General features: G+C 43.2%; 2 protein-coding genes and 1 long non-coding RNA gene across 3 annotated transcripts; 1 reads left to right on the forward strand and 2 right to left on the reverse strand.

Annotated features, from left to right (window-relative positions):
* Positions 1-9,917: 9,917 nt before the first annotated feature.
* LOC142143181 (uncharacterized) lies at positions 9,918-15,639 on the reverse strand. Its single transcript, XM_075200890.1, has 3 exons — positions 15,328-15,639; positions 14,256-15,201; positions 9,918-12,187 (listed from the first exon to the last, which is right to left on the reverse strand). Exons 1-3 carry the CDS (start codon positions 15,637-15,639, stop codon positions 12,111-12,113), a joined length of 1,335 nt encoding a protein of 444 aa, XP_075056991.1. The 3' UTR covers positions 9,918-12,110.
* A 6,449-nt stretch (positions 15,640-22,088) lies between these two features.
* Positions 22,089-29,934, reverse strand: LOC142143999 (receptor-transporting protein 3-like). The gene is made up of 2 exons (XM_075202328.1): positions 29,730-29,934; positions 22,089-24,736 (listed from the first exon to the last, which is right to left on the reverse strand). Exons 1-2 carry the CDS (start codon positions 29,867-29,869, stop codon positions 24,151-24,153), a joined length of 726 nt encoding a protein of 241 aa, XP_075058429.1. The 5' UTR covers positions 29,870-29,934; the 3' UTR covers positions 22,089-24,150.
* An 885-nt stretch (positions 29,935-30,819) lies between these two features.
* On the forward strand, positions 30,820-38,245 carry LOC142144000 (uncharacterized). The gene is made up of 2 exons (XR_012689628.1): positions 30,820-34,868; positions 36,734-38,245. It is a non-coding gene; the product is annotated as an uncharacterized LOC142144000 (long non-coding RNA).
* The last annotated feature ends 33,844 nt before the right edge of the window (positions 38,246-72,089 follow it).

Consider the following 72,089-nt stretch of genomic DNA (forward strand, 5'->3'; position numbering starts at 1 on the left):
GAAGATAAGCGGATTCGATGTCACCCCACGACAGTGCCGCGGGGGGGGCGGGCAAAGGAGGCTACGATCTGACTCAGATGAGCCGCCCAATAGTAAATTTTCAAATCCGGGAAACCCCTACCACCACCTCTGGTGGGTCTCTTTAAGAAAGCCAGCTTAATCCTGGGAGACCGGCCATTCTAGATAAACCTAGAGAGACATTTTTGGATGGATGTCAGATCCGAAAGGGGGACTCGGACAGGAAGGGTCTGGAAATAATAGAGGAGCTTAGGAAGGAGGTTCATCTTGACAGAGATGACCCTGCCCAGCCATGAAATAATCAGTGATCGCCAGGAGAACAATTCAGACCTAACCTTAGCAAAGAGGCCCGGGTAGTTCTCCCGATAGAGGGAATCATAAGAATCGGTAATAAAGATACCTAAGTATTTAATTTTCTTTCTCTGCCACCGGAAGTTAAAGCGGGAGGTGAGTACCAGTCCTTATTGGGAGGGAATATTAAGGAGGAGAGCTTCCGATTTCGTAATATTGATCTTGTAACCTGAGAGGAACACATAGGGGGGTATTCAATTGTTAGCGAGATCCCCGGAAAAACGAGCGCTCAAAATATATTAGCGTTAATACGGTAATATGCGCGTAAATACCGTTAATACGGTATTTAGCGAGTAATTACCGTATTAACGCTAATATTTTTAGAGTGCTCATTTTCCGGGGATCTCGCTAACAATTGAATACCCCCCATAATGGTGTAATATGTTAAAAAGTCCAGGGAGAGATTTCTCAGGTTGCAGGAGAGTCAGAAGGACATCGTCCGCAAAGAGAGAGAGCTTACTCTCCAGATTCCCCGTCCGCACACCCTGTATGTTCGGGCAGGCCTGGATAGAGACCGCAAGGGGCTCTATAACAAGGGCGAAGATGAGAGGAGACAGAGGGCACCCCTGGCGTGTTACGTTGGATATGGCGATAGGGTCAGAGGGAGAGCCGTTGATCATGACTCTTGCGGAGGCTCGAGAGTATAAGGCTTGAATACCCGTGAGGAGGTTACCCGAAATCCCGAACGCCGACAAGGCCCGGGACATAAATCTCCAGTAGATCCTGTCAAAAGCCTTCTCTGCATCAAGGGAGAGAACAATGGCAGGGGCCTTCCTGGTATTAATGATATGAATCAGATCAACAACTCTCCTGGTATTGTCTCTGGCCTGACGACCCGGTATAAAGCCCACCTGATCATAGTGTATAAGGGAGGGAAGGACTGAATTTAGTCTATTAGCCAAAATTTTTGCATATAATTTGACATCTGTATTAAGCAGGGAGATAGGGTGATAACTAGCGCAGTCATGAACATCTTTACCCTCCTTATGGATGACAGAGAGCCTCTAAGGAATCCCTAAACCAGGAACACCCAGTCAGGATTGAGTTGAATAGGGTGTGCAAACGGGGGACCAGGAGCCCAGCAAACCTCTTATAGTACACAGCAGTTAAGCCGTCCGGCCCTGGAGCCTTTCCTGTTTTCTGAGACTTTATGGTTTGTTCAATTTCATCCCTAGTAATCTCACCTCCCAGAAGGGTACTGGACTGCGGAGAGAGTTTCGGAAGCTTAGCAGAAGAAAGAAAAGACTCAATCAACTGTGAGTGTTGCTGGGAGACTAAAGGACCAGACGGTTGGGGATTATTATAAAGTTTAGTGTAATAGGATTGGAAGGCAGAACGTATCCGCTGAGGGTCATAGTGCAAAATTCCATTGGAGTCCCTGATAGCCAGGAGATTCCAGGCCGCTATCTTAGCTCTGAGTTTGGTAGCCAGCAATCTATCGGCCTTGTCGCCCTTTTCGTAGTAGCGCTGATTGAGCCACTTCAGTTTATTGGCAACCTGGTGGGACAGCAGGAGATTTAATTCACCACGGACAGAAGCAATTTCCTGGAGAACCAAGGGATCAGGATTCAATTTGTGACGTTGCTCTAAAGCTCTAAGCGAGTCCGTCAATTGAATAGTTTTACCCAAACGGAATCGCTTAGTCCGAGACGCCAAGGCAATAAGATGACCTCGGATTACAGCCTTATGGGCATCCCAGAGAGTCATAGGAGAGATATCAGGGGTGTCGTTCGTCTCAAAATATTCAGAGAGAAGTGAATTTAGGTGGGAAGTGGTTTCTTTATCGTTTAGGAGTGATTAGTTGATTCTCCAGGTTGCTCTAGGAGGGCGGTGAGCAAGGGAGGTGAGTACAGTGGAGACAGGGGCATGATCTGACCAGGTAACAGGGAAAATTTGGGAGGAGCTAAGTTTAAGAGTGAGGTGCAAATACTATTAATTTAATGTCGGGGCTAGTTGGGGAAAATCTATTTATCAAAAGAGAATACTATAATTTTAATGTTGGGGCTGGAGGGAGGCCTAATTATTAAACGTGTGTACTATTAAATTTAATGCCAGAGCTGGCTGGAGTTTTTTAAATGTCATGTAGCATTTTTTTTACAGATGGAACTCCCAACATTGCAGGATCCAAACAAGCAGCAACTAAGCTAAATACACCAGATTTTAATCTCCCTTAGGCTTAGTTCATCCCTCACTTCTAATTAATTCACATTTTTGTGTTATGGCAATTTTGATTGCAGAAAATTTGGTCTTTATTAAATTCCTACCTCTGTATTTGAGAAGTGAATCCCAGTTCAAACAGTACACACAGTACTCAACTGGGCATTAATAGATATATTTGTTAAGCAATAAATAATGAAAACAGGAGTCAGAAAATATGGTTAAAACATTTATTGAATACTAGCTGAATCCCCGGCGTTACCTGGGTTTAAATCTTAATGTTTTTAAGTTATGAATAATTTGGATGCAAATATCAATATCATATTTTTAAAAATAATTAGCAGTTGTCACGGACTGGGTTTGACTGATGAATACTTGTTGGTATTGATGCTGCTGAACTAGGAGGTGCGGTGTTAACCAGCCTCTGGTCTTCTCCAGGGACCCCCACAAGGAGGTTTAGATTTTTGCTGCAAGAGACGCTCAGATCGAGTTCTCTAAGCCAGATACCAACGCAGTAGCGAGTGAACAGGCGTAGTCATACAGTCCAAAGTCAAGCCGTGTGGGATACGAGGTACCAATTGTCAAACCAAGAGAGTAGTCAGGAAGTCGAGCGACAGATGCCAGGAGAGATGAACAGATCCCAAATGAATATCCAAAATCAGGGTCAGGAATAGCCGAGTCAGAAGCCGGGAGGTCAGTCAGGAAACAGGAACAGAACCTGGAGTGCTGTAGCATGAGGAGACCTAATTCTCTGGCACCCTAATGGTTCCAGAGCCTCCCTTAAATAGATGCAGATAGGCCCTGATTAGCCAGCAGTGGTTTTGGCCGCCGATATCTAAGTCTAATAGAGTCCCACTGTGTAGCAATGGGACTAGGAAGCTACCGAGCATGTGCCCGTCAGGCGCCGGCCAGCTAATCAGCAAATAGAGGCTGAACAGAGAGAACAGGCAGCCGTCTCCAGCAGCTAGTGGAAGTGTGGAGACGGCGTCTGACACCAGCTTTACAGCTCTTCCAACACATCCATGAGATGGCTGCCCAGTGTCTTTCTTTTTTTATATTAAAAGTTATCCAAATCAATCCAATGGATGGCCCAGAATAGGCTCCCTGGGTCAAGGTTCTGGCCAGCGTACACCACGTCTGACCGGGATCTCAACCCCCTACTATGTCTTCTGGGATCCAATGTTACCAGTCTGTGAAGTTTTCATCCAAGAACATCCAGTGGAAGGCTCAAAAAAAGACTCCCCAGACTCTGCCCAGCGTACACCAATGGGAGATCTGACAAAGACCCTAACTCCCTTAAAACCTGGCCAGGATCCAACTGGACCACCTCGTGGTTGTTTCATCACAATCGGTGAAGTGGTGTCGAAGATATTCACCTAGAAACAAACAAACTTATTTTTTTATATATATATAAAAGACAACACATACAGTCAGTGGCGGAGTGGCCTTTTAACCTACCCGGAAAATCCTGGTAGGCCGATGGCCTCAAGAGGCCGACTGGTGTCTTTTTAGAGGTTTGGTTTTTTTAAAAAAAAAACATTGTTTCATTTAATACTGGAGCCTGCTAAATTAATATGGAGTGAAGGGACCTTTAATTTAATGCTGGGATGGTTTGGGGCTGTTAATTGGATGTGGGGCTGAGTTTGCGGAGGAGAGCTATTTATTAAATCTGAATATCAATTATTCAATGCTGTGATGTTTGTGGAAAATGGTTATATTAAATGTAAATGCTATTCATTTATTGCTGGGGCTGTTTGGAGAGAGGAAAATAGGCTTAATTATTAAATATGGGTGCTATTGATTAAATGCAGGGATGGTTGGAGTTTTCTAAATTTCATGTACCCATTTTTTTCCAAATAGGTCCTCCAACATTCCAGAATCCAGACAAGCAGCAACTGATCCAGCACCCACAATTGGTGAAAGTGACAAGAACAGCACAGTGGCCTCGTGGTTAGCACTTCTGCCACACAGTACTGGGGTCATGAGTTCTATTCCCGACCATGGCCTTATCTGTGTGGAGTTTGTATGTTCTCCTTGTGTTTGCGTGGGTTTCCTCCGGGTGCTCCGGTTTCCTCCCACACTCCAAAAACATACTGATAGGTTAATTGGCTGCTATTAAAAATAAAATAAAATTTACCCTAGTCTCTGTCTGTCTGTCTGTCTGTCTGTCTGTCTGTCTGTCTGTGTGTGTGTGTGTGTCTATATTAGGGAATTTAGACTGTAAGCTCCAATGGGGCAGGGACTGATGTGAATGAGTTCTCTGTACAGCGCTGCGGAATTAGTGGCGCTATATAAATAAATGATGATGATGATGATGATGATGATGAACAGGTAAGAGAGAGCAGGACAGTCTGCCAACTGTCCTGAATCTGGTTGGGCAGTCCAGAATCCAGAATTTCGGTGACGGTCTCGCTTAGCATTTGGTCCAACTGAAAGGAGAGTTGAGAGGTATGTCCCACTTAACACTGTACTACTCGTGAATGCAGGACTGCGTGTACCTAACAGTAGTGCACACAGTTTTGCCTGTTTATTTGTCATATATGATAACCCCCCTGTCTTAAGTGCCCCCCGGAGCCTTATTCCAGCTCTAGCAATACTTTAGTGGTTCTCGCCTTGATTACATTGCCTGCCTTCTACCTTGCATTGGTCCCATTCTCAGATCACTTTGTTGAACATATGGCCGGCCCCCATTGCACTTACAATATAATTAATCCTGCCTCCCTTGCACTTACTATATCAGCAGCAAACCCTTGGAATAGCTCTCCCCTTCACTTATGTCATTGTCTGCCAACCCTCCCTGCACTGTTATTAAATCAAACCACCACCAATCACTGGGCACATTTAGGGCTCATACACAATTGTTACAAAAGAAGTGTTTTCTTGCAGATGCTTGAAGCATTTTACCTTTCTGGTGATCGCACTGGATAGCCATTTATTATAAGGATTATTTTTAAAGCATTTTTTGAAACACACAGTACACATTTTTATATATTAAAGAGAGAGATTTAACTGGTAGTTTACAGCTCATGATATCAGGGAAAGATGCAACAGTGCGGTGAAGTGCTCATATGCTGCTCTGGTAGACTGATCAAATAGGATTCTGCCAACATGTTTCGTAATAGTTAATCTTATTAAACAAAGTCAGATATGTTTCTATGAAAGGAATTTTGAAAGACACCGTATTTAATAAAAAAACATATATCCCACAAATAGAGACATCAGATGAATTTAAACGAGAGTCTTTTTCAAGGACTTTTTTCAAGGACCTTGAAAAAGACTCTCGTTTGAGTCGAAACGCGTTGGTGGATAGGTGTGAGCGGAACCTCTTTGCAGTTTGGATCGGTTTACATCTTGGATTTCATTGTACATGCGATTATCCTAGAGAAATCTGGGTGTAAATGTATGAATCTCCGGATTCTTCATCTCCGGCGAGTTCAGCCTCTTCAGCGCTTAAATTTAAAGCGGCGCTGCCTTGTAAAGTGATGTCTCCCTTTACAAGGCAGCGCCGCTTTAAATTTAAGGGCTGAAGAGGCTGAACTCGCCGGAGATGAAGAATCCGGAGATTCATACATTTACCCCTTGGTATGAGTTTCTACATTACCATTCTTTACAATAGGAGATTTGGTATATGTTTTTAAATGCATCTGATGTCTCTATTTGTGGGATATATGTTCTTCTTATTAAATACGGTGTCTTTTGATAATGCACCAGAGTCTGTTTACTTTTCTGTTTCATCATATACATTATGGAATTCATCCTGCGGTTGAATTCGGAGGAGAAATCTGTGGATGACATATGAGATGCCTTATATCATTTGAAAGCTTGTAAGCATACATCTTTTGGGGTATATGATGGTGGAAAGGACACAAGACTATTGGTGTGATTCTATCTCTTAATCACAAGGTGGAAGAGAGAACTTTTTCTGGAAACCTTTTGGGCTATTAGTTTTATAGTTTTTGAGACATATTGCACTATTTTCTCTCCATTTTGTATTTCTATGAGTCTGGCTTTCAGACTATAAGAATGCACTTGAAAAGAAGGATAAAGATCACCATCCTAGTGGAAGAAGTGGATTGGAATGGAATTTAAGAGCAATTTACCATCTTCTCATATGTGAAAAGGTGTGCACCAAGTGTATGTGTTTTTCATTGCATAAACAACTCTAATGGTATACATTTTTAGAATAGTAGCTAGGCAAACCAGTATGATTAGTTATAACTACTGTTTTAGAGAAAATTAAGCCATTATATACTTCTCTCTCCATAACACCTGTGCTGGATAAAGCTCTGTCTGAACAAGTGTATGTTCAGTCCTGCAAATACTCCTGGAAATTCCACTGACTTCCTGTGTTTGAACTGGACCATTTACTGATCCTGCTTTTTACTGCCTTTTGACCTTATCCCAGTGGTTCCCAAACTGTGTGCCATGACTCCCTGGGGTGCCACAGCGATCTCACAGGGGTGCCACTGCCAGGGCCGGTGGTAAGCAAGGCGGGGGACTACTTCATAGTTATTTTGGCTTAGTGGTGCCTTAAAAAAATTATTGAGACCCTAGGGATGCCTCAAACTGAGAAAGTTTGGGATCCACTGCCTTAGCCTGTTTTATGGATTTTCCTTAGTCTGCTGTCCTCCCGGATCCTAGTCTGTTTCACTACTCTGTCTCACATTACTGCCAGCCCCTGTGCAGTCTATTATCTCTGCCTTTGGAGCTTGCCTCTGTAGTCTGCACCAGGATCCTCAGTGTACCTGCATTTTTCCTGGTTTTTCCCTTCTCCCTGCTGGTCTCCTGCTATGCTCTGTGCACACTCACAAATACCCTAATCTGAAAAGCCCCTGCTACTAAGGGAGAAGTCCTGGGGGAAACCTAATATTGGTAAACACATAATGTTCTATATGAAAGGCGGCTACTAAAGGTGAAGACCCTGCATAATTGAAGCCATTTTCCAATGACTTTAGCATCTGGGGCCTGATTCATTAAGGATCTTACTTTGAGAAACTTCTTATTTCAGTCTCCGGGACAAAACCATGTTACAATGCAAAGGGTGCAAATTAGTATTCTGTTTTGCACATAAGTTAAATACTGACTGTTTTTTCATGTAGCACACAAATACTTGATAGCTTATTTGTACACTGACATTTAAAGTTGGTATTTGTGTGCTACATGATAATTCCTGTAAATCTTAATCCTCTGGGGGTCTTGCTTATGTTTCTCCAAAAACTGGCATGAAACGCTGTGTGTGATGAGGCCTTTTCTGATATTACTAACATGTTATAATAAATTGATTTTTAATTTAAAAATAAAGAAAAGCAACCTTGATGAGGTCCATTCTACAGATGAAACGTGCTGGAAATGGTATCATTTGTGCTCCTTGGCAGCCACCATACAAGAGAACTGACTTGTGTTCCACAGCTCTCCGATAGCAGCTCCAGCACCTACTCCATAACAAGGGACCATAGAAACTTGTGCCAAACCATAGGAGCCAAGTAGGGAATATATTTAGGGTAAGAAATATAGAACTAACTTTAATTTGTACATAGTTAAGGTATGAAATTCATTCTACCACATTTTTGTCATAAGCGTTATAAACACCTGCATTTTATGGAATTAAAGTGCCTAGCACTGTGTTCCATTTGCACAAGTGTTTTTTTAATATACCTTGTCAGTACTCTCTCTCCCTGTCATTGGTTCCCCAGCATTTATAAACCTCTTCTTTTCAACCACCTGTGTTTAGGAACTGACTATCCAATTGGATGACTAAGCAGCAGCCTGGGGCATGAGCCTTTTGGGGGGGTGGCACAATTTTATTTGGGGTGCAAAAATGTTACAAGCAGAGGAATAAACTGATAAAAATATAAAATAAAATATAAGCAAATAGTTTCTCTCCAAAGTAAAACGAAAACATGAAAGAAAAACATAGTAGTTTTAATCTTGATCTATTCCCATGGTATTGACTGAAGACAATGAGTCATCCTTGGGTTGTGTGCTTTAAGATAAGCAAGTTGGAGAGACACATTTTCACCTTCAGTAGAGACTGTTCATGCCTCCATTCTGCTATGCAGTTCTGTTTTTAATGAAAATGTAATGAGTGACAAAGATTGCCATGACATTTTAAAAGCCTAGTGGAGCAGAGTGTCAGAAACACGTTGACAAAAACATTGAACATTGTTGGGGAAACAGATTTTAAATTAAGGATCAGTTAATTTTTAATTGGGCCCTGTTTATACTGGCGAGTTTTTTTGAACCAGTGTGCTTGTGTCTGTATGTCCTTTGTGTGTGTATATCTTCTGTTGTGAACCAGACCATTTATTGGACACTGTTTCTTTCTCATGCCCTTGACCTCAGCTTGTTATTGGATTTGCTTTTGCTTTTGACCTCTGCCTGCCCTGACACTGGCCTGACTACCAGACCTGTTATTAACCTGTCCCTGCCCTGACATCAGTCCGATTACTGGACTTCTACCGTGACCTGTCCAACAAACTAGATTTAATAATCCTCTACTATAACAAGTTAAGACCAGCGGCAAATCTCTAGAACTATTTGTGTTCTTTGGAAATGGGTCTCCTATAGCAGAGACCTTGTGAAGCATTTACAGGTGTTTTTTTTATCTGAAATGATATTGCCATAACACTATCATAATCTTGTTGATGTGTCATCTAATAAATCGTTATTGAAAGGTGGAGGTCCTGGTGAAAAATTGCAGATATCATTTGTGTGATTCTCACAGCTGCTGGTCTACAACAAAAATGCACCACCCTTTAAACTCCAACAAAATGGAGTTAAGTTTAGTGATCTATCTGCATCTCCCAGCAGTCTAGCCTGCTGAGAGACAATGTGCATCATCTGCCTGGATCAGGGTGTGATGTAAGGTAGAATCTTTAACAGCTTTAACATCCTAATTTATTAAAGAAAAAAACTTGGTCCTTGTGAGAATTTACAACATTTGCTCCAGATGACATGTGTCAGAAAACAGTTAACAGTGACAACTACAATTACGTTCTCTCAATTCCTGTAATCAGCTCTCTGCTAAGAAAAGCAATCAAACTAGTCACCTCACCTGGACTACTGCACAGCCCTCCAGTGAAAAGGTTAAGTCAATCAGAGCAAAGTTTTCTTTTGACTTTCTTTGCTTGTTTTTATGTTTTTGCTGCTCTGTGTTTTGTTTTATGCTTTCCAGATTTTGCTGAATATGAGAGTTGTTTTGTCTGTTGCTGAGCAACCTTACTCATTCTGCTTCCTGAGCTGTTAATGCAGATTCCACATTGCAGCTGATTACCAGCACTTGCTAGACTCATCTCTGCTCATAAATAGTTCACTGTGTATGCCCTTCATTGCCTTACCATACCTTGAATAAGATAACAAACTTATATAAAATAAAGACACGGAGACTTGAGTAAAGTGGCACTAAAGTATTTTATTATAACCTAATTAAACCTGGTGGCGGAGAAAGAGCACTGTGGATCGGCTCCAGCGATACCCAACCAAGCGTGGACATGGCAATATAGCCTTAAGTTCACCCACTTCTCTCATAACCCCACTGCTTGGCCGGCCCTAACCTGGCGTCAGAGTAAACTGCACTCACCTCACTACTCACTCCCCCTCCCTCACTGAGCCGGGCGAGGCCCCTCCCCACGGAACGGACAAGAGTTACCGATTGCCTTGTAAGGGGACAGATACCTGCGGCCAATCACAATAGAGCTGTATATATCAGCCGCTGATCGCAGTGCATTCCTCCCACGCTCCTGCCCTAAGGGCAAAGCAGCCCGCCACCATCCAAACCAAGCACTCTCCTCAACTTCAACCAAATGCTCTCCATAAAAACAAGCAACCCCTCGTCCGAGAGGTGCACACCGTCTCTCCTATAGAGACTCACCCTATCTGCTGTTATCACCGGGTGATCCACCACAAATCCACCGAGGGACCTAATTACCTTCCGAAGCGCACTATTAAGCTTCCGCGCCATTATAAGGATTTTCTTTAACGGGATTGGAGATCGCCAAGACAATCTCGGGATCATCGCGGACCAGCCAAGTATGATTGATGGCCATGTATTCTTAATATAGTGCAGGTCCTCTCTCATTTGGATAATTAGATCTAGGGACTTACCCTTACCCAAGTCATTCCCCCCTAGGTGGATAACTAGTACGTCAGGGGCTCCCCAACTCAATCAACTGTTTTAGCCATGGCAATAGACTACCCCAAACCAAACCTCGTTTACCTAACCAATAGACCCTGCTACTCCCCCCACTGGTAAACCTCGTCTGAACCCCCGTCTGGTTAGCTGCCCAGAATATGTAAGAGTGCCCGATGATCCAAATATCTCTCGCATTTACCACAGCATCTAGAAAAGAGATAAGTGTTAAATACTGCGATATTACTTGACCAACACACACAGCACTAAAGGTGCACCTAGTGATTGACAAAGGCAGCCCATCAGACGAGCCTGGAGCATAGCTGGCAAGGTAAAAGAAATGGGGAGAAATGGGTTTGGGGAAGGGTAAGTTACTCACACGAAGGTGAAACCCGATCAAACCCCAGAGGCACACTACTAATCAGACCTCCGGAGAAAAAAAACGAGAGAAAGCCCTTCGCGCCCTCGCTCAAAGCGACAAGCAGATAAGCCTTGAGTAACCAGGAAGGGGAAAGGAAGAACGGACAATAGGTACCATATAAAAGGAGGTCTAGATAAACATGACAGTGACAAACAATGAACAAAAACCAGCGTAAAGTAGAATTGAAAAAACAAAACAAGAGAAAGACAAGGCAGCAATACAGATTGAAATACAAGTCATCACATTTTAAACATTAGGCCTAATGTAACCTTTGTAGGCCTCAGATCTCCATCTACCCAGTGACTTTATAGCTTCCACCAATGAGCCTGCCAAAGCCACGGAGGTGGCTGCTCTGATTCTAAAAGAGTGAGAGCTGTACACAGATGGGTCTAGCCCCAAAAACGTAATCCCCTGCTTCAGCACCGCATTAAATTGGTATCTTGTGAGCTGTGTTCCACTTCTATGAACTAGAAAAATTGGGAGAACGGGCCTAATTTGCATGAACTGGGAGCTTAATTTGACGGGACATGTCTCCTTATCCTTCTGAGCCTGCATCTGCACCCAGCAACCCCTCCCACCTTGATCAGTTTTGGATCTGGTTATTTTATAGCTTAGATGCTCGTCCCGTATGACAATGTTTTCTGCAAGCAAACCCATGGGGATATGCGCTACAACTTGACCAACTAATTCCGAAACCCTGAAGGCCCCGAAGAACGCCAGGCAAAATGCAGTCCGAAACAACAAGGCCGCATACTCATCCCTCGCAACGTCCGCCAGGGCCCGCATAATTTGAGATAACGTCTGCAACATGATTGGGTGAAGCATGTCCGCTGTGACTGGCCTCTCCTTCGCCCAATCTTTTAGCGCTTTAGATATCAAAAAGCCCTTAGTGACATCCGCCACCCCATTCAGCCGTGCCATAGACAAAATGCCCGCCAAAGCAGATGACATACTCAACCACATAAATTCCATGACCGCATCCCTCTGGCCTGCCTCTGACTGGTCCTTGGTGCTGCTGAATTGGACCCACTGCAGTCACGCTGCTCGATATACCCGCAATGTGGATTGCGCCAGGCCGCGTTCTGCCAGACCCCTTATGCCGGCGTGATGATCTGCCAAACACAAGAGGGACAGGGAATGCCTATGGTACTGGCCTGAGGGGCAAGCTCTTGGAATCTCTTCCACTGAAAACGGGAAAAGGCATCCGCTATGTCGTTTTTAACTCCCGGGACATGACAAGCATTGAATGTTATCTCGTGCTCTAGGCAGCGAAGTATCAGATGATGCAGCAGAGATATAGCCTGCGGGGAGGACGCGCTCTGTTTATTTATGGACTGGACTACCCCCAAGTTATCACACCAAAAAACCACGTGACTGCCTCGTAAAGAAACAGCCCACAACTCGATGGCTACAATAATCGGAAATAGCTCTAACACAACCATGTTCTTTACCAATCCACTCCTATGCCATGACTCCGGCCACGCTTCCGCGCACCACTGCCCGCCTAGATAAGCTCCAAAACCCTGCGCACCCGAAGCATCCGTGTAAAGGTCAAGCGTCGCATTGTTTACCGGAGGGGTGGGCCATATCCTTTTACCGTTGAATTCCCTCAATTCCCTCTGCCATATCACAAGATCCTCTTTTATTTCCCATGACAGGCAGACTGCCGCATGAGGCCTACTCTTTCCCGCTATGGCCTTTTGCAACTTGCGACAGAAAACCCTGCCCATAGGAATTGCTCTGCATGCGAAATTGAAAAGCCCCAGTAGTGACTGCACTTTTTTCAACGAGAGGGAAGGGGCACCCAGCGTGAACACAATTGCCCCCGCTAATTTTTTTAACTTATCCTCAGGGAGCCTACAACAATCCGCTTACGAATCAATATCAATCCCCAGGAACGATAAACGCTGTGTGGGGCCTTCCGTTTTATCGTGTGCAATGGGAACCCCCATGACCGTAAATAAGGCCTGCGCTGATTTTAATACCTCCAAACATGTGTGGGAGCTATCAGGACCTACAATCAAAAAATCGTCCAAATAGTGAGCTATCCACCTGTGCCCGGTTCCAGCCTGAATGCACCAGTGGAGAAAGCTGCTAAATTTCTCAAACAAGGCGCATGATATCGAGCAACCCATGGGTAAGCAACGGTCCACGTAGAAACCGTTGCGGTGTCTGAAACCCATAAACTGGAATGATTCAGGATGGAGTGGCAACAGGCGAAAAGCCGACTCAATGTCGAATTTGGCCATAAGGGCCCCCTCCCCGAACTCCTGCACCAGGGAAAGAGCTTCTTCAAAGGACTGGTATTGAACGGTGCTCACCGCCGGGTCTATGGCATAATTTACCGAATTACCTAATGGGTAGGAAAGGTGCTGAATAAGTCTAAACTTACCCTCTGCCTTCTTGGGCACAACACCTACCGGGGACACTACCAAATTGGGTATGGGAACATTTGCAAAAGGACCTAACATCCGCCCGGACTTCTTTGGCTATTTTCTCGTTTAATATCTCCGGGAATGTAACGGCCGATTTTAAATTACGGGGCCATGGTAGCTCCAATTGTCTCAAAACAGGGATTCTAAAACCAAATTGAAAACCCTCACGAATCGTGATTGCTGCATCGGTGTCACTATAAAGTCTAAGCCACCTGTCTAACTCTTCCAGTCTAATTGGGGATTTGGCCTTGACCTGAAGCTGCTGTAGCAACTCCCCCCTCCCGCTCTGGCTCTACTACAATCTGATGCGGGGTGGAACCCGTTACAGTTGGAACAGGAGTGGCGAAATCTGCACGCCGCACCCCTCTGACATGTCCCCGAGTTGAACGCGAAGCACTTTCCTTTGCCGGGGAGGGGCTGCTGCGCCCTCCCCGCCCCAGGAAACCGCCTCCCTTGTGTCGCCTCCTGCTTCTGACTACTGGGCCTCATGAGGTCCATCCAGGTATCAATATCCTTGAATCCCAGGGGTAACCTCTCCCGACCCGTCATCTTTTTCCGAAACATCTTGTCGTAAGCCCTCCAAATGACTGGCCCGTCCTTTAAGTAAAGGTCTGTAATCAAATGTAAGTACTTCCACACCTCCACCTGTTCCTCCGGTCTAAAGTCAGCGTACAGCGTTGCAAACACGCAAAAACCTTTTACCCATCTAGGGAATGTTTTGTAATTCTCCTCCCCCATACCGCACCTATCCAATGCTGCCCGACTGCTGGTCGCTCCTCCGTCCTCGCCACCTCTTCCCCAACCGAATGATCTGCCACGCTTGTTGATGCCCCACCAGCGGCTGCCGTTGGCTCCGTCAAAGGAACTCCCATCCCTGGAGGCACCGAATGCTGGCTCTGTAGAACTGGAGAGACATAATCGTGAGCTTCTGACACATCATGGGTGACATTCCTCAAAACCCCTGAATCTAACAGGGGTACGCTATATGACCCGAAAGACGAGGAACAGACGGGCCTACCCTGCGCCGCCGCGTGATACTCGTACACCTCACCTGCCGCCCCTAGGCCCCACTCATCCCCCCTTACTGGCTCACTTGCACCTGACGGTGCTCCTGCGTCGCTGCCTCCATGAAAATAGTCAAAAATAATGCCGCTCGCCTGCTCAGAGCGAAGACCATACCCCACATTCCAGTCCCCCCTTTCTCCCAGTGTTGAGGAGCTGGTATCCAGTGACTGTCTATAATAGGGAGGAGATAACCGGTGGCGCTGAATCCTGCTTAGACTACGGCCCGCAGAACCAAAAGCCTCCTCCCATCTGAGCCCAGATGGATCCCGCGCATCCCAAAATCCCTGCACCCCAAAATCCTGATTCGACTCCCCTCTGACATTGGCTCTATTCTGAGCGAAAAAGGCTCTGGTACTCGAACCTGCTTCCTCCACGCCTGATGTAGGAAGATACAGTGCCCTGCGTACAGACAAAGGGCAGCCCAGGGTCTGCGCCCCCCATGCTGGACCTCTGGCACTGTTGGGCAAAAATGGGCTGGGGGGAAAATAAAGTTGGTGAGGCGCTGGGCACCCAAATTCCCTCACTCTCTCTCTGGCAGCCAGCACAGGGGGGTTAATGGCAATACCACCCCTGTGCTGACTGAAATTGTCTCGTCGGCTCCCCCTTGTGGCCAAAGACTCCCGCCGCTACCCGACATAACTATCTGCCTTTGGAGGAGGAGGGGTTGCCACCCGCACCCCTGCCTCTGATTCCTCCCTACTGCCCGCTACACGCTGCCTCGCAGCTAGTCTGTGACCCCCTCTTGATCTAACCCCTGCTCCAGCAACGGGAGCTGACAGCGCTGGAGCCGCGGGTCTGCGCATGCGCGCGCTGCTCTGTGGTTTAGTCTGAACCGCCGAGCCGCGCCTTTCAGACTTCTTCCTCCCCCGGGGCTCTCTAACACTAGGCGCTCCCTCGGCACCCACACCACCTTCACGCCGGCGAGGAACACAGGGCTTGTCCCCGCCAGAGATGCCACCCACCCCCGCAGCCGCGCCCCCATCCCCCTGATGGCGCCGCATAGGGCCAGGGGAGGTGGAGCGGAGACGGACAGGTTTGCTCGCTACCCTCTTAGGACGGGGCATACTGGCAAAAAACAGGGCTAATCACATCAGAAACGGACAAAAACAAACGGGGGGGAGAGAGGAAACAGAAAGACAGATAAGGAAAGAAAAAGTAAAACAACAATTTAAAACAAATACACAGCAAAGATCAAGATATGGGAAAAAATAGAGAGAAAAAGGGGAGCAAAATGAAAGAAAAAGAGCAGAAAAATTACAGTATAAGAAAATTAAAACAAATCCTTATCTGTTTCCACGTGCTCTCTTCCACGATTTTGCCAGCCGAGTGACTCAGACCAGGAAGTACAAGATACTATACAAAGCCACAAGACCCTCCCCTCAACCTCATTGGTCGGGTCTACATCCCTGTTAACCCCTTCAGGTAAGTGCAAGCTCGAAGCAACACTGTCACTATTTAGTAGCGTTCGTCTATAGGGGATTCTCTTGTAAATACGTAACAGCTGAATCATCACTTTCTGCTCACGTGCTTTCTACCCAGCAGTTGATCAATCACACTCGATGCTCACATAATTTCTACCCAGCAGTTGATTGCCCAAAACCTGCATAAATACACTCATTTTCATTATTGCAATGCTGGTGTTAGGTTTACCTAAGCTAGCTGCATATTTATCCTGAGATTTGATTGTCTTTTGCTGCTGGATTTCTGTGTTTGAACTTGGCTTTGTTTACTGGACCTTGCTGTTGAATCTCTGTCTGCCCTTGAACTCTGTTTATTGACTTTGCGTACCTCTCCTGTTCTCTGACCTGGCTTGTGTCCTGTTTGTTTTGTTTTGTCTGTGTGTTGCTCCATAGTTGTGAGTCTCTCTGACTCTACCTCAATCTCAACTAATAACAACTATACACTATAGGGGGCATCAGAGTACCAGTGAACAGTGTGGTTTCGGCCACTGCTAATGGTGAAAAACATCCTGTACTTTAGGTTCTGTATAGAGGTTATTGGTTGCAGATTGTGGTGTTCATAACACTTGTGCTTTGAAGACTTGTTTTGTTTGACTATACATCACAATTCTACCTTCTCCATGTTAGGAACCCCAACAGCCAGCAACACAAAACCCGGAGTCTACTCAGAAGTCTGGTTTTCGCTGGAGCCCCTAGTGGTGGGGACAGACTTGACCGCAGACAGCTGAGGGTCGTGAATTGTGTGCTGACTGGGGAGAACCCAGTGATAGAGAAAATAGCAGAGTGAGGTCCAGGCAAGGGTCGAGGCCGGCAGCAGACAGAATATCCAGTACACAAACCGGAGTCAGAGGTCACAGGCAAATCAGCAGCGTAGGAGTCCAGGCAAAAAGGTCAATGGGCACAGGCAATCAAACGAAGTCAGGAAACAGGCAAAAGGTCGGCAACAAGTAATCAATCCAGAAACAGAAACCAGGAACACAGCAGGCTAGTCAGCAGCAAAGCAGGAACTATAACCGGCAGGGAAGGATTGCCCCTCCCTGCCTTAAATACTAACACTGGCCAATAGAAATGCCTGAGGCACAGGAAGGTAAATGGGCCAGCTGGTTACTCTCTAATTTGCGCACGCGCCCGGCTGCCATGGATGCCGGGACGCAGCGCTACACATGAGGAGCGCCCCGACCGTTGCCTTAACAACGGTCGGGGTAAGGCGGAAGTGACGTCCCGGTCGTCATGACGACGGCCGGGACGCCCGGAAGCAGAGGGGAGCGAGTCGCGGCGGTGCCCAGAGCCGCCGCGGCTCATAACACTCCAATAGCTCAACCTCGGCTTTGTTCCTCACTATTCTACCTTCTCCGATCCCATGACTTTAGCTTATTCCTTTACTATTCCTCTTTCTATAATCCTTTCACTTCAGTTTCTACCTCATGACCAGTCTTCTCAGGACTAAGCAGTTTGGCCGGACATGGTGTGTCTCTGATAGCTACCCCAACCAAGTGGTTCTTTCTGGGGATCTACTAGCCCAGTGACAACACTGCAATATAATATATATTACCTTTGAAGCTGCTGTATAAAAGAAAATTAGAGAGCCCTTAAGCTGCAGACTCCAAACAATTATACAAACACTTCTGAGGAAATTGACTGTCCAATGAAGAAATGCATCTAGTAACATTCTATTAGATTTTTACCACAGATAATTTATATTTGTTTTGGACTTTTATTTTTAGCAGCATTGTTCTTTACATTTTTAATATATTTTAATGTTTATTAATAGTTGAGAAGGTCATAGAGCCATGGGAGACACAGCTTGTGGATGCACAGTACATTGGTTACTAAAAGCATAAGCCTAAATCTGCATGATTTGGTCACTTTCTTCCAAGAAATAAAAGTTCCTAAAAGTGTGAATTGGGCATTGTGGAAACACCTGTGGATTGTTTTGGAAAGAATCTCTGGGAGAACTAAGCTTTTTATATTTCAGCCCATGATATTAGATTTGTGATACAGATGATCCTTTTCATATCTGCTCAGAGTCTGTCTGAGACACACAAACAGAATATCAGCTTTATCACCAATGTTGCTCAATCACTTTGAAGATTCAGGAGCCCATTTAGAGTTGAGGGCAATTGGTGGCCAGAACGTACACGTAAAATGTTCTTTTCCTTGGTAATTTGAGGTGCGCGTATATTATGTTAAGATGTGTAACTCAGAATAGTAATTTGGAATGTAGCTGCATTAAGCTAAGTGTAAGGCACATCAAGAAAGACTTTGAGCATATCTTGATGAGGCCAAATACTAGCCATGCCTGTCGTCGTCATCATCATCATCAATCAGAGCTGGCGTTATCATGCTCTAGCCAATCAGAATAAAGCCTTCCTGCTTGGTTACTTGTGAACAGGTCAATTGCTTCTTTGCTCCGTAGTTGCAAGTTGTACATCGTCTACCAGGGTTTTTTATTTTTAACTATTGGATTACTAGGCAAGAAAGAAGGAAAAGAGAAAAAGAAGGAAGAAGCTCACTAAGGATTTAGGCATGAAATAAAGTGGGAAAACATAGGATTGGGTGAGTCTTTTAATATGGCGTGTGTGTGTGTGTGTGTGTTTTTCTTGTTCTTTTCTATATGGCACTACAGGTTACCTGGCAGCAATGGTTATGTGGACACTTGTAGCTCTACAAGCACCAACAAACCCAAGCAATTTATGGCTACCAGGGCTTTCTGGGACCAATAGTGGCACATAATAAAATACTATATCTTTACATTATTACCTAGTGTTGGGATGATCCCTAGTGCTATCATCAGAAGGCTAGTGTCACTCACCAGACTGTGAGTGCTTCTTCCTGTGTGTTTAGGAACCGTGGTCATCCACCATCCTGAGGGTCTGCGCATGCGCAGTCCTTTCAAACCTTCAGTACCTGTTCCTTTTAGTTAATTGGCTGATCAGGTAACACTCCCTATTTAAAGCACCTGTTGTCTATACCTCGTTGCCTGATCTTGGAGTCTCATTCCCCATGAGCCTCTGAAGGTGTTCCTGTGTTTCCTCGTGTATTCAGCTCACCTGATTCCTGTGGTTTCCAGACCACTTCAACTCTCCTGTGGTTTCCAGACCACTTCAACTCTCCTGTATTTCATCGTGACTGTATTAGCTGCCTCCGTGCACTACAGTTATCAGCTCACTTCAACTCTCCTGTGTTTCATCGTGACTGTATTAGCTGATTCCTATCCGCTGCCTCCGTGCACTACAGTTATCAGCTCACTTCAACTCTCCTGTGTTTCATCGTGACTGTATTAGCTGATTCCTATCTGCTACCTCCGTGCACTACAGTTATCAGCTCACTTCAACTCTCCTGTGTTTCATCGTGACTGTATTAGCTGATTCCTATCCGCTGCCTCCGTGCACTACAGTTATCAGCTCACTTCAACTCTCCTGTGTTTCATCGTGACTGCATTAGCTGATTCCTATCCGCTGCCTCCGTGCACTACAGTTATCAGCTCACTTCAACTCTCCTGTGTTACATCGAGACTGCACCAGCTGATTCCTATCCGCTGCCTCCGTGCTTAACAGTTCCAGCTCATATCTACTCTCCCGTGTTTCATCGTGACTGCACCTGCTGATTCCTATCCGCTACCTCCGTGTACCTGCAGTGTCCTGCTTGCTGCTACCCTTCAGTTCTACTCGTGTCTGCAGCCAGCTGATCCGCTCTCCGTGCTTCTACAGTGTTCCTGCCTGTGTCAACTCGCCTGTCTGCATTGGATCAACGTTCCGCTGCTGTCCTCTACTTGGATACCACTTCTACTCTTCAGTGATCTCCCGGTGACCAGTCCTATATACTACGGCTTCCTGAGTATTGTTCCATCGTTGCTGGTCTACCTACCTGTGCGCTGCACCTACTTGGATACCGCTTCCATTTCCCTGGGACTTCGCATCCTGCCGGCCTCCTGCCGCTCAGGTATCTCTGCACTCCCTTCTGACAGCCTGCTCTTCTGAACCACGGTATGCATACTTATCATTGAGTGTGCTCGTGTATTGCATACCTTTCTGGACTGAGTTGTTCTTCTCTGAAGTTGCCTATCCACTGAGACTATTGCCATCATTTGACTGTGTTACCTTTTAGTCTGGATAGTTCCTGAGACTTTGTATATTTGTGCAGTGCTGCTCTGTTATTACTACTTTGTGCATATCATCGTGGGATCAAGTTCAGTGTGCCCGTGTATACTCTGCATTACATTTATCTCCCCGTGCTCCTCCTCACATATATATTTCAGTGGTACAACTTGCTAGAGGCAGACCACTGATTCCTGTTTCAGTATCCTTCCATATAGCAGTGGTACAACTTGCTAACGCAGACCACTGACTTCCCGGATACCTTCACCTGGATTCCGTTCCCTCACCTAGACAGCGGTACAACTTGCTAAACGCAGACCGCTGACTTCCATCACCTCCTCGTTGCTTCTGGACATTCCTCCTCACTATAGCAGTGGTACAACTTGCTACCGCAGACCACTGACTACCCTCACGTTTCCTTTGTCCATTCAGTTCCTCGTGTACTACTACCTATATATTACCAGTGCTGCTAGTCATAGACTTTCCACGAGCATTCTCTACCATCTGCTGTCTCCTGTTCCGTGATCATCCCGCTACCAGAGTACCATATTGCCATCTATACTGCTCTGGTAAGTCCATCACCTGGTGATCCCTGGGTAAAGACTCCTAGTGCCCGTGACAGCTAGTTTTTCCTTGGGGTGCTAGCTCATGATGACCAGGCTTAAGCTGAGTACCAATGTGACAGGGATACTCCATGCTGTGGCTTGCTCTCTTATAGTGGAACCAGCAGAGTCTATCATAGTCTGGTGCTGTTCATGGATTTAGCAGAGTGACCTCATGTTGTTAATTCCCCATTAGCGGTAACCAGCCCAGGATGTGAGCACTGGTGCTCAGTTCATTTTGTTTGGTAGAGGGGCATGCACGCTATTTTTTCATGTTTAATTAATTTTTTATGTTCTTTTCTACTTTTAACACTGCAAAGGTCTGTCCTGATGATCATCATTATAAAAACATATTTTGCACCAGTGCTAAGCACCTGCATCAGATATGCTTGGAAATAGGCAAATCTGTAAATGTGACCTACACATTTCCTCTGCTGTTTGTAAGCTGTCTTGCTGTGTCTGTCATTGTTCCACTTTATTGGCTTTATTAAGGAAAGCAAAGTGAACACAATATGTGTTTTTGTAAAGTGGACTGAAACTACCTGCAAGTACACTCATATTCAAGTACAAGCGAATCTCAAAAAATGTTTCTAGTTGAATTTGAGTATAAGTGCGCTCTGCCTATACGGCACTTGCCGTATGTAGACAGACACAAACCCTATGCATTGTGCAGGATACGCACAATGCATTTATATATATATATATATATATATATATATATATATAAAGTCCCATCAGAAGCACAGTTGAAAAAATATTGTAAAATACATGAACACCTGTTAAAAATATAATCATACATAAAATGCATTGAGAAGTTTGTTTTTTCTTAATTTTTTTTACCATAAAATACATTTATCATGATGCTCTTAATGCCTACTGCACATAAAATGCATTTTCACAGTTGTTTATAATTGCAAACACAAGTTCTAGCCTACATTATCAACCAGCACTTGCACCTGTAGCTGGTGCAAGTGATATGGCTAAAAACCTTGTACCTGAGAGGTGCCCAGAGCTTAAATTAGACGGATGTGCGTGTGCTCGGCCTTGGCACGCCCTTAATGAACTTTGCCTATGTGCATACGCCCCTTCCCTTCCCCGTTCCACCCTTGAAACAGGAGACTGTCAGAAGTGTCCTTTGCATTGGAAGATGAATTGCATGCACTTGTGTTCACTGACGTAAGTAATGATCACATGCAGAGCATCAGTACGTTTCGAGATATATACGTTCCTTAATGAATCAGGCCTAATATGTGGAAGACCTATAGCAAAGCGTATATTGGAAGGGTGCCTTGTGGTGAACCAGCTCTGCATGTGCACAAATATAAAGGTATATGAAGAAAGATTTGAACAGGTATTTCACATACTCATTATGCTTTATTTTTGTTTTTATTATAATCTTTATTTATTGAGGTGATAACAAGCAAATGTAACTAGTACATTAAGACAATCAGTGACAAAAATGTTTAACAATCAACTTCACAATTTTCCATATATAAGTGAAAAAAGAACAATAGGGGAGCCAGAAAAAGAGAGGAGAAAGTGGGAAGGAAGAGAAAGGAGGAAGGGGAGGATGGAAGGGGCATGATGGGTCTTCAGGACTTCCCAGGATTAGCTAGATGCTCCCTGATCGTGAAGTGGGTGGTGGTTTTGGCAGGATTGACATCCTGCCTACTGAACCCAGTCAGAATGGCCCTGGAGAAAAAGCCAAAATGAAGTACACACGATGACTGACCTGCAGGTGGGCGTTTCCTTGCATTCAGTAAATTGCTTTGGGCTCAAAATCGAGAGATCACCAATAGCCATGTAAAGGTCAGGTCACCGGAACCATTCAACCATGCTCGGTGGTTGACCTCCAGTGGACTGGAATTACAGCCAATACTGCATTGCTCAAATGCCTGATTAATTAATTTTTATATTGAGATATCGAAGTCAGAGACATTCAATAACCAAAACTCAGGGCTATCCAATACTAGAATTCCTAGGATTTCTGCTGAGATCTGGCAGACCTGACTCCAGAAAGGGATCCGCACCAGGCAGTCCCACCAAACATGCAGGGGAATTCCTGGCCCCAAACCGTACCTCCAGCAGGATCTTGAGACTACTGGGAACATTTTACTAAGCTGGGACAGGCAGCGGTACCACTTTGAGAGGCCCTTGAACCACGTCTTCACCACAGAAAGACTACTGGAACTAGCCATGGTGAATATGAAGCCATTTGTCCATGATTGATTCTCATCAGCCCTTCCCAGGTCCTTGTCCCAAGATCTGGCGTACCCCGGAAAGAAGTCAGATGAATTGACAATAAGATTGTTGTAAATGGTAGAAATCATGTGTTTTGGTGGCTAAGACGCACAGCATAGCCGCTCAAAGCTTGTTAAATGTCTCCCACCCGGGCCCGGTTAGCAGCAGTGTGCAAGTAGTGTCTGGTTTGGAGATATAACCAAAAATCAGAAGAACATAAGTCCAATTATTCCTGCAGGACCAGAAAGGCACAAATATGACCATCTGACATCCGCTGATCGTTCCTGACCACTGCCCCGTCAGACCACCACCTGAAGTGTAGCCCCAGAAGGAAGTCCAGGTTCAAGGGCAGAGGAGTGAGTGGGGATATTGGGGTTAAGATATATTCTAGTTTGCGTAGTCTAGCCCAACACTGGAGAGTAGGCCGAATGGTAGGATGGAAAGAGTGAAGGAGTTTGGGTAGCCAGGGGAATACAATGAGGAGGAATCCCATTGAGTGGCCTTCAATCCTGACCCACTGTTTAGATTCTGAAGCTCTCTACTCCAGCACCCGGTTAAGAAGCATCGCCTAATGGTATTTTGAGAATAAGGGCAGCTGTAGGCCCCCTGCGCTTTCCGCCTGTATAGAACATTGTGTTTAAATCTAGGGGGCTTCCCAGCCCACATACTCATTATGTTATTAGAATTAAATGTTCTTTACTTATAATAATAACAATGATTTAATTTTTGGTCATGTTCAAATCAGTATATTACACCACCTCAAATTCATTCATTTGTGTTAAATTATTTTTCTCCCTCTTTTACATCATCATGCCAGAGCAAAATCTCTAAAAACATATTTGGCTTTAGAAATGTAAATCCTGGTAAGGAATTATTCACTTATATCTAAAAGATGTTTCATGATAAAACATACATGTAATTTTCCTCTTTATAATTACAAAATTTAGGCAACTTAAAATTCAACAGCTGTGATTAGCTTCATCCTGGAGCCGTTATTTATTCTCACCCCTTTTTCCTGTCTGCCTCTTGTTGCTGTTTTATCATTATGTATTTCAATCAAATATTAAAAAAGAAAGAAGGGCATCACAATGCAACATAAAAGTGTACTCAATTAATCTTTGAATAGATAGAGATGGCCATGGTAGTTGACCCTCTGCATTACTTAATAAAAATGATTATTTTTTTGGAAAACCAAGAGCCAAAAAGCAAATTATGAAAATGATAAGGATAACTACACCAATTTCCACATTTTGTGTTTGGTGAGCTGCTGTAGATGGGCGGATAGATGGTGCATAGGATGGAGCATAGGATGTTGGCCAAGGGAAATCTTGATAATTTTCTTGAACTCTCAACCTTTGGCCTATTTGGAGTTGTGCTGATTGTGGCTTAATGACGTGTCCTCTTATGTCAGTGTCCACTGCTTTCCATCGACATACTTTCTCCTTACAAGCCTCACAATGTTCCTTATCATGAGGTCCCTCTATGTCATCACTGTAAACCACAGGTGGTAAGATTACATTTCCACTATTCTTCCTATAGACCATGCTCTGGATTTTGCTGACCAGATTGCTGATGACCCGTTTACTGTTCTCTTCAGTAATCTCTGCTTTTTCCAACACAGCAAAGTTACACCTCTTACATTCTTGCCTATAGATCCTCATTCTAACCGTGCCACGTCTAGAATGCTTGTCCCACCTTATCAGGAACAGAATATGTACCTGTGCTGAGTTCCACCACCGTGAACACCTTGAGCACTGGAACCTGAAATATAACAGGGGTTATGTTTTATTAAACATGTTAGAATGTTTTCCATCGAATTCCATTGTGTTTACAATAGTGGATCATAAACCTTAATGACCAAAGATTCTTTTTAATCTCATGACCAAAACAAGCAACTGTGCTATGTGCTGATTAAACAGAGAACCTTTTTGCTAGCAATAAATGTACATTGCTTGCTTCTGTGACAGATATTTTATTCTTTACATTTTAAGTAAATATAGTTTTATTCTGATTGTTAGGATTTAATAGGAAAAATACTAAAAAAAAGTAGTTTTTTTAGGTTATATCCAAATTTTCACTCAATTAGAGCACCTCAGGAATACATTATAATATCAATTTGATTAAGATACTAAATATACATATACTATACTAATATATATGGAGCAGTATAGTATAGTATGTGCGAGTGTGATTTCAACTAATCTCATTTTTGTCTTACAGCTTTAATTTTGGTTTATAACTTTGATTATTTGTAGAAGGGTTGGTAAAGCAATATCATAGCATAGTAGGTTTAAGGATTCTGGAATCAATAAAGCAGTTGATATTACTTTCAGAGTGCAATGGTACACTTGTCACAGAAATGCGCCACAGTCTAATGCCACTGCAGGCTCTGAGCCTTAGCCGGGGCTGGTGCATGCACAGTGAAGCCCGGTTTTGGGCAGCACTGCACATGCACTGGTCCCACTTATACTCAGAAAAGCATAGCAGGGGCTTCAGGAGGGGGTGGACTGGCATATCCTAGCCCTCCACCAAATTTTGCTATGTGGCCTTGTAATACCTTTGTCCGCCCCTGACCACAGGCTTTTTATACATCAGGTCTCCCCACTAGCACAAATTTTATTTTGGATTTATTTATCTAATTATACATTAATAAAAGATGTTTACTTTATACATTGTAGCAATTCCACTGCAAGTATGATTTCAACAATTTAATTTAGAACTGTCTCCTTATCAGTTATGAATTTGCTAATTTCCACTATAATTAAGTTTTATTTTTACATATTATAGGGAAAAACAATCAGAATCAACTTAACGTGTCAATAAGGGTCATTTACAAACAGCACAAGTTTTGAAATGTTTTTCATTAAATGTACGAGTGTACCTATTTGTCCAAGTACATGTTAGTACAGTACAACTTCACATTCTTTGGAAACACCCCCATAAAATTAATTTGGTCCAAGCTTTGCAAGGTAGAGAAAGCTCTGGAAAATGTGCAGGGTGGAAACAGTAAAAATGTCATACATCCTGTACCTCCTTTACAATTTAGATTTTTAGGTAACATCCCGACATAGTATTTATTTTGTTTCACTTTTGTGTGTTTACAAGCTTTTTATTACATCGGTCAGAGTGCTTACAAATGAAATGCGCTGTAGAAGTGGTGTGGATGGTTTAGTGAAACCTCCTATTATTCTGCAATGTTTTTGGTGCTTATTAAACTGCCAAATTTACTTACGACCACGGCACTCAATAAAAACACTGTTTTTCGAATCACCACATTAACACCACTGTCTACATGTTAAAAACACAAAGAGTGAAATTTATCAAGCAACAGTTTAACAAACCACAGAAAAAAGATGCCAGAAAAAAAGTGGTGGTTGTTAGAGGCGAGATAGCTGAAGCATCATGCAGTTTGAGCTATCTGGCCATTCAGAACATGAGAGGAGGCATATGCTTATTAATTATGATAACAATCAGTATTTGATTATGGGGGCGAATAATCAATAAATATCTTATGGGGAAAATTATTTTATGAATATTTTAAAGACAAATTAGTGTATGAGTTGTCGAAGTTGTATAATTGGATGAACGAAAGTATATTGGGTAATATTGTTTTACCGTGCGATTGCAATCAGAACGCCACTTAACACGTGGCACGGCGCGATCGCACAATAAAATACGCACACATACACTCACACTCCCACTCCCACATTCATCTATTTATATATTACATATTTATAATGGTTCCATTCCACAGTGATTTATGAGCAGACGGTATTTAGTTTATAGTTATATATATATTAAGGTTATATGTACACTTTAGTGATATTTAAGGTTCAGGTTACAGGAAACAAGTCATGTTTAGTATCATTTAAATCTGCACATTACCATCTCTCATCCTGCAATCAATAGTTATGGAAGATAAAAGATTGAATGATCAAAATGGCATTGTGTTTTAAGTTGTTTAGACTGGTTTGGGTCAGTTTCCTTGAGAAGCACATGTTTTCAGCTGTTGGGGAAGTTGATCACCTCTTCCTAAAGAAATCCTTTGAACTGACCTATGACCTGCATTACACTGGACTGTCCTGAATCCTGAACCAATGGAAACATGCCATGACATCATCAGTAGTTTTTTCTATACTGAAACTGGATACTATCAAGCTATTTTATCAGCTATGGCTCGCTCTCTTTCTCTCTCTGAACCTGGCTACATGTGAGCATGACTGTGTTCCATGGACCTCTGTGAAGCTCTATAAGGAAAATGTAATGTATTCTGTGTTTTATACTTTCCTGCTTTATTTTAAACATCTTTAATGTGTAACAATGGCTTGCTGTAAAATCCTGCTATATTTTGCAATTAAATACATTGTGCGTTGGAACCACACAAATCGCATTGGACAATGCTTTATTGGTAAGCGATAAAATTACTTTAATAGAGTATATAAAGATTTTAACATTATGTTATGATAAGGTGTCCCCCATTTTATTTTATAATTATATAATGGGGGCAAAACGATTTGATAACAGGGGCAATAATAATGTATTTGACTGAGGCAACACTTATTATTTCATGACGTGAGCACTATTTATAACACACATTTGTGGAACTACAAGTGCCAAAATGCACATGGGTGCAAGTTCATGCTGGAACTTGTAGTGCCAGAAGTGTACACTGTAAATGGTAACCACATCATGAAATAATAATTATTAATTATCAACTTTTGCTATGGCTCTAGGTGCAGTGGCAAGCTGGGCTTGGGGGGCAGAGAGGCATCTGTCCCCCGGGCTTGTCCCATAGTGGGCTACCTTAGGTTGGGCCACTGGGCCACCTGCATTATTTTGCTCTAAAATGTTCCTAATAGACTGCTGAGTCTAGTCTTGGCTCCCAGGCTAAAATTTGCGAGTACTCCCCTGTCTATATGGCTCCAAACTTGAAAACACATGACCTGATTCTTGGCTTGAGACCTTTAATGTAAATAGGACTGTTTACTCTGTGTAGGTCTATTTGTTGTTTTAATAATAACTTAGCTGCAAATTGTCGATCATTTTTCTGGACTGAATAGAACAATTCCTCCTATCTTGTGTATAAGATGGCAATTTCACTCAATATTTTTATTCACCTTTCTTTATAACTTAATATTTATTGAATCAGAGTCCAGCTGGAGCGTCCTGTGTGTGACTTAATTATATGCTTATGATTATCAACAAAGTGTCCTTGGAAATGATTTTACAATATAGTTTTGAATTGTCTTAAGGCCATTACAGTTACACTGTAGATACTTTTTTTTGGCTTACAGTAGCATGATTGTATTTAGACTAACTCATGAAGTTCTATTTTAAAACTACAGATTTTAGGAACGCAGCTGGTGTTAGGGTCCCCTGTCACATCATAATCAGACGATAAAGCACATATGGAAGAATAAGTCTGGGTCACCTGATAAACAAATATTTACATCTTCCTTGTAGTGATCTGTAAGTCACACTGACAGGACGAGGCCTTCTAAAAGCAAAACCAGTCTTAAATTGTATACCTTGTAGGAATGTAGTTTAAGGATATGTACTATTAAGTTTTATCAAATTAAATATAGTTCTCTAAATTACATCATATATAACAGAACAGAATTTTTGCAAATATGGCAAAATAGCATAGAAAGATTATTGTTGTTTACCATGTAATATTTCCAAGTACTATGTGTAATAAAGAGATTAACACACTATACCGATGAAAGCACAACAGGCAAAGGGTCTGATTCATTAAGGAATGTAAATTCCAATACATGCTGTATATTGCGTAAAATTGCACTGTGCATGTTTAGAACCCGGGCTAGAACATCCAATTCATCTACGAGCACAAAAGATACTTAAGACAGCTTACTATTTTACGGGTGGAATGGGGAGGGGAAAGGGCATATGCACATAATCAATGTACAGTAATGGCGTGCTAAGCTCGAGTGCACGCAGCAGTACCCGATTCAAGCTTTGGACTTCTCAAAGGTAAATGTTTATCTGTCGTATCACTTGCACCAGCTACAGGGCAGGTGTAAGTGCTGAGTGATATGATGTCAGTCACATATCCATGTTAAACCATACTTGCCAACTCTCCCGGATTGTCCGGGAGACTCCCACATTTTGCGAGAGTCTCCCGGACGAGTGTGGCAATCTCCCTGATAGGAAGGGGGAAAAATTTAGTTTAAACGCCGCGATTCACCCGGAATCACGGCGTTTAGCCCCGCCCCCACTGTAAAATGACGCGATTTGCGTCATTCCGTCACGGGGGCGGGGCCAAAATGACGCGATTTCGCAGCCCCGCCCCCTGCACGCCCACGTCCCAGCCGGCATCTCCCGGAAACAGAAAAAAAAATGTTGGCAAGTATGTGTTAAACCATGTATGTATAGTAGACATTAATAACATCCTAATAAATGTATTCTGTGCGTTCTGCTGGGACTTAATATTCCACATATATATCGTGCAGTGTCTTGTCTGTCTAAGGAGTGCGTACCTAGAACCGTATTCAACAAAACACCTTTTTGAATACGGACGTGTGTATGCCCGTAATACTTGCATTTTAAAAAAAACACAATTTACATTAGTTGTGCACACCTTAATGAATCCGGCCCAAAGGGTGTAAATAAAATCTCAGCTGATTTATAGATTACATGGGTTTTTGATGATAAACATTTAAGAGACATCATGGAAACATTATTTTTAAATGTATAAAATGCTCTTTTCCATGTAAGGCCATTATTGGAGTCTTACCTTGCAAAGGTGCATTGTGTGTACTGCAAATACCCCTGCTGTGGCTGAAGGTTTTCCTCCATACAAAAGCTCCACACACGAGGGACTCCTTGATCATCCAACTCATTTTGAAACATGTTTTTCCATGTATACTCGTCCATCTTCAGCAGCTGCTCAGTGTATGTCTTCCTGAAAACACACAGCCCTTAAGACACTTTGAAGAAATGAAACTGAAACTAAGAGAATTGGTTTCCTGAAACCAACAACATTAGCAAATGCATCCTGTTTATTTTCTTCCTCACCAGAAACCCTTTGTTAAGCCATGTAATATTAAACTATCATGAAAATTGTATTAAACACTTTTCTTTAAATGAACCTTATTGCTTCTTAACCTGAAAATGTGTCTGTATTGGTCGTATTTCTCTGTTTACCAGACATTAATGCAGCCTGAATGTCATCATACTGCTCAGTATTAGCCCCATTGCTCAGGGCCAGATTAACAATTAACAATGCAGCCCCAGGCCTCTCCACAGAAATAGGTCCAGGCCAGCCAAGAGTAAAAAAAAATGGTGAGGGGGTTTTAGAGCGTTGTACGGGGCAGTGAGGCTTCCCTGGTTGCCAGGGGGGCGGTCCCATCATTAGAGAGCAACAGGCAGCCAATCGCAAGGCTGCCTGTTGCTGAGTGGGGTGGTTTCTGCGCCTACAGAGGCTTTGTGTGACTTGTTCTGTACAAACTTCCACCCAGTCCCAGACGGAAGTCAGTGGGGCTCAACACAACAGGTAGGAACATTAGGGGATATGTGACAACACGATCAATAGGGGATATGTGAAAATATAATATGCATGTGTGAATGGCCCGTGTGTATTAGCATAGGCATCAGTTCCTTTTCTTACAACAAAATTACCAACGTTTTCAATGGAGATTATACCCTGGTGCCACTGCCAGGTAACTGTGTTTGATTATATGTATTGTGAAGTATGCTCAGATGTATTAACACTTGAAGAAAGAATAGTTATATATAACAATTCTTAAACATTACCATTTGTCCATTTGAGGTGTTAGTAGATATGAAAATTACCAAAAAACTGAAAATCACATTCGCACATGTTAAATATGATTTTTTGTTAAGGCCTCATAAGGCCTTTGTTCAGCCATTTTATTGTAACTTGCATAGAAATATTATTTGCTAGAAGAGATTATTCATTTTTCTGTTAACTTGCAGTTTTGCAATACGTGAGCCTATGGCCTTGAAGTTGAACTAATAGGGAACACCTGAAGAATGTAACCAGTTATGAAAACAATAATGAGCTTCATATCCAGCTGGTAGTATGGGAACTGTATCCATGGTGTTGCACATAACATATCTCCAACTCCCCTTGAGATAAGAAATAATAGGCTCATCTGTCCTTAGAAGGGGGAGAAAAGTAAACACCTCAAGAATACGTGAGAAAGTTAATCAGTAGCGCTTCTCATAAACTAGTGGTATAAACTATTGTATGCATATGACGTAGGATTCATTTATTCAGTAGCCTATAAAAACCTGTATCTTTGTATCAATAAACTAGAGAATATTCCTTGTATACAGAACTTGGTCTGTGTCAATTCTCTCCAGCTGATTGAAGCGCTTCCAGATATACTTGACACCACAGGCAGACTTGGGTCAGAATTTTAGATCTAACAACTTGGAGGTCGCCACAGAGATTCGCTGTCCAGCAGGCTACAAGACAGACAACGGAGGTTTCCCAGCACATTGAACCCCAACATCCGCGGTCAGTAGATTTCTACTCGTTGGTCTTCCTAGTCTGGGTCACCTCATGTCTGTCTGAGGCACCTGACACGCGAATTTGTGAGTCTCAAGTATCATCTGATTAATATAATACAGTATTAACCCAATTTGTTTACTGTAATTGTATTGTTGATTAGATTTTTGAAAGATGATTGAATTTTGAGTGCATGTGTTTGTACCTATGTATGATGTATAAAGCATAAAAGTCACATAAGACATTGATCAAAGAAGCATGTAATGGAATAGAGGGATTTAGAGAGTTATTGTTTTGAACATTGAGTGAACATTTTAGACACCATCCCCAGAGGTATATCAAAGAAGGGAGATTCTGTAATCTGCCCAAATTGTGTAAGAGAGATTTCCAAAAGACCTTCGTCCCAGATACTGTCAAAGAAGCTATTTAGCACGGACATCCAGTACAAGGAGTCCACAGAACGGGACGTCCAGTGCAAGGACAACCCACAGAAACTAGATAAGAGTCCCGATTTGGACTCAACAGAATACTGTCAATACGAGTAATATAGATAGTAAACAAATGACAGCAGCTCCCTCATAGATATGATGCACAAAGACTTAAGGAAATGGGGGAGTAGAAGGTCTGCAGGGAATTTTTCAAGAAAGCGGGGATAGCCAAAGATATGTGTGGATGGAGAAACAAAGGTGTTGCAAGTGGTAATGTGACAAGAACAAAGGGGTATTGAGATCAAACCCCAAGAGATTGTTTGAGGTGGCACAGGAAAGTTAAGAGATCTGAAAAGTCGAAATATATGTGGATATGCTAAATGCATCGGAAGCTGAATAATGAATCAAGTAGGTTGTATATTATAAATGTATGTTTGATCCTGTGCAGCTGAATAAGTGAAATGTGCCCCTCCCTTATTCTGTGTAAATGATTTCAGTGTGTTGAGATAAGAAGCACACTGTTTTTTGTTTTTTGACAATGTATGTAAAATTGAAAAAATGTGTCCGGAGTGCTGATTGATGATAACATGTTGAAGCTAACTTGTATTTAGTGTAATGCTGGGACTTGTAGTTCCACAGCAGTAGGCTGGAAGATGTCAGTTAAGTTTTCTTTCTCTGTATGTGAGTTTTGTCTCCGTCTTACTGCGTGTGAGAGAGATCCGTGATAATTCACATTGTTTGTTCTCTGTCTTAGTGCTCTATAAGGGAGATGTTTGATTTACTTTAAATCACAATGTTTGTCTGTCTTGTCCGTTTTTTACAAGAGACATGTTTCAAGGTTGAAAAAGTTGTACATTCATTGCTTAATGATAAGCTTTTAAAAAGATACAAAAGAAGTTTTAAAATGTTTGGTCCGATTGCACGGACAAGATTGTAAATAATGTACATTATCACTATAAGTACTAGTGTCAGAACAAAGCTGGCTGGGATCCAACAAGCCGTTTCTGTATTTGAACAAAATAATTTTGTTTCTGAAGTTCAGAAATATAGCTTTCTCTTTAATGAAGTTGAGAATTGTGGGAGTGAGCTTACATGCTGTTTTTATCTGTGTTAAAATGGCGCTGATGAATGTTCTCAGAAATCAGGAGGGTTTGTTATGCCTTTAAAGAAATGTTACGAGATAAAATGTCGTCTGTGAGCGAGACTTAAGTGAATATATTTTTACTTTGAACACGAAAATCACAGAATCTAGAAATATGTGTGAATATTTGGTCACGGGAGAGAGATTTTGTTGAGAAAATGTTGAATGATTTACAGACACAATGTATTGTGTCTAACGAGAGTACTCTGATTTATGAGACAGTGCTGCTTTTAAAATGGTTGAATACTTGGAACCAAGATTCCAGATTGAATGTTTCTAAACCCGGAAATTTAATTAGTGTCATTTAAAAGGGCTGTACTAAGAGATGATAAGAAAGGAGTGGCTTTGAACACTCGCCCAGGTCTCGTCACTTTGACATTCTCTATTTGTGAAATTAGGGACTGCCCCTTTGAGGAAATCAAGGCATGGAACGCATAGCGTCACAGTTAAGCTTTTAGCAGCTGTTCACTGGTTACCTGATAACAGTATACACGCATGTTACAGTTACAGTAATTCCTAGTAAATAAATGTTAATCTCTATGCAAAAGTTTTTTTTATTCACAGGTCTCCAGCTGCAAAGACCCATTAGGCAATCCAGATTGCATTGATTTAACTTCCAATGCACTATCTTTGCACCACAACAAACATAAGTATAAACTAATGAAGGATTTAAATAACGTAAACTCTTCTGAGTAATGATTACCTTGTTTTGGAAAGAGATATTAGAGTTTATGTGCTATTCGCATAGCAAATGCATGAACTAGGTGGTTTTTCTGTATGTGCAGAAAGCAAAAGGTTTTTATTTGTATCCTCATTACAGTTTTGAGTAAATCAGTGTTTGTAAAGACATTTACTGCCCTTATTTACTGTGCTATAATTGTCATATACTGTAAATAATTCTTTTTATTGTGGGTATGGTAATGCATTGATGGGAATTCTATATTTTTACAGAAATGAAAAAGATTTAAGACTTTAAGAGCAATTGTATGTGCTCCTGCATTAGCACTTCTGGATCATAGCAAGCCATTTATACTCTCCTCTGAGCAGAACCAAATGTTTAACCAATTTTAAGCTGAAATAACTTCAGCGCCAGCACTGGCTTTGCCAGATTATGACAAGCCTTTCACATTATTTTGTTATGAAGTCAGTGCACATGTACAAGGAGTACTGACACAAATACATGGTCGCAAGCTAATGTCACTTGCATACTACTCTGCTTTAGTGCTTGAAAAGAGTATAGATATTGTGCTAGGACACCCAGTTACCTTAACGGTATCGTACGTTGTGACAGAAACCAAGCACAAGCAAAACATTTGTTACCGGCCAGATTTACTAAGTATGAAGATATACAGCACAAAGGACATTCCCTCCTATTGTGAAATGAGTGACATATAACACTTGCCGAGCGCACTGTGTATTTTCTTCCTCCCTTTCCTTTTTTATTAGAAGACAAAAAAAAAAAAAAAAGGAAGCACAAGAGGCCCCAGAGCCTCTCATGTTCACAGATATATGTTAAGACCTTCAGACAAGGGGAATCTGAGTAAACTGTATTTTAAGTTTTTTAAAGGTCCAAGGGAGACCAGAGAGGGGAGTTCATTGATATTAGCAGGAGGAATATAGATTGCACGTTATTTTCCTTTGCTGTGCGCTGTAGATGTGTACTAGACTAGAAAGGAAAGCCAAGTTTGGAAGAACCAGACTCAGGCCCATAGTAATGTATAGATCATTATACATAATTAGAAAATTCTAATATGAAAGTTTAACCCAACCAAATAAAGAAAAGAGCAACCCATGACTACAGGGGTTTACACCCAATGCAGGAATGTGTTTGTGAGTATTGTGGCCCAACACATTATTATATACACTAATAGAACTGATGATGTGGCTTATTAACAGGTTATTTAAGCTAAGTGTTTCTCTTCCAGAAGAATTAAAGTTACCACATCTGTCTTAACCGTTGTACTGTACACTCCATCTAATGAGTGTAAACTTTGTGGAACTCAGAAACCAAGAACCTTTTCCTTGGATTCCACATGCTCCTTACTGAAGCCTATCCTAATGAAGTAGCACTGCTTACTCCCAGTAACGTTACACTTAAGCAGTGCACAATGTTGAATCCTGCTGCCTTATTGCAGCAAGTTTCAAAAGATGGGAGAAGTACCTGTATATATTGGGGTTACCCTAGGGATTTGGGGGAATTCCATTCCAGCTTGAACAGAAAGAAAGGAAAAAAAAAATGCAAACAAAATTTTTCTGAACATGATTGCATAGAACTAATGAAACAAGAATCTCTGGTTTTATCTCACATTAAAGATAAACCATTACCAGATGCAGACATCACTCTTTTTGTAGATGGTTCACACTATCACATAGATCCTGTCCCGTATACAGGGTGTGCTGTAACCACACACACAGAAATAGTGATTCAACAGACTCTACCGAGTCACATGTCAGCACAAGAAGCTGAACTAAAGGCCCTGACACTTGCATGCATATATGAAAAAGGACAAAGAGTAAATATTTACACTGATTCAAGTTATGCATTTGTAATTGCGCATGATTATGGCCCTGTATGGAAAAGTAGGGACCTTATGGGTTCAGCAAGCAAACCAGTCAATATGATGAACATACCAGGGCACTGTTCACTGCATTCCAGCTGTCCTCCAAACAGTGATGAAGGTGAAGACACACACAGAGATACTACCCCCGAAGCTAAGTGAAATAGACCAGGCCGCACGAGAAGCCGCCATAGCCCCAGTACCCCAAGGGGAGTCTATTTACATGGTGACCCCCTGACCCCTGTTTGACCAGAGCACACTCCAACTTATGGAAAGACAAGCAACAGAAAATAAGAAAAAGACTTGGGCAATACATGGAGCACTAGAAGTGCAAGGAGTGGTGTAAAGGTCAGCGTTTGTGTCTGCCAAAAGTAGTTTATCCCATTATGGCCAATATAGCACACGAGAAAGTGCATCTGGGAAAAGATGCTATGGTTGTACTCACTAGCAGCTTATGGATAGTACCAGGGTTCGCCCAAGCAGCACAGTCGTTAGTGGCAGAATGCCTAGTCTGTGCACAAAGTAACCCGAGTAAGTCTGTCCTATGGAAAAGCACACCCCAGACATAATATCCCTATAAGAGGATACAGATAGACTTTATAACTTCCCAAATGCTCGGGCTTTGAGAATGTGCTTGTCTGTGTCAACTTCTTTAGTCACTGGCTGGAGACATGGCTGTATAGAAAAGCAAATGCTAAAGCATTAGCCAAGAAAATTGCGAATGAGGTAATCTGATGATATGGTGTACCAGAGGTCATTGTAAGTGACAGAGGGATACACTTTACGGGGCAAGGATTCCAGAAACTATCACACCCCCTACAGATCCCAAAGTTCAGGATGTATGGAGCGCCTTAATGGTACACTGAAATTGAAAATGCAGAAAATAATGGCTGAAACAGGTCTGCCATGGATCTCATGTTTACCTGCACTCAGTAAAAAATACTGCTAGGAAAGACACAGGTTTAACACCATATGAGATATTGTTTGGCACAGCAAACAGAACAGGCTGTTATTTTCCATAGCAACTACACCATGTATATAGTGATTTGTTGAATTATGTTGCCTTATTATAGAAACAACTAACTGAAATACATGGTCAAATATTCTCCTCCATTGCAAACCCTAATTTTGATACAGGTACCCATAAACTGCACCCTGGGGGGCTGGGTGGTCGTGAGAAAGCACATCAGGAGAAGTCTTGAACCCAGATACAAGGGTCCTTATCAAGTCCTGTTGACGACTCCCATGGCAGTGAAAGTACAGGAAAGAGACACCTGGATTCACGCATAACACTGCAAAGTCTTCAAATCAGGGGAGTCTTGTTCTGATAAATAGAAATGACTGTCTCATTGTATTGATATGTCTTGCCAGAATAATTGTGACTGAAGTAGGGATTAAGGCCTCCCTAACCCAGTATGAAACAGACAGTTAAGTGACATATTGCCTATGCCACTGTGAGAAACATATGGGAAGGAGTGCTCAACAATTTGCACTCATAGTAGAGTAAACTCTGAAAATGTCTTTGTGCAGATGCATAACCTCATTGGTAAAGTTGTCAGTAATGATTCATGTTGGATATTGGAAATATTGGCATTAGTAGCAAATGGTTTTGCAATCCTGTTGATCGTATAGGTGATAATGAAACTAAATATATGGCTGATTAAGAAGTTACTGACACTTGATTGTTGTCTCTCCAAAAAGGGAACCACTGAAAATCCCGAACCTCTGATGATCACAGAAATTACTTCTGAAACCTGACCAGACTATGAGTGTCATGAATTATTTGGACTAGCAAAGCCAAAGAACTGCAGAGTTTGCAACAAGAAACTACTAAAGATTGAACAAAGGACATGCAAGGACTGCAGAACTACTATAGACTCATTAACTACCTACTAAGAAACCATCTTTTAAGAAACCATCTTCTAAGAAACCATCTTTTCTAGACATGGACATTTGCCAAAATGCATCTCCTCATAAATCAAGTTAGGACAGGGAGGATCACAGGCTTATTAGTGGGGGATGAGTTGACAGATTCCTAAGGGGACCAACTCTATGCATGTGGCCTCCTACATGTGTATAAGTACCTGCTTATTAAGAATGTGGTTCTATAGATAGGATTAGGTAGGTAGGAGGAGAAAGGGTCGAAAATTGAATAAAAGATGGGAAATGTTAAATATGATTTTTTGTTAAGGCCTCATAAGGCCTTTGTTCAGCCATTTTATTGTAACTTGCATAGAAATATTATTTGCTAGAAGAGATTATTCATTTTTCTGTTAACTTGCAGTTTTGCAATACGTGAGCCTATGGCCTTGAAGTTGAACTAATAGGGAACACCTGAAGAATGTAACCAGTTATGAAAACAATAATGAGCTTCATATCCAGCTGGTAGTATGGGAACTGTATCCATGGTGTTGCACATAACATATCTCCAACTCCCCTTGAGATAAGAAATAATAGGCTCATCTGTCCTTAGAAGGGGGAGAAAAGTAAACACCTCAAGAATACGTGAGAAAGTTAATCAGTAGCGCTTCTCATAAACTAGTGGTATAAACTATTGTATGCATATGACGTAGGATTCATTTATTCAGTAGCCTATAAAAACCTGTATCTTTGTATCAATAAACTAGAGAATATTCCTTGTATACAGAACTTGGTCTGTGTCAATTCTCTCCAGCTGATTGAAGCGCTTCCAGATATACTTGACACCACAGGCAGACTTGGGTCAGAATTTTAGATCTAACACACACATTACCTGCAATAGTGTTTGTATCAATAAAAATCATTGTTTGTATGTTTGTCTTCAATGGTTAATAAAATGACATAACTTTACCTCTCAACTGTAGTAAATTCATCAGGATAGTCCTGATTTTAGGGGACTATACTGATCAGCCAAGAGCTTGTCCCGGCATGAGAGGCAGCTGGGACGTATTTCCACTCCTCACTTTACATACATGCTGTTTGAACCAATTAGTGCTGTACTCTTTATATAAGGAAGGATGGGAGGGAGATGTAGGTGACTGGAGGGAAGTGGAAGCTATGCCCTCCATGGTGCTGGCCACGTCCACACACAGCTGGCCACAACTCCGGTGGGACGGCACTTCTCACAACATGCCCTTAATAATTTTCAGCCCCAGACCCACGTTGCCCTTAATCTGGCCCTGCCGGTGCTGAGTGTATAAAGACACAGGATCATTTACAAAGTACAGGAGCTGCAGCATCCTAAATTGTCGTTATGAAAGACTTTGCCCCTCTCTTTGTGTGCATGTAGGCAAGCACTACAATCCCTGTCTTTTTGTGCAAGAGTACAGATGAAGACATGTCTGCATATTATTATACAGGAGAACAGCATCAAGTTTGTAACCAGTAAATGGCTTAGAAATCCCACTGTAGAATTACATAAAAATAGGAAGGCTGTAAATATTTATTTCACAAATAAAAACAGTTTTCATACTTGATGTTTTTTAGTCATTGAAAGGATTTACATTACTCTATTTTTATTTTTTCTCAGATCAATTTTAAAAGACAACTAAATTTAAAAACTGGAACGTTCATAAATAATGCATGTAGATAACATTAACTGTCCTTCCTCATCTGACTTTTCACTGCTGCTCTGATAAAGATATGTCACAACCTCCCATAATAATAAGCCCTTATACTGTTAAAAAGTGCTATTACAGTCATGGCCAAATGTTTTGAGAATGACACAAATATTGGTTTTCACAAAGTTTGCAGCTCCAGTGTTTTTAGACCTTTTTGTCAGATGTTGCTATGGTATACTGAAGTAAAATTACAAATTTCATAAGTGTCAAAGGCTTTTATTGACAATTACATTACAAGTTTTTGCAAAGAGTCAATATTTGCAGTGTTGACCCTTCTTTTTGAAAACTTCTGCAATTCGCTCTAGCATGTTGTCAATCAACTTCTGGGCCACATACTGATTGATGGCCACCCATTCTTGACTAATCAATCAATGCTTGAGTTTGTCAGAATTTGTGGGTTTTTGTTTGTCCACTTGACTCTTGAGGATTAACCACAAGTTCTCAATGGGATTAAGTTTTGGGGACTTCCAGGCCATGGACCCAAAATTTCGATGTTTTGATCCCCGAGCCACTTAGTTATCACTTTTGCCTTATGGCAAGTTGCTCCATCATGCTGGAAAAGGCATTATTCGTCACCAAACTGTTCTTGGATGGTTGGGAGAATTTGTTCTTAGAGGTTGTTTTGGTACCATTCTTTATTCATGGTGGTGCTCTTAGGCAAAATTGTGAGTGAGCACACTCTGTTGGCTGAGAAGCAACCCCACACATGGATGGTCAAAGGATACTTTATTGTTGCTATGACACAGAACTGATGGTAGCGCTCACCTTTCCTTCTCCTGACAAGCGTTTTTCCAGATGCCCCAACAATCTGAAAGGGGATTCATCAGAGAAAATGACTTTCCCCCAGTCCTCAGCAGTCCAATCCCTGTACCTTTTGCAGAATATCAGTCTGTCCCTGATGTTTTTCATGGAGAGAAGTGGCTTCTTTGCTGGCATTTTTGACACCAGGCCATCCTCCAAAAGTCTTTGCCTCACTGTGCGTGCAGATGCACTCACACCTGTCTGATGCCATTCCTGAGCAAGCTTTACACTGGTGGTGCCCCGATCCCGCAGCTGAATCAACTTTAGGCGACTGTCCTGGCGCTTGCTGAATGTTCTTGGGCACCCTGAAGCCTTTTTAACAACTATCGAACCTCTCTACTTGAAGTTCTTGATGATCCGATAAATGGTTGATGTATGCGCAATCTTAATAGCAGCAATATCCTTGCCTGTAAAACCCTTTTTGTGCAAAGCAATGATGACTGCACATGTTTCCTTGCAGGTAACCATGGTTAACAAAGGAAGAACAATGATTTCAAGCACCACCCTACTTTTAAAGCTTCCAGTCTGTTATTCTAACTCAATCAGCATGACAGAGTGATCTCCAGCCTTGTCCTCATCAACACTCTCACTTGTGTTAATGAGAGAATCACTGACCTGATGTTAGCTGGTCCTTTTGTGGCAGGGCTGAAATGCAGTGGAAATGTTGTTTTTGGGCTAAAGTTCATTGTCGTGGCAAAAGATGGACTTTGAAATTAATTGCAGTTCATCTGATCAATCTTCATGACATTCTGGAGTGTATGCAAATTGTCATCATAAAAACTGAGGCAGCAGACTTTGTGAAAAATAATATTTGTGTCATTCTCAAAACTTTTAGCCATGACTGCATAGTGCGTAAGTCCAATTGCATAACTCAAAGAATTTTGCATTCTCAAACAAGGTACTCCTTGATGATGACCTATAATAACAGCAAGCTGTATGTTATTGTAAGGATTAATTTACATAGTTCAATTTTCACACAGCTGAAACCCACTGAACATAATGGCATTGTTGCCAGTGCTTTGAAAGAGTTTCCAGTTAACCCAGTTACACTTGGATTTACCTTTTTCCGCAGGTACATTCAAATATGTTTCATAATATCTAAACTAGGTGGCTCTTGTTGTAGTACAAACCCCATCATGACTTGTTTATTGAATTTGGTTAATGTTATATTTTAATTTTTAAATAATGCAGCAAATGTTATCTTCTAATGCCCAACAACTAGGAAATAAACAATACATATTACCTGCTATACAGAATAAGGGTAACTATTCTAATTGGTCAATATTGAAAAATAAGAACTTTTCCAGGAACAAAAAAATGTCTGAGAATTAGGGACAGTTGGAAACTATATCATGGGAGTTCATTAGATTCAGATATAAAAATGTGCTATAGAAGCGAATAAACGTGCTTCTAAAGGTGCTCTAAAGCATATGTGTTTCTACAGTTTTAAAGGGACAAGAAAATTAATAGGATATTAATAATTCATCAATGAATGCAAAAGCTCACATATTAATACTAGTAAAATAAGCCTCTACCAATTAAAGTAAACTTAATACATTTTTAATTCCACAAATTAACATTAAACCCCCATATCAGTGCAAGTTCTTTAAGCTTCTCAGGTATATCAATTATCCCAAATTAATGTTACGTTGCCATAAAATAATGTAATTTACTGGACCAGTACTATCATTAGGAGAATGAAAGCGCCACAATTCTGGGGCACCTAAAACAATCAATGAGTGACATCATGTCACTCACTGATTGTTTTTAATTTTCACTGCAGCACTCGCACACTGACTGCCAGCCTCTCTGTGGAATAAAATATTCCCTCATTTGCTGGAAAATGGGGAAGGAGTGCTTCATTATTTAAATTAACTTGAGTATATCCATATATCTTGTGCTGTGATGCTGCATCTCCTTGTCAATCACAGGCTGGGGGTGCATAACATTCATGTAGACACTGAGAAATTAGATTATAGAAGTCATTTACAAATGTGTATTGTGCCTTTAAGATTGCTTCAAATATAATGTATAAGTCTTAAGAAAAATAAGGAGTATATTATATGATCCTAGAAATATGTAGACGGTGCTTAGGAGTGAAAGATAAGTGAATGAAGAGTATGGGCCCCAATTATTTTAGACATAGGATGCCATGTGTTGTATCTCTTTGCATGCTTTCAAAGTGCTATAAGAATGTTTATTCTCTATTGTAATAAACAGAATAGTTACTTGAAATGCAACAAGAGGGTGTGTGTTTCGTTTCTGTTCTCTGGCCATAACTGCATGCAGTAAAGATTTTCCTTTGATTGTGTATATGAGACAACTTCAATCCACTGGTAGAAGACTTTGGATTTGACATTTGTTTGGAGGTCTCACCGAGATGGTCAGCGTACAGTGACCCACAGAGCGACAGCTGGATCAGAGAGGGATACAGATGTATAAATCCATGTGATGAGTAATTTTTTTGCTCGGCCTCTGTATCTTTCTACAGTCCTGCCTAGTCTGTGTGTTGCTGTGCCTCAACCATGCAAGCCAATGAGAGGAAAACTTTTCATTTGTTTTGTATAAGGTAGGTTTTGCATATTATCTGTTGTTCTTTGAAAACTGGATGGTCAAAGTTTAATGTCAATGCATTGAAACCCATAAGGTACACAATTTTATAAGGAATTTGATCCTTTGGGACTCAGGTACGTGTCCAGTTTGTATTAATTGTTGTTTCAAGTCATAAGGTATTTTGACTAGGTCATAAGGTATTTTAACCATGGGTAGTAACAATAGTACAGGAATGCCTATGGGCATAATGGAATATATCCATGGCAAGGAGTTTTGTGTAGAAAATGGTGAATTGTTTAAAAAGTTTGGTTTGACCAAAGATGGTAGTTTTAATCCAGTTAAGATACAACATATGATAAAGAGTATGTCAAAATATATTGATAAACATAGCTTAAGAGAAAAGCTGAAGTTCATTTATGAACATGAATGTGCTGAGATGGCAGATGTAAGGGAAAGAATTGACATGTGTGGATGGAAGAACGAGAGTGTTGCAAGTGGTACCGTGACAAGAATGAAAGGGGTATTGAGACCAAACCCCAAGAGATTGTTTGAGGTGGCACAGGGAAGTTAAGAGATCTGAAAAGTCAAAATATATGTGGAGATGTAAATGTGAGGCAGGACTAAATTACTGGAGAGTAAAGAATGTGTAAAACGTGGAATGCTGCAAAATTAAGGACCCAGACAGAAGGTTTAAATATTGTGACTAGCATTGAGTTAAAAACAAGCTTTACTGAAGGGTTAGTTGCTAATCACATGTATAAGATGAATAATTTAATTATGGTTTTAAGTATCCTGAGCATTTGCATAAAGCAGACTTCTAACAAATAAACGTTACCTGTAGCAGGTAGTTTTGATGTTAAAATGTAAAGTCATAATACGTGAAATGTAAGAGAGAGGGTAGGCGGGTTGTGTACTGTAAATGTATGTATATAGGAGAAACATTGTATAATGTATGTGTGAAACTGCCCAACTGAAAGGATGGAATGTCCCTCCCCCTTATTCTGTGTGAAAGAAATCGTGGAAAAGGACTTTTTGTTATCTGACAATGTATGCAAAATTGCTAAAAACGTTCTTTAAGTATGCTTCAATAATTCAAAAGTAACTAAAATGTCTTCAGAGTGGTAACAATACATTGAAGCTGAATAGTATGTAGTTTAATGCTGGGACTTATCTTCCAGCCTACAGCTGTGGAACTACATCAGTTAATTTTTCTTCCTCTATAAATGAGGGAGTTTTTTCTGTTTTTGTTTTAAGGTCTAAAAAATTGTACATTTGTAAATGTATTGCCTGTATTATTTAATTGTAAGCTTTTGAAGAGATGCAAAACAAGTTTCAAAATCTCTGGTTCGTCACTGCACAAATCAGTGGACGGACAAGACTGTAAATAATGTACAGATAGTGTCAGGAGAAAACACTGACCTCCACCTTTCTGGGGTCCAAGAAGCCATTTCTATATTTTAAAAAAATTATTTTGGCTGTGAATTTGCGAAAAATAGCTTTCTCTTTAATGAAGAAGACAAAGGTGTAAGTGAGCTTTTGCATGCAGATATTACAAGCGGTTTTAATCTGTGTAAAAATGGTGCTGATGAATGTTTCTCAGAAATCAGCGGGGTTTGTTATGCCTAGAGATGCTCAGGCTTGGTTCCCCCCGAAATCCAAATCTACCTGAACTTAGCAGATCAGAGTACCGAGCCGGTTTTGCGCGCCTTCGGAATTGAAAACGAGGCAAAACGTCATTGCTATGTCGTCGGATCTCGCAAATTTTGGATTCTATATGTACTGCCTTCCACTGCGATCCAGCGCCATTTCACAGAGAGACACAGAAGGGATAGCATGGTTCTTGGCAGTCTTTAGTGCAGTAGGGCAGTGTCATAGCTAGAAAAAAAAGAGGAGGGGTAGCAGTGTTTTTCAATTCTCCAGTGATATTCTACTGAGTTATAGCTCACACAGAAACAGGAGAGCTCCATTGCTAATTGTCATTGCTGGAATAGAAATAATACGGCTGGCAGTCTTGTTCTAAATCTGCAGTCACATTGTACTGTGCCACAGTTCACCCAGAAATAGAAGAGGTGGCAGTGTTCAGTGCTGAAAGAAATTCAAATAATAAGGCTGGCAGTGTTTTTAAAAGTTTACCGTGACATTTTAGTGTGCCATAGCTCATACAGAAACAGGAGGGGTGGCAGTGTTCTTGTCACTCTCCAGTCTTCAGTCACATTGTTCTTGTCTCTTTTCAGTCTCAGTCATGATGATACTAATCTCTCTACCTCATGTGCTAAAGCCTATGTTCAAGTGCACAGTGACTTTAAGTCAGGGAAACAAAAATGTAAATAAAAAGCTTGTACCTTTTTAAAGAAAAAAACACCTATCTAATAAAGGTGAAAATTTACTGTAGCAAAACATAAAATTGCCAACATGCCATTCTACCCAAAATTCTACCAAGCATACCAGCATCAGCTAGTTCCCTGGGAATGTGATGGAATTCTCTCCCACTGTAATGCTCTCACAATATTGGTGAGATTATCACAAATGACACATCCACCAGCTGAGCCCAAGTATGAACCTATGATGACCAAACTGACCTTGGATCAGTATGTTGATATCAGGACGTCCTCCTCCCCTGCTCAAACTGCTGAAAAACACACTACCGTGCAGATGCAGAGAGCCCGGACACGGCTCTCTGCGCGGTAGTGTGGTTACAGGAAGTGTCACCACCATCTAAACAAAGTTCAACATTAAGCTCCACCCTAACGGAGGAGGCGGAGCTTCAACCCCGCCGGGCCTACCGGTGGATAGACCGGCTGTCCGGCAGGCCAGTCCGAGGCTAGATACACAAATGTAGGATACCAGTCTGTATTTGCAACAGGATGAGGAGGATATTTGTGTAGCTGACGATAGCGCTAATGAGGATGTTGATGAGGATGATGTTGTTTGTGTAAGTCCTGTACCAGTGGAAGCAGTTCTTGCCAGGGATAAGAAGAAGGCTATTGTCATGCCTGGGCATAAGACCAAAAAATCCACCTCTTATGTGTGCAATTATTTTTACCCAATCCTGACAACAGTTGTCTAGCCATTTGCAGCTTTTGTAAAGCCACACCGACAACACATCAATATAATCACTAGTGATCGGAATTAGTCCTGTATCCAAGTTGCTAAAGCTAGATGACTTCTCCCCTATCCATGATTATTCTGAAGAATTCTTGAGCATTAGTCCCGCTGCTGCTCTTGCTGGAGGTGGATCTTCAACCCAGAAGTAGCCCAAGAAGAAGACTACTAGTAGTTTACAACAATTGACTGTTAAGCAATCCTTGCAAGAGGAAGCAAGTATATAAGCTGTCATCCAGTTGCAAAGTGGATCACAGACGCCATGGTGACTATGCTAGTATTAGATCTGCGTCCAATATCCACAATTAATGCAGCTGGTTTTAGCAGTTAATTGAGGTGTCCATTACCAAATTCCATCACAACACCAATTTACTGGAAAAACAATTCCTCACCTCTACCAGAGGGTTCCATAAAATGTAATTATTGGGCTACAGAATGCCAATCTACCCACAGATATGTGGACAAGCGGAACCGGGCAAACTAAAGATTATATGACTGTGACAGCCCACTGGGTTGGTGAATTGCCTTCAGCAGTAGGAACAGTAGCAGCATGTACCCAACAATGCCAGATTATTCAAAGGCAGGCTACTCTGTGTATCAGCGACTAAGAGGCATACTGATGACAACCTGTTTAAAAAATGAAGAAATGCCATTGCAGCATGGCTTATCCCGTTTAGACTCTCCTGAGGATATGTCATTTATGATAACGCCACCAATATTGTGAGAGCATTACAGTTGGGTGAAATCCATCACATTTCTTATTTTGTTCACACAAACTACTTGGTGGAACAGAGCTTTTTGAAAAATGACAGGGACGTGCAGGAGATGCTGTCTGTGTCCGAAAAATTTCGGGAAATTTTAGGAGGAATGTATTTTAGTCTGGCGCAGTGGAGAATACTTTTTGTGTTGGCAAAGGTGCTGAAACGATTCAAAGTAGTCACCTGTGAAGAGAATTCAGACACTGATAGCTTGATCAAAGTGATTCCCTCAATTAGACTTTTGGAAAAGCACCTTGAAAAATTAAAGGAGGAGGTGAAACAAAGAAATTACGCTAAGTATGTCGCACTTGTAGAAGAAGTACTTTAATAGCTTCGCGAGGATCGAAGAGTTATCAACTTCTGGAAATCGTATCACACATTTTGGCGACTATGCTTGACCCTAGGTTTAAGAGCTATGTCTTCTCTTTATTTAACACTGTCCCAGATCACAAGAGATGTAATGAGCTCCTGGTGAAGTGGTACCTGACATGACGACGTCCCCTCCTTCAGTGTCGCAGGTTACTGCTGCTAGGAAAAAAATTAAGCTTTTCTAACAGATGATGCAGATGATTCAGAACATTTGGTCTGGTCTAAAAGAATTGCCCAAAAATCGTGACATACTGATGAGAGTGAGGATGATGACAATGTAGATTGCAGGTGCTGGAATCTAGCTGAGAGAAGGAAGCTAGCTGATGCTGGAATGCTTATTAATATTTGGGTAAAATGACATGTTGGCAATTTTATGTTTTTCTACAGTAAAGTTTCACCTTTATTAAAGATGTGATTTTTCTTTAAAAAGGTGAACTTTTTTTTTTTTTACATTTTTGTTTTTGACATTTATGTTACAAAGACTTCTGTAATGGTGATTTCCTGCGGGGTTGAATTAATATTGTGTTAGGATGAAGTTTGTTTTTAATCATCCTTTCAATTGCTTCTCTCTCGTATCTGTGACCACATACTTCATTTTTCACTGGGCTCACCATCTCAACCCGCCGGGGTACCCCGGATTGGTCTTGGTCTGATAAATGCACGCATCACAAGGGTGTTAGCACTCATCGCCATTTATTAGCTGTAGAATTACCACAGTTATCCAATGAATGGGTGGAGCGATCAAAGGAACCATAACTGATTAAAAGACCCATTCTCAGTTTCACTGTAGCGGCTGTGCTCTGGGTGACGGCGATCTCCTCATCTTCACCTTCCAAAGCTTAGTCTACAGGGGCCGGTGACACACCCTTTTGTTTTCTCAGGTCTATTAGCTGTTCTTTAAACTGGACATATTTATCATCCTATACAACAAATAAAGTGTAATATACGGCGCTAAACTTCTGCTTATAAGAATGTATATAATGTCTATAATAGAATCCAACACTGTCTATAAGTCCATAGAGCAAGTTGTTCCAAGTGTTAATCAAATAGTTCACTCAAATATGTCATCATCAAATCCTCCAATTCTTCTCCATAACTACTGGAATGAATACCAGTACTTAAAAAGATTGAATCCTACTGGTAATGATGTCCTCAGATAAAAAGAAACATATATCAAAAATTATCAGAGAATATTGCCCCTTATTAGACACACCTCATGTGTTTCACACTTTGATTTTCAAAGGACTTGTGAGATCAAAAACCCATCCAAGTGATCACACAGTGGGTCATGCAGGGAGAAAATAATATGTGACAATGAACATATATTAGCATAATAATATGCACTTACACGAATGGTGGTATGGATCACCCCACACTCTTGTATTGTATTATCACTTCTCCTGTAGAGCTTTACTCTCATACATTCCCCAAAGATGTAAAGGTTCAGAAAAACAGGGAAGATATGGAAGATAGATATAGTGCTTTATCCTTAATACAAACAACTAACAACAGCAATACAAATCATAAATAATTAAAAACTAAAAAAGTCCAATCCACGAATAGCGTATATTATAGATGCAAGTGCGCCTACCAGAGCTCCGGAGTATAGTCAGCCTATTTCATATCCACAGGCATATCTCCTCTCCACGATATGAATGCCAGCTCCGTAAAGGTGGTACGTGTCTGCGTGCAGCCAACGCGTTTCGACCTTATCCAGCGGGTCTTTGTCAAGGCTTCTCCTATATGCTATAAGTAAGTCCTCTTTTTATGGTTTGGAAATAACGCTTCTGTTAAACTTCCGTAATACTACTTCCGGTATTGCGCGTCATTACTCATCTCCCAAGACGAGGCTTGACACGAATATAATCTTTATCAGTCAAATGTTTCATTACAAAATGGACAATTTCATAAAACGGCATATAACAATGAGTTACAATCAAAAAGAACTTATAACAATAAATCACAATCAAAAAAAGAATAAAAACCACTTGGAATAATTAAATAAACTAATAATAAAATAAATAGATATGAATAATAAAAATCAGTAATACATAAAAATTAATAAATAATATTGGATAAATAAGTAGATAAATAAATAAATTACACCAGTCTTCTATAGCATTGATCCATTACACATAATTTTCTCATATGTAACAGTGGTTTTAGAGCGATCTCACCAAGGGGTTAAAGGCAGGCTGTTGGGGAAATCTCTCCCTCTGTGTAGTTCATATAGCCGAATGGACTCCACTCTGCAGATCTCTCCATAGGAACATAAATCTAGTCTTATCACGTTCTCCTCAAATGAGGCTGACAATGTCCTGGGGCCTGATTAATCAAGGATCTTAAATGAAGAGGTATCTTCTGTCAGTCTCCTGGACAAAACCATGTTACAATGCAAGGGGTGCAAACTAGTTTTCTGTTTTGCACATAAGTTAAATACTGACTGTTTTTTCATGTAGCATACAAATATCAACTTAAAATTTCAGTCTACAAATAAGCTATCAAGTATTTGTGTGCTACATTGAAAAATAATCAGTATTTTACTAATGTGCAAAACAGAAAACTAGTTTGCACTCCTTGCATTGTAACATGGTTTTGTCCAGGAGACTGAAGTAAGATACCTCTTCATTTAAGATCCTTAATGAATCAGGCCCCTGATTTAGAATCTATGGGCTGTTTAAGAAAGTATTCTCTCCCTCTACAGTTCTAGGAAGTTAAAATCCAGCTGTTGGGGCTCTCCCTCTGTATAATTGATACAGCCGAACATACTCCACGCTGCAGATCCCTCCGATTTTGAAAATGTGCCTTGGGCGCCACGGACCCTAGCAACGGCCATGTCCGTAGGAACTTAAATCTAATCTTATCACGATCTCCGCAATTAAGGCTGACAAAGTCCTGATTCAGAGCTTGTGAGCTGTTTGGGGAAGAGTAATCCCCCTCTGCTTGGTTACTTGTGAACAGGTCAATTACTTCTTTGCTCCGCTAATTGCAAGTTATACATCGTCTAGTAGTTTTTTTTTTATTTTTAACTATTGGATTATCTGACAACAAAGAAGGAAAAGAGTAAAAGAAGAAGGAATAAGCTCACTAAGGATTTAGGTATGCAATAAAGTGGAAAACATAGCATTGTGTAAGTCCATTAATACTTACAGTGGGGCCTGAATAAAGGGCATGGTGCTGCTTGTATTTCTACAAGTGCCAGTATACTCTGGCAGCCATGGTTATGTTGGCACTTGTAGTTCCACAAGTGCCAGCATACCCAAGTTTATGGCTTTCGAGGCTTTTTGGGACAAATATTGACACATATTACAATACTATATTTTTTTACATTATTACCCCAGTGTTGGGATGAACCCAATGCTATCAGCAGAGAGCTAGCTTTTCCTAGGGTTGCTGGAATTTTTGTTGCAGGCTCAATTCACAGGGAGTGCAGGCTCACACTGAACAGACTAAAGCTATGACTCAAGGGTACCCAATGATGTTGCTTTCCATCTTCTAGTGGCATCAGCCAGGGGAGGGCTGGCTAATTTTAGCCTGGGGGCAAGTCTCGACTCCGAAGACTATTGGGAGCATTTTAAAGGGAAAACTGCATGTGGCCCAGTGACCGAGCCCAAGGTAGCCCACTATGGGACCGGCCCGGGGGGCAGATGCCCCCTGCCATTCCGCTAAGCCTGCTCCTGGACAGGGCCATTTTAACAACCTTATGGGCCCTCAGGCAAAGCATTGCACCGGGGCCCATATATATATATATAAAATAAGTAAAGAGACCACAAGAAAACTTGGGGTAGTCCCCAGGCGCCTGCACACAAAAACAGTGGCGGTGGATAAATAAATGAGTACTTATTTCAACATAATCACGGTGGTGAAATGGAGGCATAAACTTCCACCTTCTTATGCTGCGATAATATTAAAACAAGCACAATAAACATTCAGCAATCTTGCTGGTATGTAAAAAGTCTCAAAAACAGATAGACGTCTGTTTGATTTCCTTCTAATAGAAAGTGGTTGCCAAGTCTGAAAACAATAATGAAATCGCCATGTGCATAAGGCCCAAACAACAATGGGTATTGTAGTCTCATCGACTGTAAACAACGAGTTTCCGTCCAGATTGCACAATGTACAGTCAATATAAAGTCAATATAGGTTGGCAAATAACTCCAAGGATGCTAGCAACTCCGGTACACCACATTGGGGATAAGGAACAGAGAGTGGAGTTAACTTACCCCGCTTCTGCAGGAACTGTTCCACAGGTGTCCGTTTGGGGAAGACGCAGTGCGAGTCATCGTCCGCGCTGTTAGACATCCAGCTGCCGAGTTGATAGTTCGCGCATGCGGTTGTTTGTGTCCGGTCTGTGTTAGCGTCTAGCCTTTATTTGGTCACAATCAAGAATCATGTTGTGGTGGTGGAGTACTGATGGGAATCCTTCTCTTACCTTGTCCTCCAGACACGAGTCAGGTTCTTTTCTGTTCGGATATCCGGTGGTCAGGAGATAAATACTTCAATGAAAGGGACAAGGATTGGTCAAACAACTTGGGTTTATTGAGAATGCGGTAAGGATAGTTTCGGTAAGACACCGCGCCACTGACCCCTTCAGCTCAATAGTAATGAAAAATCATGCGTCTGATCAACATAGAGCACAATAGCATTTAACATATGACATACACCTAGTGAGTATAAGGCAGAATAACGATAACATCTTCAATGCACATTGTCTAATAAGGCACACTGGTAATCACAGTTACTACTTTCACGTTAACAATATCTGACTGGTGATGATGCAAAAACCATCAATAATAACCCATCAAGTCTCTTACAGTCACTACCACGCCCACTAGAGGGCTACTTCTTATTCAGGTGTTTCGGGTACCGTGCTATTCCCTATAGGTCAGGCGCCCCACTTTTAGCATCTACTGCTGAGTTAACTTGAATTGCAGCGGTACCACTAACACTGAATGTCACACCTTCAATATTAATAAATCAATTCTTAGGTAAATCACATAACATTAACATCCATCTCAACATTTGGTGCACCAATATTATCCCTGGTAAAGTTACCATATTTTCCACTCAGTCCTGGGCTGACCTGTTGTGAGGATACCACCCTTAGCTGGGATGGAAGTTACCCTCTGTGGGATTCAACTCACTTGGGTAGACCAGGATATATCCAAAATAAGACTTTATTACGACAGCCCAACACCACAAGACGTTCACAAGTTACAGGGTAAATGGTAGCATGTATCCTCCAGCAATATTACCACTACCGTTTAGCAAAACAGTTATGGTGTCTCCTAGCCTGGGTTACTAGCTCACACCAATCCTGTCCTGGTAGGGTTCCCTCCAGCGGCACCACAATGCCAGGCCCAGAGTCCTTTTCACTGATGTCTTCTACACCAGGATCCTCCAAACTAGCATAGCTCCTCTGGCATTCTCCTCGTCCTATCTTATTTTCTGTATCCACAGGAAGTAGGGTCAAATGTCTCAAACCTCCCCTTTACAGAAGGAGTCTCCCAGTCAACAATTTAGCTGCTAGACATACTGTCCCTGTTTTCTTGATTAGACAATAGAATGGCTTGACTCAATTAGCTGTTTTGGCTGGATACACTACACATGGGGTTACAATAGTACATCAAGGAATGACACTGCATGCTTACATGGAACAATACAACTTTTGACATATTATATCAGCAGTGTTACACAATATAAGTCTGTGATACCTTTTGATACAATTACATTTATATTGATACATTTCCCCATGCTATTTCAACCAATATATTACCGTGGAGGCACATTGCATGTCATTAGAAGTTCTAACCTCATTACCTCTCAGGTTACCTGTTGACCTAGCTAATTAACATGGGCTGCCAACTAGTTAACTCAGACATTGATCTGATTACAAACCACATCTCAGCTGCACCCCATACAATAGACATTTTAGAAAAATGGTAATTACATTAGCTAGCACAAGCAAAATGACTGCTGTTGTTCTGATATTTTCACACAGTATGGCAATATTCTTTATATTTATACTACATACAATATCGCAGGTAATAGTATGGGCAAAATGTATCTAATAACATGAAATAATAATACACATAATACACTGATGCTCTGGTGTATATACTTAGACTGGGCCAAGGATTACAAAGTACCTTAAACCGTAAGAAACGGGTGATAAATACAAAGTTCTCAATCCAGTAGCAGCCCGTTTCCTCACATTCCTCCCCTACTTTTTTGAACTTGAGCCCCAGTCTCTTCTGCAGACACTACTGCAGGTTTTATGTGGTCTCCCACGAGATGAACCAATTTCCTGCTGGGCTGTGCGCAGCCTCCAGCGTTCACTTGCTGCACCTTGTTATATTCTTGTAGCCGCCAGCACCTATCAATTCCCAGAGCCTCTGCGGGAAGTCTCGGTCTCCTGCTCCAGTAGCTACTCTGAGCCCTACTACCTGAGAGCCCTACCGACTGCCTTTCCCTGGTTGTCTGGGGTCCTGTCTGGCTACGCCCCCCCCCTTCCCCAGTTCCCTTCTGCACTGGGATTACTCATTTCCCCAGTCTGCACCCGCTTATGCACAGGGTTCTTGCAGGAATCCTGCTGCACACTATCTCCTGCAGGGACTACTGAGAGTAACATCACGCAGTCATCAATGTCCTGCTTTCTATGCTGCCTTCTCCCCTCCTGTGTCCGAATGTCACTGTTGCCGCCCTGCCCTAACGTATTCTTGCAGTCTGCACAGTTGGCTACGTAGCAGTCTACATCCCTCGCTAAACCTAACCACATGAACTGCTGTCTGAGCCTGGCTCGTGTTCTCCTTTTCCCTCTGTGATCAGTACCCCCTTCCCCATGGGCCTGAGCTATAAACCGATCCCGATATTCGGGTGGAACTACCAACCTGTACTTATGATTTGGGCTGGACACCGTATACAGTAACCCATCCAACCAAGCACAATCCTCTACCACCCCAGTCTTATACGAAATATCTGCTAGTGCTCGCATCCCTTCTAGATCTGGATTTAGTAGCTGGGCTTCTTGCAGTCTAGATTTATCCTCCTCCCCTAGGACTAACCCCCCCTCAGGATGGTCTTGGCTACTCAACCTCAGAGGCCCGGCGATGGTAAAGAGAGGTTGCTGATACCCGTTAGTTACTGGCGTGTAGAAGTGGTTGTTCTTCCTCTGCCTGGGGCTCACCTTTCTATGGGCTTTTCCAACAAAATAATTCCTGAGGTCTTGCCCCAAATCATTGCCCAAAATCACCTCATTGGACATTCCTGCCATAACTCCAACTTCCACCAGGTTGTTACAATGGTCCCAATGCAACTGGACTTGGGCTGTTGGAATCTCTGCCCATCGTCCATCCTCCATCCTAATTTTAAAGTACTTGTTGGGGATAATTCTTCTTGAATCCACCAACTCGGGGCGTACCAGGGTGATGGCTGCCCCACAGTCCCTAAATCCTTGGGCTTTTCTGCCATTCACCCATACAGGTTTCAAGTGCCTGTAAAGGCGTCCCCCTGTTGTTTGCCTCATGTCAGCCACAGCTTTGCAAGTGGCCTTTACCCCCCTCGCCTCTGGCGCATCAGGGTGGTAGTGTTTGTTTTTCCGGGGGTGGCTCCTGCCAACAACCCCCGTGGGTGGTAATTGGTCTAATTGACCTCCTTTCATGGGTGTCACTCACCGGACTGTGAGTGCTACTTCTCGTGTGTTTAGGAACCGTGGCCGTCCGCCATCCTGAGGGTCTGCGCATGTGCAGCCCTTTCAAGCCTTCAGTACCTGTTGCTTTTCATTAATTGGCTGATCAGGCAACACTCCCTATTTAAATCACCTGAGGTCAATACCTCGTTGCCTGACCTTGGAGTCTCATTCCTATGAGCCTCTGAAGGTGTTCCTGTGTTTCCTCATGTATTCAGCTCCTGCTGATTCCTGTTATTCGTTTGTGGTTTCCAGACCACTTCGACTCTCCTGTGTTCATCGTGTCTGCACCAGCTGATTCCTATCCGCTGCCTCCATGGTTTCTACAGAATTCCTACTCACTTCAACTCTCCTGTGTTCATCGTGTCTGCACCAGCTGATTCCTATCCGCTGCCTCTGTGGTTTCTACAGAGTTCCTACTCACTTCAACTCTCCTGTGTTCATCGTGTCTGCACCAGCTGATTCCTATCCGCTGCCTCCGTGGTTTCTACAGAGTTCCTACTCACTTCAACTCTCCTGTGTTCATCGTGTCTGCACCAGCTGATTCCTATCCGCTGCCTCCGTTGTTTCTACAGAGTTCCTGCTCACCTCAACTCCCCGGTGTTCATCGTGTCTGCAGCCAGCTGATTCCTATCCGCTGCCTCCATTGCTTCTACAGAGTTCCAGCTCATCTCAACTCTCCTGTGTTCATCGGGTCAGCACTCAGCTGCTACCATCTCTGCTACTGGAGTTCAGACCGCCTCAACTCTCCCGTGTTCTTCATGTTCCAGTTCCTTTTACTACTGCTTCCAGAGTATTGCCTCATTCATGCTGGTTTACTTGCCGTGCGCTGCACCAACTTGATTACCGCTTCCACCTTCCAGTGGTCTCTCCTCCTGCCGGCCTTCAGCCGTTCAGGTATCCCTGCACATCTCTCTGACAGCCTGCTCTCCTGAACCGCGGTATGCATACTTCTCATTGACTTTGCTTATGTATTGCATATCTAGTTGGACTGAGTTGTGTTCCCCTCCGGAGTCCTTTATCCACTGAGACTATCGCTACCATTGACTTTGTTTCCAATTTGCCTGGATTGTTATTGTGACTTTGTATACTTCAGCAGTGCTGCTCTGTTATCATTTGTATTGTGATATCATCGTGGGATCAAGTCTTGTGTGCCCGTGTATACTCTGCATAGCATTCATCTCCTCGTGCTATCCTCACATATATATTGCAGTGGTACAACTTGCTATATGCAGACCACTGACTCCTGTTCCCTGTGACACCAGTTTCCAGTATCCTCTCACATAGCAGTGGTACAACTTGCTATCCGCAGACCACTGACTTCCCTGTTATCTACCTCCACCTGGATTCCATTCCTTCACCTAGACAGCGGTACAACTTGCTATACGCAGTCCGCTGACTCTCACTGCCTCCTCGCTACCTCTGGACATTCCTCCTCACTATAGCAGTGGTACAACTTGCTATACGCAGACCACTGACTACCCTCACATATCCTTGTCCATCTGGTTCCTCGTGTACAGTTATATACTCATTACCAGTGCTGCTAGTCATAGACTTTTCCTGAGCATTGTCACGGGCACTAGGAGTCTTTACCCAGGGATCACCAGGTGATAGGCTTACCAGAGCAGTATAGGTGGTAATATGGTACTCTGGTAGCAGGGTGATCACGGAACAGGAAATAGCAGCTGATGAGATGCTCAGGAAAGTCTATGACTAGCAGCACTGGCAATATGAAGTGGTAATACACGAGGAACTGTATGGACAAAGGACACGTGAAGGTAGTCAGTGGTCTGCGATAGCAAGTTGTACCACTGCTATAGTGAGGAGGAATGTCCAACAGAAACGAGGGGGTGATGAGAGTCAGCGGTCTGCGGATGGCAAGTTGTACCGCTGTCTGAGTGAAGGAATGGAATCCAAGTGGAGGTATCCGGGTAGTCAGTGGTCTGCGATAGCAAGTTGTACCACTGCTATGTGAGAGGATAATGGAACAGGTGATACTGGAAACAGGGATCAGTGGTCTGCCTTCAGCAAGTTGTACCACTGAATATATATGTGAGGAGGTGCACGGGGAGAGACTGCAACACAAGATATACACGGGCACCTTGACTTTGAACCACAGTAATATGCACAATATTAATGTATAGGTAACTGAGCAACACTGCCAATATAGAAAGTCTCTTGAAGTAGTCCAGCATAAGATAACGCAGTCAATGATGGCAGTAGACTCAGTGGATAACACACTCCAGAGGAGAACCAACACAGTCCAGCAAGGTATGCAATACACAGCACAGTCAATGAGAAGTATGCATACCGTGGTTCAGGAGAAGGCAGTCAGACAGGAGTGCAGAGATACCTGAACGGCAGGAGGCCGGCAGGATGCGAAGTCCCTGGATGGGTGAAGCAGTGGTCTAGTAGGTGCAGCGCACAGGTAGGTAGACCAGCCGGGACACACAGGAAAGCGTGGAGAGCGGATCAGCAGTAGATGGATAAGTCGCGCTGAGGAGTAGTAGCAGCGGAGCTCTGCGGGAACACGGGGGTAGCCAATAGCAACCAGCAGGTGCAGTAACGATGGGACACAGGAGAGCAGAGTTGAACTGGAACTGTTGATCACGGAGAATAGCAGGTAGCACCATAGGCAGCAGACTCAGGGAAACACGGGAGAGCTGACAAGGACTGAAGACTGAAGCGCCCAGAGGCAGCGGATAGGAATCAGCCAGACAGTCACGATGAAACACAGACGGGTTGCAGGTTGAAGACTGTAGTGCACGGAGGCAGCGGATAGGAATCAGCAGCAGTCACGGTGATGAAACACAGACGGGTTGCAAGTTGAAGACTGTAGTGCACGGAGGCAGCGGATAGGAATCAGCAGCAGTCACGATCCTGAAACACAGACGAGTTGGAGGTTGGAGACTGTAGTGCACGGAGGCAGCGGATAGGAATCAGCTGGCAGTCACAATCATGAACAGGTGAATGGAAGTGAATGGGAGACTGAAGTGCACGGAGGCAGCGGATAGGAATGAGCTAACAGTCCCAATAATACATAGTAGAGTTGAAGTGGTTAGAAGACTGTAGTGCACGGAGGCAGCGGATAGGAATCAGCTCACAGTCACGATGATACAGATGATGGTAGAAGTGGTATGGAAGACTGTAGTGCACGGAGGCAGCGGATAGGAATCAGCTCACAGTCACGATGATACAGATGATGGTAGAAGTGGTATGGGAACCACAGGAGTAGAAGTGGTTTGGAAACCACAGAGGTAGAAGTGGTTTGGAAACCACAGGAATCAGCTGGGCTGAATAACGAGGAAACACAGGAACACCTTCAGAGACTCATGGGGAATGAGACTCCAAGATCAGGCAACGTGGTGTTGACCACAGGTGCTTAATATAGGGAGGTTGCCTGATCTGCCAATTAAGTTAAAGGAACATACACTGAAGGTTTGGGAAGGGCTGCGCATGCGCAGTCCCTCAGGATGGAGGACGGCCACGGTTCCTAAATGTCCGGGAAGAAGCACTCACGGTCCGGTGAGTGACAGTACCCCCCCTTTTAAAGGTGGGCACAGAACGCCTGGAACCGGGCTTGTCCGGATTTTTGGAATAAAACTTCTTCAGAAGAGCAGGAGCATTAAGATCTTCAGCTTTGATCCATGAACGCTCTTCAGGACCAAAGCCCTTCCAATGAACGAGGAAACGGAGGACTCCTCGCGAAATTTTTGCATCCAATACCTCAGTAATCTCGAAATCCTCCTCCTGATGAACTTGAACTGGCTGCGGTGCTGAGGGAGGAGTCGAGAAGCGGTTGATAATGAGAGGTTTGAGTAAGGACACATGGAAGGCATTGGAAATCCGAAGATTCTTAGGAAGAAGAAGTTTAACACATACTGGATTGATAATTTGAATGATCCTATATGGACCAATAAAACGAGGGGCGAATTTCATAGATGGAACCTTCAAACGAATATTTTTGGTAGATAACCAAACCCGATCTCCAATTTTTAGTGGTGGAATAGCCCGCCTCTTCTTATCTGCGAAAGACTTATATTTGTTAGATGTCTTCTTTAAACAGGTTTTAACCTGAGACCAGATATTTTTGAAGGTCTGACAAGCAGTCTCCACAGCAGGAACTTGGGTGGGTGGGAGGGCAGGAAATTCCGGAAAAGACGGATGGTGACCGTAGACCACAAAGAATGGAGTTTTGGATGATGACTCATGGTACATGTTGTTATGGGCGAATTCAGCCCAAGGGAGCAATTCTACCCAGTTGTCTTGGTTGGCTGAAGAGAACATCCTAATAAAAGTCTCAAGATCTTGATTGACTCGTTCCGTTTGTCCGTTAGATTGCGGATGGTAAGACGATGAGAGTGCTAATCGTATGCCCAAGGTTTTACAAAGGGCCCGCCAGAATCTGGAAACGAATTGTACACCTCTATCTGACACAATCTCAGACGGACATCCATGGATGCGGAAGATTTCTTTAATGAAATGTTCAGCCAGAGTAGACGAGGAAGGCAAACCGGACAGAGGGACGAAATGAGCCATCTTCGAAAATCTGTCTACCACTACCCAAATAGTATTGTGATTCTTACTTGGTGGCAAATCAGTAACGAAATCCATACTAATATGTGTCCAAGGCTTGGACGGAATGGGTAGTGGTCGCAGCAACCCTGCTGGAGTTCTGCGGGAGGATTTGAACTGGGAACATAATTCACAGGAAGCAATAAACTCTTTGACGTCTCTCCTCATTGAAGGCCACCAGTAACTTCGAGAGAGAATCTCAAAGGTCTTGTGTTCACCGGCGTGTCCAGAAAAACGAGAGGCATGGAACCACGAAAGGATTTTCCTCCTCAGGGTAGGAGGCACGAGAGTCTTCCCAAATGGTAGCATTTTGGTGGATGAAGCAGCCAGAGAAATACATTTGGGGTCTAGAATAGCATGGTTGGGAACCTCTTCTACATCAGAGGACGTCACAAAAGCTCGAGATAGAGCGTCAGCTTTCTTGTTCTTAGCGGCTGGTTTGAAGGTTATAATTAATTCAAAACGGGAAAAGAAAAGAGACCATCTTGCTTGACGAGGGTTCAAGCATTGAGCAGATTGCAAATATGACAAGTTCTTATGATCTGTGAAGATCGTCACCGGATGACGAGCTCCTTCCAACAAGTATCTCCATTCCTCTAATGCAGCTTTGATGGCCAGCAACTCCTTGTCCCCGATAGTATAATTTTTCTCGGCGGGCAGAAGACCCCGAGAGTAGAAGGCACAAGGATGTAATTTTTGTTGCTCCGAGCGTTGGGAGAGAATGGCTCCTAAGCCCACATTAGAGGCATCTACTTCTAGGAAGAAGGGAAGTGTCACATCAGGCTGTCGAAGAATGGGAGCAGACGAGAAGGACTCTTTGAGAATTTGAAAGGCTTGGAGAGCCTCAGATGACCATTGCTTAGTATTAGCCCCTTTACGAGTCAGGGCCACAATAGGAGATGCAATGGACGAGAAGTCTTGAATGAAGCGTCTATAGTAATTGGCAAAACCTAAAAAACGCTGGATGGCACGAAGAGTAGTTGGCTGAGGCCAATGTAGTACAGCATTTACTTTGTCTGGATCCATCTTCAGGCCAACTCCGGAAACTATATACCCCAAGAATGGAATCTGGGGTAATTCGAATGAACATTTTTCCAATTTACAGAACAATGAGTTTTTCCGCAGTCTGGAGAGGACCTCTGCCACATGTTGGTGATGAGAAGGCAGGTCCTGTGAGAAGATCAATATGTCGTCCAGGTAGACAACGACACATACATATAATAAGTCCCGAAAGATCTCATTGACGAAACCCTGGAAAACAGCGGGGGCATTACACAGCCCGAAGGGCATTACTAAATATTCGTAATGCCCATCTCTGGTGTTGAACGCGGTCTTCCATTCATCACCGGAACGGATTCTAATTAAATTGTAGGCACCACGAAGATCCAACTTAGTAAATATCCGAGCTCCCTTGATGCGATCAAATAGCTCAGTGATCAGCGGAATGGGATACCGATTCTTGATAGTGATGGCGTTGAGTCCACGAAAATCTATACAAGGGCGTAATGATCCATCCTTCTTTTTGACGAAGAAGAACCCCGCTCCAGCGGGAGAGGTGGAAGGTCGAATGAAGCCACGCTGGAGATTCTCCTGTATGTACTCAGAGGTGGCTTGAGTTTCGGGCAACGAGAGAGGATAGGCCCGGCCCCTGGGAGGAGTCTTGCCAGGTAGAAGGTCAATCGGACAATCCCAAGAACGATGAGGAGGAAGACGTTCAGACTGAGCTTTATCAAACACATCGGCAAATGAAGCATACTGAGGAGGGAGTCCCGGGAAGGAAGATGTGATGGAAGATTGCTGTACTTTAAGAGGAGTCACTTGAGAAAGACAACGATGGTGACATTCAGACCCCCAAGACGTAACTTGAGGAGTGCGCCAGTCAATCTGGGGAGAGTGACACTGAAGCCATGGAAGGCCTAAGACAATCGGACTTGTCGTAACTGGAAGAATTAAAAACGAAATTTCTTCATGGTGTAGTACACCAATCTGAAGGGTTACTGGAGACGTACTCTGAGTGATGAGACCATTGATGAGACGTGATCCATCTATAGCCGTCACAGTAATAGGGGTTTTTAAAGTGATCACTGGTAGGGACCATTGATTCACTAGTGATTTAGAAATGAAATTTCCTGCTGCTCCGGAATCAATCAATGCCTGTGACTCAAAGGATTTGGTAGCAAAGGAGATAGTCACATCGAAAGCGCAGACTTTAGATTTCATAGACGATGGAGAGGACTCCAGGGACCCTAACTTCACCTCTCCAGAACTAGTTAGGGCCTGGCATTTCCCGATCTCTTAGGGCAGGAGCTGAGGACATGAGTGGAATCAGCACAATAGATACAGAGTCTATTCTTGACTCTTCGTTTCCTCTCCTCAGAAGATAACTTGGAACGTCCTATCTCCATGGGAATCACAGAGGATGGAGCTGGACGAAATTGAGGGTTTGAACGAAGAGGTGCTTTGACAGCCGTTGTTTTCTCAGACTCTCTTTCCCGAAATCTCATATCTACACGATGGCAAAGAGAGATCAAATCTTCTAGTGACGAAGGAAGCTCTTGGGTAGTCAGTGCATCTTTAATTTTATCGGAGAGCCCCTGCCAGAAGGCGGCAACTAATGCTTCAGTATTCCACTGAAGTTCAGAGGCTAAGATCCTAAATTGAATGACATACTGTCCTACTGTATTGGAGCCTTGTCGTAAACGAAGAATGCTGGAAGCAGCGGAGGTCACACGACCTGGTTCATCGAACACACTTCGGAACGTGGAAATGAATTTGGCACTATCTTGTAGAATTGGATTGTTTCTTTCCCACAGAGGGGAGGCCCAAGCCAGGGCTTGTCCGGAAAACAATGAGATAAGATAGGCCACTCTGGAACGATGGGTAGAAAAATTTTGAGGTTGGAGTTCAAAATGGACTGAACATTGGTTAAGGAAACCTCTACAAGTTTTGGGGTCCCCGTCATATTTTGACGGAGTAGGCAGGTGAAGCGTAGGAGCTGTAGACACCTGGGATGGCACTGGGGAAACGGAGGAAAGCACAGGAGCTTCAATATTAGCTGTAACAGTCTGTCCAGATGTTCCTTGGGAGGTTAACGATTGGTAACATTGAAGTAACAGCTGTTGGCGAGCATCCTGTTGCTCCACACGGCTGACCAGATGCTGCAGCAACTCTTTAGCGGTAGGTTCCGTATCTGGGTCTGTCATGGCCTGATCTTACTGTCACGGGCACTAGGAGTCTTTACCCAGGGATCACCAGGTGATAGGCTTACCAGAGCAGTATAGGTGGTAATATGGTACTCTGGTAGCAGGGTGATCACGGAACAGGAAATAGCAGCTGATGAGATGCTCAGGAAAGTCTATGACTAGCAGCACTGGCAATATGAAGTGGTAATACACGAGGAACTGTATGGACAAAGGACACGTGAAGGTAGTCAGTGGTCTGCGATAGCAAGTTGTACCACTGCTATAGTGAGGAGGAATGTCCAACAGAAACGAGGGGGTGATGAGAGTCAGCGGTCTGCGGATGGCAAGTTGTACCGCTGTCTGAGTGAAGGAATGGAATCCAAGTGGAGGTATCCGGGTAGTCAGTGGTCTGCGATAGCAAGTTGTACCACTGCTATGTGAGAGGATAATGGAACAGGTGATACTGGAAACAGGGATCAGTGGTCTGCCTTCAGCAAGTTGTACCACTGAATATATATGTGAGGAGGTGCACGGGGAGAGACTGCAACACAAGATATACACGGGCACCTTGACTTTGAACCACAGTAATATGCACAATATTAATGTATAGGTAACTGAGCAACACTGCCAATATAGAAAGTCTCTTGAAGTAGTCCAGCATAAGATAACGCAGTCAATGATGGCAGTAGACTCAGTGGATAACACACTCCAGAGGAGAACCAACACAGTCCAGCAAGGTATGCAATACACAGCACAGTCAATGAGAAGTATGCATACCGTGGTTCAGGAGAAGGCAGTCAGACAGGAGTGCAGAGATACCTGAACGGCAGGAGGCCGGCAGGATGCGAAGTCCCTGGATGGGTGAAGCAGTGGTCTAGTAGGTGCAGCGCACAGGTAGGTAGACCAGCCGGGACACACAGGAAAGCGTGGAGAGCGGATCAGCAGTAGATGGATAAGTCGCGCTGAGGAGTAGTAGCAGCGGAGCTCTGCGGGAACACGGGGGTAGCCAATAGCAACCAGCAGGTGCAGTAACGATGGGACACAGGAGAGCAGAGTTGAACTGGAACTGTTGATCACGGAGAATAGCAGGTAGCACCATAGGCAGCAGACTCAGGGAAACACGGGAGAGCTGACAAGGACTGAAGACTGAAGCGCCCAGAGGCAGCGGATAGGAATCAGCCAGACAGTCACGATGAAACACAGACGGGTTGCAGGTTGAAGACTGTAGTGCACGGAGGCAGCGGATAGGAATCAGCAGCAGTCACGGTGATGAAACACAGACGGGTTGCAAGTTGAAGACTGTAGTGCACGGAGGCAGCGGATAGGAATCAGCAGCAGTCACGATCCTGAAACACAGACGAGTTGGAGGTTGGAGACTGTAGTGCACGGAGGCAGCGGATAGGAATCAGCTGGCAGTCACAATCATGAACAGGTGAATGGAAGTGAATGGGAGACTGAAGTGCACGGAGGCAGCGGATAGGAATGAGCTAACAGTCCCAATAATACATAGTAGAGTTGAAGTGGTTAGAAGACTGTAGTGCACGGAGGCAGCGGATAGGAATCAGCTCACAGTCACGATGATACAGATGATGGTAGAAGTGGTATGGAAGACTGTAGTGCACGGAGGCAGCGGATAGGAATCAGCTCACAGTCACGATGATACAGATGATGGTAGAAGTGGTATGGGAACCACAGGAGTAGAAGTGGTTTGGAAACCACAGAGGTAGAAGTGGTTTGGAAACCACAGGAATCAGCTGGGCTGAATAACGAGGAAACACAGGAACACCTTCAGAGACTCATGGGGAATGAGACTCCAAGATCAGGCAACGTGGTGTTGACCACAGGTGCTTAATATAGGGAGGTTGCCTGATCTGCCAATTAAGTTAAAGGAACATACACTGAAGGTTTGGGAAGGGCTGCGCATGCGCAGTCCCTCAGGATGGAGGACGGCCACGGTTCCTAAATGTCCGGGAAGAAGCACTCACGGTCCGGTGAGTGACAAGCATTCTCTCACCATCTGCTGTTCCTCCTGTTCCGTGGTCACCCTGCTACCAGAGTACCTATTACCATCTATATTACTCTGGTAAGCCACCATCTGGTGATTTCCTGGGTAAAGACTCCTAGTGCCCGTGACAGTAAGATCAGGCCATGACAGTCCCAGATGCGGAACCTACAGCTAAAGAGATGCTGCAGCATCTGGTTTCCCAAATGGAACAACAGGATGCTCGCCAACAACTATTGCTGCAATGTTACCAGGCGTTAGCCTCCCAAGGAACGTCTGTGCAGAATATCACAGCTACTATTAATGCTCCTGTGTTTTCCTCCGTTTCCCCAGTGCCATCCCAGGTGTCTACGGCTTCCACGCTTCACCTGCCTACTCCGTCAAAATATGATGGAGACCCCAAAACATGCAGGGGGTTTCTGAATCAATGCTCAGTTAATTTTGAGCTTCAACCTCAAAATTTCTCTACTCATCGTTCCAGAGTGGCCTATCTTATTTCCTTGTTTTCCGGACAAGGTCTCGCATGGGCATCCCCTCTGTGGGAAAGAAATGACCCATTATTACAGGATAGTGCCAAATTTATTTCCATGTTCCGAAGTGTATTTGATGAACCAGGTCGTGTTATTTCCGCTGCATCCAGCATCCTCCGTCTACATCAGGGTTCTCGTACAGTAGGCCAGTACGTCATTCAATTTAGGATATTAGCCTCTGAACTTCAGTGGAACACTGAAGCGTTAATTGCTGCCTTCTGGCAGGGGCTTTCTGATAAAATTAAAGATGCACTGACTACTCAAGAATTACCTACTTCTTTAGAAGATTTGATTTCTCTTTGCCACCGTGTAGACATGAGATTTCGTGAAAGAGAGTCTGAAAAAACAACTTCAGTTAAAGCACCTCTTCGCTCAAGTCCTCAACCTCGCCTAGCTTCATCTCCGGAGATACCCATGGAGATAGGCCGCTCCAAATTAACTTCAGAGGAGAGGGACCGAAGAGTAAAAAATAGACTTTGTATCTATTGTGCTGATTCCACGCATATGCTCAATTCATGCCCTAAAAAAATGGGAAATGCCAGGCCCTAACCAGTTCTGGAGAGGTGAAGTTAGGGTCCCTGGAGTCCTCTCCTTGTTCTACGAAATTAAAAGTCTGTGCTTTTGATGTTACAGTTTCCTACCAAATCCTTTAAGTCCCAAGCACTTATTGACTCTGGAGCTGCGGGAAACTTTATTTCTAAATCCCTCGTGAATCAATGGTCCCTACCAGTGATTACTTTAAAGACACCTATTACTGTGACTGCTATCGATGGATCACGCATTGTGAATGGTTTCATCACCCAGAGTACGTCTCCAGTAACCCTTCAAATTGGTGTATTACACCAAGAAGAAATTTCATTTTTAATTCTTCCTGTTACTACAAGTCCGATTGTATTAGGCCTTCCATGGCTTCAACGTCATTCTCCCCAGATTGACTGGCACACTCCTCAAGTTACGTCTTGGGGAACTGAATGTCATCATCGTTGTCTCTCTCAAGTCGTTCCTCTTAAAATACAGCAATCCTCCATTTCACCTTCCTCACCGGGACTTCCTCCTCAGTATGCTTCATTTGCCGATGTATTTGATAAAACTCAGTCTGAACGTCTTCCTCCTCATCGTTCGTGGGACTGTCCGATTGACCTTCAACCTGGCAAGACTCCTCCCAGGGGTCGTGTGTATCCACTTTCGTTACCTGAAACTCAAGCTACATCTGAATACATTCAAGAGAATCTCCAGCGAGGATTTATTCGACCTTCTACCTCTCCCGCTGGAGCCGGGTTTTCCTTTGTAAAAAAGAAGGATGGATCATTACGCCCCTGCATTGATTTCCGTGGACTTAATGCCATAACTATCAAAAATCGGTATCCCATTCCACTTATTACTGAGTTATTTGATCGTATTAAGGGAGCTCGGATCTTTACTAAGTTGGATCTTCGTGGTGCTTACAATTTAATTAGAATGAGGTCCGGTGACGAATGGAAAACAGCTTTCAACATCAGAGATGGGCATTATGAATATTTAGTAATGCCCTTCGGCTTATGTAATGCCCCCGATGTTTTCCAGGGTTTCGTTAATGAGATCTTTCGGGACTTGTTATATGTTTGTGTCGTCGTCTATCTGGACGACATATTGATCTTTTCACAGGACCTGCCTTCTCATCATCAACATGTGGCAGAGGTCCTTTCCAGACTCCGGAAAAATTCATTATTCTGCAAGTTAGAAAAGTGTTCATTCGAGTTGCCCCAGATTCCATATCTGGGATATATTGTCTCCGGAGTTGGTCTACAGATGGATCCAGAAAAGGTGAATGCTGTGTTACATTGGCCTCAGCCAACTACTCTTCGTGCAATTCAGCGTTTTTTAGGTTTTGCCAATTACTATAGACGCTTCATTCAAGATTTCTCCTCGATTGCATCTCCTATTGTGGCCCTAACTCGTAAAGGGGCCAATACTAAGCAATGGTCCTCTGAGGCCCTTCAAGCTTTCCAGTTTCTTAAAGAGTCCTTCTTCTCTGCTCCTATTCTTCGACAGCCTGATGTGACGCTTCCTTTCTTCCTAGAGGTAGATGCCTCTAATGTTGGTTTAGGAGCCATTCTCTCCCAAAGATCGGAGCAACAAAAATTCCATCCTTGTGCCTTTTACTCTCGGGGTCTTCTGCCTGCGGAGAAGAATTACACCATTGGGGACAAGGAGTTGCTGGCTATTAAAGTAGCATTAGAGGAGTGGAGATACTTGTTGGAGGGAGCTCGTCATCCTGTGACAATTTTTACTGATCATAAGAATTTGTCATATTTACAGTCTGCTCAATGTTTGAATCCTCGTCAAGCAAGATGGTCTCTTTTCTTTTCTCGTTTTGAATTAATCATAACCTTCAAACCAGCTGCAAAGAATAAAAAAGCAGATGCTCTATCTCGAGCTTTTGTGACGTCCTCAGACGTTGAAGATGGTCCCAACCACTCTATATTAGACCCCAAATGTGTTTCTCTGGCTGCTTCTTCCACTAAAGTGCTACCATTTGGGAAAACCCTCGTGCTTCCTGCTCTTAGGAAGAAAATCCTTTCATGGTTTCACTCTTCTCGTTTTTCTGGACACTCTGGTGAACGCAAGACCTTTGAAATTCTTTCTCGAAGTTATTGGTGGCCTTCTATGAGGAGAGATGTCAAAGATTTTGTAGCTGCATGTAAATTGTGTTCCCAGTTCAAGACTCCCCGCAGAACTCCAGCGGGTTTGCTTCAACCACTTCCCATTCCGTCCAAGCCGTGGACCCATATTAGTATGGACTTTGTTACTGATCTTCCTCCTAGTAAAAACTGCAATACTATTTGGGTAGTGGTGGACAGATTTTCGAAGATGGCGCTTTTCGTTCCCTTGACTGGTTTGCCTTCTTCTTCTACTCTGGCTGAATATTTCATCAAAGAAATCTTCCGTATTCATGGTTGTCCGTCCGAGATTGTTTCAGATAGAGGAGTACAATTCGTTTCCAGATTCTGGCGATCCCTCTGTAAGACCTTGGGCATACGATTATCACTCTTATCCTCCTACCATCCTCAATCAAACGGTCAAACCGAAAGGGTCAATCAAGATCTTGAGACTTTTATAAGGATGTTCTCTTCAGCCAACCAAGACAACTGGGTAGAATTGCTTCCATGGGCTGAATTCGCTCATAACAACATGTACCATGAGTCATCTTCTAAAACTCCATTCTTTGTGGTTTACGGTCACCATCCGTCTTTTCCGGAATTTCCTGCCCTCCCTCCCACCCAAGTTCCTGATGTAGAGACTATTTGTCAAACCTTCAAAAATATTTGGTCGCAGGTCAAAACCTGTTTAAAGAAGACTTCTGCCAGATATAAGTCTTTTGCAGATAAAAAGAGACGGGCTATTCCACCACTGAAAATCAGAGATCGTGTTTGGTTATCAACCACAAATATTCGTTTGAAGGTCCCATCTATGAAGTTCGCTCCTTGTTTTATTGGTCCATATAGGATCATTCAAGTGATAAATACAGTTTGTTTCAAACTTCTACTTCCTAAGAACCTTCGTATTTCCAATGCCTTCCATGTGTCTTTGCTCAAACCTCTTATCATCAACCGTTTCTCGGTCCCTCCTTCAGCACCTCGGCCAGTTCAGATTCATCAAGAGGAGGACTTTGAGATTACTCATATATTGGATGCAAAAATTTCGCGAGGAGTTCTTCGTTTCCTCGTTCATTGGAAGGGCTTTGGTCCTGAGGAGCGTTCATGGATCAAAGCAGAAGATCTCAACGCTCCAACTCTTCTTAAGAAGTTCTATTCCAAGTTTCCGGACAAACCCGGTTCCAGGTGTTCTGTGCCCACCTTTAAAAGGGGGGGTACTGTCACTCACCGGACTGTGAGTGCTACTTCTCGTGTGTTTAGGAACCATGGCCGTCCGCCATCCTGAGGGTCTGCGCATGTGCAGCCCTTTCAAGCCTTCAGTACCTGTTGCTTTTCATTAATTGGCTGATCAGGCAACACTCCCTATTTAAACCACCTGAGGTCAATACCTCGTTGCCTGATCTTGGAGTCTCATTCCTATGAGCCTCTGAAGGTGTTCCTGTGTTTCCTCGTGTATTCAGCTCCTGCTGATTCCTGTTATTCGTTTGTGGTTTCCAGACCACTTCAACTCTCCTGTGTTCATCGTGTCTGCACCAGCTGATTCCTATCCGCTGCCTCCGTGGTTTCTACAGAGTTCCTACTCACTTCAACTCTCCTGTGTTCATCGTGTCTGCACCAGCTGATTCCTATCCGCTGCCTCCGTGGTTTCTACAGAGTTCCTACTCACTTCAACTCTCCTGTGTTCATCGTGTCTGCACCAGCTGATTCCTATCCGCTGCCTCCGTGGTTTCTACAGAGTTTCTACTCACTTCAACTCTCCTGTGTTCATCGTGTCTGCACCAGCTGATTCCTATCCGCTGCCTCAGTTGTTTCTACAGAGTTCCTGCTCACCTCAACTCCCCGGTGTTCATCGTGTCTCCAGCCAGCTGATTCCTATCCGCTGCCTCCATTGCTTCTACAGAGTTCCTGCTCACCTCAACTCCCCGGTGTTCATCGTGTCTGCAGCCAGCTGATTCCTATCCGCTGCCTCCATTGCTTCTACAGAGTTCCAGCTCATCTCAACTCTCCTGTGTTCATCGGGTCAGCGCTCCGCTGCTACCATCTCTGCTACTGGAGTTCAGACCGCTTCAACTCTCCCGTGTTCTTCATGTTCCAGTTCCTTTTACTACTGCTTCCAGAGTATTGCCTCATTCATGCTGGTTTACTTGCCGTGCGCTGCACCAACTTGATTACCGCTTCCACCTTCCAGTGGTCTCTCCTCCTGCCGGCCTTCAGCCGTTCAGGTATCCCTGCACATCTCTCTGACAGCCTGCTCTCCTGAACCGCGGTATGCATACTTCTCATTGACTTTGCTTATGTATTGCATATCTAGCTGGACTGAGTTGTGTTCCCCTCCGGAGTCCTTTATCCACTGAGACTATCGCTACCATTGACTTTGTTTCCTATTTGCCTGGATTGTTATTGTGACTTTGTATACTTCAGCAGTGCTGCTCTGTTATCATTTGTATTGTGATATCATCGTGGGATCAAGTCCTGTGTGCCCGTGTATACTCTGCATAGCATTCATCTCCTCGTGCTATCCTCACATATATATTGCAGTGGTACAACTTGCTATATGCAGACCACTGACTCCTGTTCCCTGTGACACCAGTTTCCAGTATCCTCTCACATAGCAGTGGTACAACTTGCTATCCGCAGACCACTGACTTCCCTGTTATCTACCTCCACCTGGATTCCATTCCTTCACCTAGACAGCGGTACAACTTGCTATATGCAGACCGCTGACTCTCACTGCCTCCTCGCTACCTCTGGACATTCCTCCTCACTATAGCAGTGGTACAACTTGCTATACGCAGACCACTGACTACCCTCACATCTCCTTGTCCATCTGGTTCCTCGTGTACAGTTATATACTCATTACCAGTGCTGCTAGTCATAGACTTTTCCTGAGCATTCTCTCACCATCTGCTGTTCCTCCTGTTCCGTGGTCACCCTGCTACCAGAGTACCTATTACCATCTATATTACTCTGGTAAGCCACCATCTGGTGATTTCCTGGGTAAAGACTCCTAGTGCCCGTGACAGTGGGACACTGCTGTTGAATATGTCCCCAGTATCCACATCGATGGCACCACTTCCAGACTTGTCCCAAGTGTGGTATTGCTTGTCCTTGGCTGCTGGGTCTCCTTGGGCCTTCACTCTGCCCCTTTTCTACTTTCTCCCAGGACTGTGGGTTACACTTTGCCACCCAATCCTGAAGGCTGGGAAATATCTCAGTCAGCCCTGCTTTTACCAGCTCAAGCCCTTTTCTCCGGATCCACTGACCAAGGACATGCTGCAGCTCTTGACGAAGCTGACCATAGTCATAGCTTCCACTGTGCACTGCTGACTGGCCTGGGGTGGGGAATGTTTGTATTGTAGCTGCAATCTCCTGAATCCTTACTGGCTGCTCCTGGTCCTTATACAACTCCTTGGCTTTCAGGATTTCTGCAACATAAGTCTCAACTTGGGTGGCTTCCACTGCTGGGACGTCTGATATTTCCTTCCTGCCCGCATTATCGAGTAGGCACAGGTCCCATTTGCATAGTTTTTCCACTAGTTGTGGCCTGAAGTCATCCTGGGTAGTAGCAATTTCCCTTGTCCGGCATAATCCCCGGAGTTCATCCAGTTTTAGGGAGTTATACTTGTTCATGGTTCACGTTTCTTGCAACTCCTCTGATAGGCTTCCTCTGGGTGCTGTGTAGCCGGTGCCTTGCTGTGCTGTACCGTGGAGGCACATTGCATGTCATTAGAAGTTCTAACCTCATTACCTCTCAGGTTACCTGTTGACCTAGCTAATTAACATGGGCTGCCAACTAGTTAACTCAGACATTGATCTGATTACAAACCACATCTCAGCTGCACCCCATACAATAGACATTTTAGACAAATGGTAATTACATTAGCTAGCACAAGCAAAATGACTGCTGTTGTTCTGATATTTTCACACAGTATGGCAATATTCTTTATATTTATACTACATACAATATCGCAGGTAATAGTATGGGCAAAATGTATCTAATAACATGAAATAATAATACACATAATACACTGATGCTCTGGTGTATATACTTAGACTGGGCCAAGGATTAAAAAGCACCTTAAACCGTGAGAAACGGGTGATAAATACAAAGTTCTCAATCCAGTAGCAGCCCGTTTCCTCACACCTGTGCACAGGAATTTGGGTAGTGTTCCAATGTCCTGCAGAGGTTTCCATCAAGGGTTAAGTATTATAGTAGAATGCAGGGCTGTTGCTCATTTCAGCCACAAGATGGCGCTGTTCTCTCAACAGTCTATGAATCTCTATCAGCACATGTGCTCTGCAACAGGGTATGGTGTCCAGATTTCAGCACACACACAGGATATAGCTGAAACGACCGTCTTAATTTTTCCCTGCAGCCTGTGTAAAGGTATGATCTGGGGGAAAAGCTCTCACAATCCTTCCTTGTACAAGAATGCAATGTCAGTTTTGGATAGATTCTCTCATCACTCTTCCCTCTGACACTGAGGTGTGTGCAGTTCACTGCAGGCTAGGGTTTTACCTTGAGACGGTTCTGCAGTTAGTGGAGACTGTCTTTGGCGCCCTGCTGCGTGTCCCCAGCTGTTCTCCGTCCGCATTGCTGGCAATGTCACAGTTCTGGCAGCTGCTTATCTTATCTCTGCTCGGCTGCATGTCCTCCCCCTGGTTCTTTCTACCATGCTGCTCTCTCTTTCTCCTCCTT

Source organism: Mixophyes fleayi, chromosome 3 (genome assembly GCF_038048845.1).
Source record: "Mixophyes fleayi isolate aMixFle1 chromosome 3, aMixFle1.hap1, whole genome shotgun sequence".
Classification (NCBI taxonomy): Eukaryota; Metazoa; Chordata; class Amphibia; order Anura; family Limnodynastidae; genus Mixophyes; species Mixophyes fleayi.

Excerpts from the sequence above, each read along its gene's own strand:
- LOC142143181 (XM_075200890.1), bottom strand. The coding sequence starts at position 15,639 with ATGCCCCGTCCTAAGAGGGTAGCGAGCAAACCTGTCCGTCTCCGCTCC. Across the intron at positions 15,202-15,327 it reads CTCCCGTTGCTGGAGCAGGG|CGGCGGGAGTCTTTGGCCAC; the intron begins GTTAGATCAAGA and ends TATGTCGGGTAG. Across the intron at positions 12,188-14,255 it reads AGTCGGGCAGCATTGGATAG|ATCATCACGCCGGCATAAGG; the intron begins GTGCGGTATGGG and ends TGTGTTTGGCAG.
- LOC142143999 (XM_075202328.1), bottom strand. The coding sequence starts at position 29,869 with ATGGACGAGTATACATGGAAAAACATGTTTCAAAATGAGTTGGATGAT. Across the intron at positions 24,737-29,729 it reads ACACAATGCACCTTTGCAAG|GTTCCAGTGCTCAAGGTGTT; the intron begins GTAAGACTCCAA and ends GTTATATTTCAG.